Source organism: Nicotiana tomentosiformis, chromosome 4 (genome assembly GCF_000390325.3).
Source record: "Nicotiana tomentosiformis chromosome 4, ASM39032v3, whole genome shotgun sequence".
NCBI lineage: Eukaryota > Viridiplantae > Streptophyta > Magnoliopsida > Solanales > Solanaceae > Nicotiana > Nicotiana tomentosiformis.
Genome location: NC_090815.1, coordinates 1,965,479 through 2,037,000, shown reverse-complemented (window position 1 = coordinate 2,037,000; position 71,522 = coordinate 1,965,479). Strand labels below are relative to the sequence as shown.

General features: G+C 36.6%; 6 protein-coding genes across 8 annotated transcripts; 2 read left to right on the top strand and 4 right to left on the bottom strand.

Moving 5' to 3' along the window:
- Window positions 1-13,014: 13,014 nt before the first annotated feature.
- LOC104093654 (calcium-transporting ATPase 4, plasma membrane-type) lies at window positions 13,015-24,834 on the top strand. Of its 2 annotated transcripts, none has more exons than XM_009599438.4 (7): window positions 13,015-13,368; window positions 20,075-20,129; window positions 20,233-22,208; window positions 22,295-22,453; window positions 23,020-23,191; window positions 23,500-23,798; window positions 24,022-24,834. In XM_009599438.4, exons 1-7 carry the CDS (start codon window positions 13,195-13,197, stop codon window positions 24,322-24,324), a joined length of 3,138 nt encoding a protein of 1,045 aa, XP_009597733.1. In that variant the 5' UTR covers window positions 13,015-13,194; the 3' UTR covers window positions 24,325-24,834. The 2 variants fall into 2 exon arrangements, with proteins under 2 accessions (XP_009597733.1, XP_070055587.1); XM_070199486.1 differs by lacking the exon at window positions 13,015-13,368 and adding an exon at window positions 16,689-16,707.
- A 7,072-nt stretch (window positions 24,835-31,906) lies between these two features.
- LOC104093662 (UDP-URONIC ACID TRANSPORTER 1-like) lies at window positions 31,907-35,426 on the bottom strand. Its single transcript, XM_009599449.4, has 4 exons — window positions 34,741-35,426; window positions 33,908-34,011; window positions 32,830-33,058; window positions 31,907-32,332 (listed from the first exon to the last, which is right to left on the bottom strand). The coding sequence occupies exons 1-4, from the start codon at window positions 35,275-35,277 to the stop codon at window positions 32,186-32,188; spliced, it is 1,017 nt and encodes a 338-aa protein (XP_009597744.1). The 5' UTR covers window positions 35,278-35,426; the 3' UTR covers window positions 31,907-32,185.
- Window positions 35,427-46,539: 11,113 nt separating this feature from the next.
- On the top strand, window positions 46,540-52,115 carry LOC104093672 (uncharacterized). 2 transcript variants are annotated; one of them, XM_009599457.4, is made up of 8 exons: window positions 46,540-46,682; window positions 47,937-47,992; window positions 48,138-48,197; window positions 48,339-48,670; window positions 49,203-49,385; window positions 49,761-49,907; window positions 50,003-50,209; window positions 50,733-52,115. In XM_009599457.4, exons 2-8 carry the CDS (start codon window positions 47,956-47,958, stop codon window positions 51,594-51,596), a joined length of 1,830 nt encoding a protein of 609 aa, XP_009597752.1. In that variant the 5' UTR covers window positions 46,540-46,682; window positions 47,937-47,955; the 3' UTR covers window positions 51,597-52,115. The 2 variants fall into 2 exon arrangements, with proteins under 2 accessions (XP_009597752.1, XP_070055586.1); XM_070199485.1 differs by lacking the exon at window positions 49,203-49,385.
- Window positions 52,116-53,056: 941 nt separating this feature from the next.
- LOC104093678 (uncharacterized) lies at window positions 53,057-56,354 on the bottom strand. The gene is made up of 5 exons (XM_009599465.4): window positions 56,198-56,354; window positions 54,722-54,764; window positions 54,503-54,594; window positions 54,301-54,412; window positions 53,057-53,305 (listed from the first exon to the last, which is right to left on the bottom strand). Exons 1-4 carry the CDS (start codon window positions 56,333-56,335, stop codon window positions 54,302-54,304), a joined length of 384 nt encoding a protein of 127 aa, XP_009597760.2. The 5' UTR covers window positions 56,336-56,354; the 3' UTR covers window positions 53,057-53,305; window position 54,301.
- Window positions 56,355-59,682: 3,328 nt separating this feature from the next.
- On the bottom strand, window positions 59,683-60,755 carry LOC104093799 (early nodulin-like protein 13). Its single transcript, XM_070200356.1, has 2 exons — window positions 60,742-60,755; window positions 59,683-60,148 (listed from the first exon to the last, which is right to left on the bottom strand). The coding sequence occupies exons 1-2, from the start codon at window positions 60,753-60,755 to the stop codon at window positions 59,683-59,685; spliced, it is 480 nt and encodes a 159-aa protein (XP_070056457.1).
- A 3,210-nt stretch (window positions 60,756-63,965) lies between these two features.
- Window positions 63,966-68,122, bottom strand: LOC104093683 (probable glycerol-3-phosphate dehydrogenase [NAD(+)] 1, cytosolic). Its single transcript, XM_009599473.4, has 5 exons — window positions 66,780-68,122; window positions 66,091-66,312; window positions 65,667-65,914; window positions 64,685-64,824; window positions 63,966-64,241 (listed from the first exon to the last, which is right to left on the bottom strand). Exons 1-5 carry the CDS (start codon window positions 67,438-67,440, stop codon window positions 64,118-64,120), a joined length of 1,395 nt encoding a protein of 464 aa, XP_009597768.1. The 5' UTR covers window positions 67,441-68,122; the 3' UTR covers window positions 63,966-64,117.
- Window positions 68,123-71,522: the final 3,400 nt, after the last annotated feature.

Below are 71,522 nucleotides of genomic sequence, written 5' to 3'. Positions count from 1 at the left end.
AATCAAGTGGGACAATATTCATGCATTTTCATGAAAAATATATTATTTTTCTTTAGTTATCATTATATCATCAATATGGTATAGTGGGACTCAAACCCAATGTCTTACCAATATAAAAATATGTTAGGCCATAATGAATTGGGACTCAAACCCAACTCTTATCATCATGGAGCATCAGGACTTGATCCTGATGTCTTACCCTCATGGTGCATTTCCACTTGAACTCATTGAAGTTGATATCATTAATAGCAAAGGACAAAAATAATTTCAAATGCGAAGGAAATACTTACCTCTTGAGTTAAACTCTTCATAATGTCATTTGGATATAATTATCAACAATAGACTATCGTTTACTCAAATAAGCTAAGCAATTAGTGTCAAACATATATATAAAAATATAAAATAATATTAAAAATTCACATGTGGTCTTTGTTGCAGTAAGCTTACTTCAAGATGAAAGTTATATGACTAGAACATTAAAAAAAATGATGTATCAAATAAAATAATATAGTACTACTACTTACCATGTACTTTTGTGGAAACTAAGTATTGTGCTCTCTAGAAAAACAAAGAGATATATCAGAACCTTTAGGTTAATCGGGGAATACAAAAAAATAGGGGACAAATCTCTGTTTACTATCTACTACTATATGCTTTCCATATAGAAATGATTCAACATGTTAATTTGATAAGAACTATCATCAATGAAAAATTTGGTGTAGTACATACTTCTTGTACTAATATTTTATCTTATTAATGTAATGACCCAACCGGTCATTTTAACTTTTATAACCCCATTCCCTAAAATAAAACTTTCTGTAGGTACTTGTAATGATTTATGACTTGCGGGGATGGTTGGTTCGGGATTTGGAAGTGTTTGAGGTGAAACCGGAACACTTGGTTCCTTAAGTTGGCCTTAATGTGCTAAGTTTGACTTCGGTCAATATTTTTAGAAAATGACCCCAGAATAGAATTTTGATGATTCCAACAGCTCCGTACGGTGATTTTGGAATTAGGAGCATGATCGGAATTTTATTTGGAAGTCCGTAGTGAAATTAGGCTTGAAATGACTAAAATAGGAATTTAAAGTTTGAAAGTTTGACCGGGGAGTTGACTTTTTGATACCAGGGTCGAAATCCAGTTCTGAAAATTTTCATAGCTCCGTTATATAATTTATGACTTGTGTGTAAAATTTGAGGTCAATCGGAGTTGATTTGATAAGTTCCGACATTGAATGTAGAAGTTGAAAACTCTTAGTTTCATTAAGCTTGAATTGGGGTATGATTCATGGTTTTAGCGTTGTTTGATGTGATTTAGAGGTTCGACTAAGTTCGTATGATATTTTAGGACTTTTTGGTATATTTGGTTGAGGTCCCGAGGGCCTCGGGTGAGTTTCGGATGGTTAACGAATCAAAAGTTGGACTTAAAAAGCTATTGCAATTTTCTCTTCTGCTGCATATTCTGGGCTGTGATCGAGCCTCAGATCGAGCCCCAAATATCGAGCCTCATATCGAGCCCACGATCGAGGCCTGAGTCGAAGCCAGGGACGAGGCTCAGTATCGAAGCCTCGATCGAAGGTAAGGCTCGAGGGCATGATCGAAGGTAAGGCTCGAGGGCTAGGATCGAGACCCATGCTCGATGCCCTGATCGAAGGCTCAAGCTTGATGCCATGATTGAGGCTATGATCGAAGGCCCAACCTCGATGCCCTGATTGAGGCCATGACCGAGGTCCAGGCTCGAGCCTGTGATCGAAGCCCCGATCGAGGCCCAGTTCAGAAGGCTGCTGGGCAGTTTTATAAAAAGAGGGCATTCGTCCCATTTGCCATTTTTGACGAACTTAAGCTTTAGCAGAGACGACTTTTGGCAGATTTTCAAGGGAAAAATATTGGGGTAAGTGATTCTAACTCAGATTTGGTCTACATATACAAGTATATCATTGTTTTCACGATTTAATTAGTATTTTGAGATTTGAGATTTGGAAAAGTTTAGAAATCTCATAGAAACAAAATTTTGAGATTTCGGTATCGATTCGGAGTCGGAATTGAGTAAAACTGGTATGGTTGGACTCGTAATTGAATGGGTTGTCGAATTTCATAACTTTCGCCGGATTCCGAGATGTGGGCCCCGCGGGCGAATTTTTAATTAATTTCGGGATTTTTATTAAAAATGTAGTATTTCCTTGTAGAATTTATTTCCTATAATTTTTAGTGATTGCATCGAATTATTTTGGCTAGATTCGAGCCAGACAGAGTTGGAGAATCGTGGAAAAGGCCTTATAGTGGATTAAATTAGAGCAAGACGAGGTAAGTCTCTTGTCTAATCTTGTGAGGGGAAAATTACCTCATAGGAGATTAAAAAATTAAATAATTTTTTCTAATTGTGGGGGCTACGTACGCACGAGGTGACGAGAGTCCGTGCGTAGCTACTATTAATGCTAAAGTCCGGGTAGTTTAGGACTCAAAGCATGCCTTACTTGTGTAAATTGTATTCTTTGATTTATTTATATTAATTGATATCTATATGAATATATTGTGAATTGTTAGATAAATATATTAAAGGATGGAAATCATATAGGCTTTATTGTCTATTTAAAATCAATTAATTGTTAAAAAAAATTGTTCTCTTCCCAAATTCATCTCATAATTAATATACTCTCATTCCGGAGGCACATAAGAAAATGTCCTCCCTTCTTGTGGAGCGGGCCGAACGCCTTGGCAGGATAGATGCATCTATGGATCGCGCCGCACGTCCCTCAGCAGTGTACACGACACTCTGGATCGGGTCGTACGTCCTCGGCAGAAATCGTGCTTAATAATAATAATTACACGATACTTTAATAAATTATTTCAGCTCGGATCTGAGACACTTGCTGCACTTTTTGTGCAGGATCTGAGACAGGTACTAGTGGAGGACCTATCATCACATACCCACGTCATCCCGAGGCATAGTGGTGAGCTGCCTTGCTGAGCCGTTCTGCAGCTACCAAAATCTCTTCCGATATTTCTATTCTGTCTATTTTATTTCAGACAGTATTTGGAGTTTTGTATAATCTACTAGATGCTCATGCACTTGTGACACCGGGTCTTGGCACACGCATTAGTAGAAATTGGTATTTTATTATCTTCTTGGAATAAAAGTGTAACAAATGTATGTTTGACTTATTAGTTGGCCTGCCTAGCTGTAGTGTTGGGCGCCATCACGACCTATAGGCGAATTTGGGTCGTGACAACATAGTATCAGAGCACTAGGTTCACGCAGGTCTCACAAGTTATGAGCAGACCTAATAGAGTCTTGCAGATCGGTACGGAGACGTCTGTACTTATCTTCGAGAGGCTATATGGTGTTAGGAAACTACCTTTCTTCATATTCTATCGTGCAATTGATGTAGTACTAAATATCCTTCTCTTATTCTCTCACAGATGGTGAGAACACGCTCTAATGAGATTCCAGACCAGGGAAGAGCTACTCCCCCAGTTGCTAGAGGCCGAGGCACAGGCCGAGGGAGGGCTCCAGCTCGTGGTAGAGGGCGAGGATGTCCCAAGACTATTCCGCTTATGCCGCCAGTGGATCCAACAGAGAATCCCATTATTGAGGAGCATGGTGAGGTGCCTGTGGCAGAGCCAGCTCCGGTGGACTTCACATCTGCACCGGGATTTCAGGATGTCTTGGGTCGTATGCTGCGATTCATGGATAATATGACTCAGGCCGGTTTATTTCCGGCAGACCCAGCCACATCTCAAGCGGGCGGGGGAGCATAGACCCCTACCGCGCAGGCTCATGGAAAAGCAGCTGCTGTATATCAGACCCAGGGTGCACTACCCATAGGTGGAGTCCAGCCAGTGGCAGCAGCTACACCTGAGCCCAGGTCAGCTGTAGCTGCGGATCCTCAGAAACTATTGGACAGATGGACTAGGCTACATCCTCCTGTCTTCGGGGGTGAGCGACATGAGGATCCAAAGGATTTCATTGATCGTTGTAAGGATAGACTGTACAACATGAGGATATTGGAGTACCATGGGGTTGATTTTGCTACTTTTCAGCTAAAGGGTAGAGCCCGTAGATGGTGGCAGTCTTATGCTCTTGGCAGACCAGCAGATTCTCCTCCCATGACTTGGGAACAGGTTCACCCGTATCTTCTTGGACAGGTATATTCCACCCTCCCGGAGGGAAGAGTTACGGTTTCAGTTTGAGCAGCTCCAGCAGGGTCAGATGTCAGTGACCGATTATGAGGTGAGGTTTTCTGAATTATCTCGCCATGCACTAATGATACTCCCTACCGAGGCGGAGAGAGTGCGAAGGTTTGTAGCCGGTTTACATACTGGTATTCAGGCTACTATGGCTCGAGATGTTGAGATGGGTACTTCTTATGAGCGAGTTGTGGAGATAGCCCGGAGGATTTGAGGGTGTACGTCAGCGGAGCCGAGAGCAGATTATGAGAGATAAGCGGTTCAGGTACTCTGGAGAGTTCAGAGGAGCTCCGTCCGGGGGCGGAGGTCAGTTCGTGAGGGGACAGTCCAGCAGACCCCTATATCCAGCACCACCACCTCCTCGAGGTGCTCCAGTGCGACCTTTTCTCAATGCTATCCCAGAGAGTTCTTACCGCCCACTAACTATTCAGGTTCCTCCCAGTGGGTATTCAGGTCCCCAGGGCCAGACACTTAGTCAGCAGCCCATTGCACCGAAGAGTTGTTATGAGTGCGGGGATCCCATTCACATGCGGAGGTTTTGCCCCAGGCTTCAGGGTAGACCAGTACAGCAGAGTCAGCAGCCTATGCTTACCGGACCAGTTGCTCCACCAGTAGTCCGACCACCTAAAGGTGGAGGACAGGTGGGTAGGGGCCGTCCTAGATGTGGAGGTCAGCCAGGCGGAGGCCAGCCAGTTGGCGCTCCAGCTCGATTCTATGCTTTTCCGGCTAGACCAAATGTAGAGGCCTCATATGCCGTGATTACAGGTATTATTTCTGTTTGTAGCTAAGAGGCCTCAATATTATTTGATCCAGGATCTACGTATTCATATGTGTCATCTCTATTTGCTCCATTCCTGGGTGTTTCTCGTGAGTCCTTGAGTACTCCTGTTTATGTGTCCACTCCTGTGGGCGATTCTGTTGTTGCGAACTGGATCTACCGGTCCTGTATTATTACATTCTGTGGTTATGAAACTAGAGCAGATCTCTTATTGCTTGAGATGACCGATTTTGAAATTATTCTAGGTATGGACTGATTATCTCCATATCATGTTATTCTAGATTGTCATGCCAAGACTGTTACCTTGGCTATTCCAGTATTGCTTAAGCTGGAGTGGAAGGGTTCGCCTGTTAGTTCATTTAATCGAGTTATTTCTTTTATAAAGGCTCAACACATGGTTGAGAAGGGTTGTTTGGCTTATCTAGCCTATGTTCGGGATACTACTGCAGAGACTCCAGCTATTGATTCAGTGCCTGTAGTTCGGGAGTTCCCCGATGTGTTTCCGTCAGATCTTCCAGGTATGCCACCTGATCGTGATATTGATTTCTGTATTTACTTGGCTTTAGATACTCAGCCTATATCTATCCCACCGTATCGCATGGCTCCGAAAGAATTGAAAGAATTGAAAGAACAGCTTGAAGAGTTACTAGCCAAAGGGTTTGTCAGACCGAGTGTATCGCCTTGGGGTGCACCAGTATTGTTTGTGAAAGAGAAGGATGGAACAATGCGGATGTGTATTGATTATCGCCAATTGAACAAAGTCACTATTAAGAACAAGTACCCGTTGCCGCGTATTGATGATCTATTTGACCAGTTGCAGGGTGCTAGGGTATTCTCTAAGATCGACTTGAGGTCAGGGTACCATCAGTTGAAGATTCGGGATTCGGATGTTCCGAAGACTGCTTTCTGTACTAGATATGGTCATTATGAGTTTCTAGTAATGTCTTTTGGTTTAACTAATGCCCCGACAACATTTATGGATCTGATGAACAGGGTATTCAGGCCATATATTGACTCATTTATCATTGTCTTCATTGATGACATTTTGATCTACTCACGTAGTAAGGAGGAGTATGAGCATCATATGAGAGTAGTGCTTCAGACATTGCGGGAACAAAAGCTATATGCTAAGTTCTCTAAATGTGAGTTTTGGCTAGAGTCTGTAGCATTTTTGGGACATATCGTATCGGGCGAAGGTATTAAAGTTGATCCCAAAAAGATTGAGTCAGTTCAGAATTGGCATCGTCCTACTTCGGCGACGGAGATCAGGAATTTTCTGGGTTTGGCAGGTTATTATCGTCGGTTCGTGGAAGGTTTTTCATCTATTGCAGCACTTTTGACCAAATTAACCCAGAAGGGTGCTCCATTCCGATGGTCCGATGATTGTGAGGTGAGCTTTCAGAAGCTCAAGACATCATTGACTACAACACCAATGTTAGTGTTGCCTTCTGGTTCGGGGATGTATACATTGTATTACGACGCTTCGCGCGTTGGCTTGGGTTGTGTATTGATGCAGGAAGGGGAAGTTATTACATATGCTTCACGCCAGCTGAAGCCCCACGAAAAAAATTATCCGGTACATGATTTGGAGTTAGCTGCGATTGTTCACGCTCTTAAGATTTGGAGGCATTATCTTTATGGGGTGTCTTGTGAAGTTTACACTGATCATCGCAGTTTGCAGCATTTGTTCAAGTAGAGGGATCTAAATTTGAGGCAGCGCAGATGGCTGGAGTTACTAAAAGATTATGATATTACTATCTTGTATCATCCGGGTAAAGCAAATGTGGTTGCAGATGCCTTGAGCAGAAAGGCGGAGAGTATGGGTAGTTTGGCTTTCATTTCAGTAGAGGAAAGTCCATTAGCCTCAGATATTCAATCCTTGGCTAACAGACTTGTGAGGCTAGATATTTCAGAGCCCAGCCGAGTTCTTGCATGTGTTGTGGCCCAATCTTCACTATTTAAGCAGATCAAGGCTCGCCAGTATGATGACCCACACCTGGTGGTTCTTCGTGAAACGGTACTATGAGGTGATGCCAAGGAAGTTACTATTAGAGCGGATGGTGTTCTGCGACTCCAGGATCGTCTATGTGTTCCTAATGTGGATGGACTGAGGAAAAAGATCCTGGAGGAGGCACATAGTTCTCAATATTCTATTCATCCAGGTGCTACGAAGATGTATCGTGACTTGAGGCAGCATTATTGGTGGCGACGAATGAAAAAGGACATAGTTGAGTATGTAGCTCGGTGTCTAAATTGTCAGCAAGTTAAATATGAGCACCAGAGGCCAGGTGGCCTACTTCAGCAGATGACCATACCAGAGTGGAAATGGGAATGAATTACTATGGATTTTGTAGTTGGGTTGTCGCGGACCTTGAGGAAATTTGATGCAGTTTGGGTGATTATTGACAGGTTGACTAATTCGGCACATTTTATTCCTGTTGTGACTACGTATACTTCAGAGAGGTTAGCCCAGATTTATATTTAGGAGACAGTTCGGTTGCACGGTATGCCAATTTCCATCATATCAGATAGAGATCCTCAGCTTACTTTGCATTTCTGGAGAGCAGTACAGAGTGAGTTGGGGACCCGTGTAGAGCTCAGCACAACCTTTCATCCGCAGACCGATGGACAGTCAGAGAGGACAATTCAGATTTTGGAGGATATGCTCAGGGCATGTGTGATTGACTTTGGAGGTTAGTGGGATCGTTTCCTGCCTTTGGCCGAGTTTGCTTATAATAACAGTTACCAATCCAGCATCGAGATGGCTCCATTTGAGGCTTTATATGGTCGGCGATGTCGTTCACCTATCGTATGGTTTGAGCCAGGTGAGGCTAAGTTATATGGTACTGATTTGGTAAGGGATGCTTTGGAAAAGGTAAAGTTGATTCAGGAGCGACTTCGTACAGCACATCCCAGACAAAAGAGTTACGCGGATCAGAAAGAGCGCGATATATCATTTATGGTAAGTGAAAAAGTTCTCTTGAAGGTTTTGCCGATGAAGGGAATTATGAGAATTCGGGAAGAAGAGAAAATTAAGCCCAAGGTTTATAGGCCCATTCGAGGTGTTGAAACGAGTTGGGGAGGTTGCTTGTGAGCTTGCCTTGCCTCCCAGCCTATCGGGAGTTCATCCGGTGTTTCACGTATCTATGCTCCGGAAGTATCATGCTGACCTATCACATGTGTTAGACTACAGCACGGTTCAGCTAGATAATAGCTTGGGTTATGAAGAGGAACCAATTGCCATTGTTGATAAATAGGTTCGCCAGTTAAGGTCCAAGAGGATTCCTGCAGTAAAAGTCCAGTGGATGGGCCAACCAGTCGAGGAAGCGACTTGGGAGGCCGAGGAAGACATGCGGAGCAGATATCCACAATTATTCAGCACTCCAGGTACTATTCTAAACCCGTTCGAGGACGAACGTTTGTTTAAGAGGTGGAGAATGTAATGATCCAGCCAGTCATTTTAACTTTTATAACCCCGTTCCCTAAAATAAAACTTCCTGTAGGTGCTTGTAATGATTTATGACTTGCGGGGATGGTTGGTTCGGGATTTGGAAGTGTTTGAGGTGAAACCGGAACACTTGGTTCCTTAAGTTGGCCTTAATGTGCTAAATTTGACTTCGGTCAATATTTTTAGAAAACGACCCTGGAATAGAATTTTGATGATTTCAACAGCTCCGTATGGTGATTTTGGACTTAGGAGCATGATCGGAATTTTATTTGGAAGTCCGTAGTGAAATTAGGCTTGAAATGGCTAAAATAGGAATTTAAAGTTTGAAAGTTTGACCGGGGAGTTGACTTTTTGATACCGGAGTCGGAATCCAGTTCTGAAAATTTTCATAGCTCCGTTATATAATTTATGACTTGTGTGTAAAATTTGAGGTCAATCGGAGTTGATTTGATAAGTTCCGACATTGAATGTAGAAGTTGAAAACTCTTAGTTTCATTAAGCTTGAATTGGGGTATAATTCATGGTTTTAGCATTGTTTGATGTGATTTAGAGGTTCGACTAAGTTCGTATGATGTTTTAGGACTTGTTGGTATATTTAGTTGAGGTCCTGAGGGCCTCGGGTGAGTTTCGGATGGTTAACGGATCAAAAGTTGGACTTAAAAAGCTGCTGCAATTTTCTCTTCTACTGCATATTCTGGGCTGTGATCGAGCCTCAGATCGAGCCCCAGATATCGAGCCTCATATCGAGCCCACGATCGAGGCCTGAGTCAAAGCCACGGACGAGGCTCAGTATCGAAGCCTCGATCGAAGGTAAGGCTCGAGGGCATGATCGAAGGTAAGGCTCGAGGGCTAGGATCGAGACCCATGCTCGATGCCCTGATCGAAGGCTCAAGCTTGATGCCATGATTGAGGCTATGATCGAAGGCCCAACCTCGATGCCCTGATTGAGGCCATGACCGAGGTCCAGGCTCGAGCCTGTGATCGAAGCCCCGATCGAGGCCCAGTTCGAGGACCAGTTCCGAAGGCTGCTGGGCAGTTTTATAAAAAGAGGGCATTCGTCCCATTTGCCATTTTTGACGAACTTAAGCTTTAGCAGAGACGACTTTTGGCATATTTTCAAGGGAAAAATATTGGGGTAAGTGATTCTAACTCGGATTTGGTCTACATATACAAGTATATCATTGTTTTCATGATTTAATTAGTGTTTTGAGATTTGAGATTTGGAAAAGTTTAGAAATCTCATAGAAACAAAATTTTGAGATTTCGGTATCGATTCGGAGTCGGAATTGAGTGAAACTGGTATGGTTGGACTCGTAATTGAATGGGTTGTCGGATTTCATAACTTTCGCCGGATTCTGAGATGTGGGCCCCGCAAGCGGATTTTTAATTAATTTCGGGATTTTTATTAAAAATGTAGTATTTCCTTATAGAATTTATTTCCTATAATTTTTAGTGATTGCATCGAATTATTTTGGCTAGATTCGAGCCAGACAGAGTTGGATAATCGTGGAAAAGGTCTTATAGTGGATTAAATTGGAGCAAGACGAGGTAAGTCTCTTGTCTAATCTTGTGAGGGGAAAATTACCTCATAGGAGATTAAAAAATTAAATAGTTGTTGCTAATTATGGGGGCTACGTACGCACGAGGTGACGAGAGTCCGTACGTAGCTACTATTAATGCTAAAGTCCGGGTAGTTTAGGACTCAAAGCATGCCTTACTTGTGTAAATTGTATTCTTTGATTTATTTATATTAATTGATATCTATATGAATATATTGTGAATTGTTAGATAAATATATTAAAGGATGAAAATCATATAGGCTTTATTGTCTATTTAAAATTAATTAATTGTTAAAAGAAATTATTCTCCTCCCAAATTCATCTCATAATTAATATACTCTCCTTCCGGAGGCACATAAAAAAATATCCTCCTTTCTTGTGGAGCGGGCCGAACGCCTTGGCAGGATAGATGCATCTATGGATCGCGCCGCACGTCCCTCAGCAGTGTACACGACACTCTGGATCGGGCCGTACGTCCTCGGCAGAAATCGTGCTTAATAATAATAATTACACGATACTTTAATAAATTATTTCAACTCAGGAAGCTAATTAATAAATTGAATGATCCATGAAATTTAATAAATTATTATTCTTGCTTGTTAAGGAATTAATTATTACTCCTGTAAATGAGATTTAATTGATAAATTAGAAATTATTTGAATTGAAGAAATTTAATTAAAATATTGAGAATTGTTACATTTGAAGGAATTTGATTATTTCCGCTGAGTAAATAAAATTATTTGTAAATTCTGTAAATCATGCTGATTTAAATATCTTAGTTTTATTTCAATTATTATTGACCTATAGTGAGTGTCAAAGTCGGTCATCTCGTCTCTACCACTTTGAGATTAGGCTTGTTACTTACTAGGTACACGTTGTTTACGTACTCATACTACACTTGCTGCACTTTTTGTGCAGGATCTGAGACAAGTACTAGTGGAGGACCTATCATCACATACACACGTCATCCCGAGGCATAGTGGTGAGCTGCCTTTCTGAGCCGTTCTGCAGCTACTAGTGTCTCTTCCGATATTTCTATTCTGTCTATTTTATTTCAGATAATATTTGGAGTTTTGTATAATCTACTAGATGCTCATGCACTTGTGACACCGGGTCTTGGCACACACATTAGTAGAAATTGGTATTTTATTATCTTCTTGGAATAAAAGTTTAACAAATGCATGTTTGACTTATTAGTTGGCTTGCCTAGCTGTAGTGTTGGGCGCCATCACGACCTATAGGCGAATTTGGGTCATGACAATTAAAATAAAATAGTTACGAATAGTATTATTATTATATTATTATATTTGACAGTAAACTAATGTATAATCATTATACTAGGCATACTAAAATAGTATTATAAGGTAAAACCATACGCATACATAATAAAATATAATTTTAATTTTGTAGATTATTTAGTATACCGCATGCCACATATTATTTAGTTCATGAAAATTTAACAAGGTGACATCCTTAGCAGCCACATAAATACTAATTTTCTAATAACGAGACAATTGCCTAGCTATTCCAAATATTGTTATAAACTTATCTGGTTTAAAGTCCAGACTTGTTGTTGTAGCAGAAAGACGTGCATGTAACACATAAGTGGGATTCAACCTTGAGGTTAGAGACTTCGTGTTGATAACGTGTTATAAAATATAGCTCAAAGTAACAATATAGAACAATGAAAAACAAGCTAAGAGATAGAGAGAGAAAGAGAGGAGAAATTCTTATTTCTTCTTCAATTGTGTATATTTTTCTATCTATTACAAGACATTTATATATGCATGAAAAGTGAAGAAAAATATGTTATTAAACATAGAAATATGTCATTGAATATGTCATTAAGCATTTGATAAGATCATGGAGGAAGAGTAGACATCCACCAAAATTTAATTTTTCTTATAAGAAGTTATAGTTTTATTTCCCTTTTAAGTTTTAACCAAACTAAAGTAAAACTGGGATTTACATGAAAAAAGCTTGAGAAATTAAATAAATAAATGATGGTTTATTTCTTTATTTTTAAAGTTAAGAACACTTTAAAGAAATACAATTAACCAATGAGATCTTCTCCATAAAAAGGCAAAAAGTATTATGGGAACTTTCCAAAAAAGTATCACTTGATATTTTTCCCTTTAATATCACACCAAAAGCATCAGATCCTAAAATTTCAATCTTTCTTTACAATTTTTTTTAATTTTAATTAGACATAGTGCTCTTCATGCTCCTCACTCCTACCTTTTCAAAAATAATTTGATTTGAATACACTAATAGCTGATTTTTTTATATATTATCATATCAATCACAAGATATATATCTAATCTTCATAAAAATTATAATTTTTATCATGAAACTAAGTTATATTATGATAAGGTGTAGCTCCTAAACCAATAATAGTTGAGGTAGAGTGGAAAATACTCCTTCATCAACTAGAGATTTCACATTTGAGACATGTGTATAAAGTTGTCTTTGTTAGGGGACGCTTTACCCCAATGTGAGACTTCCCGGCACAAATCCGAATTTAGTCGGGTTTCAATGCGATTACAGGAAAACCAAAAAAAGAAAAGGCGTAGCTCATAAACTTTATCATGTAATTTAGTCCTTTTATTAACTTTTTTGAAGCCAAATAAATCATGTACAATTGAAAAACTTCTCTTAGGTCCCACTCAATTTTCCATTAAATTCCATTAAATACTTATTTTGAACTTAAAATACTTATAAGTAAATATAAATTTCTATATTACACATTATTTAATGATCGAATAAAAAGATAATTATCTACTATCACAAGTTAAACTATACTAATCATAATATATAGTAGTAGCATAAATTTCTATAAAACTAGAATTTTTGTGTATAGTCCTATCTCCTGTTTTGACTTTTAGAGATAAGTCAAAAAAAGGTAGGGTCAAACTAGCAATCTAACCAGACTAAAGGGACTACTTTAACAAATTTGTCCCAAATCAACGCGTCTTCTATTTATTATTTATAGAAAACAAAATAAAGAAAAAGCTCGTAACCAATCCCCGTTAGAATTTTAGTCTCTCTCTAAAATTAATCGTCCAATAAAACCCCAAAATAATAGTTTCCTTTTTTCTGCTCTTTTTATAAAATTTCCGGCTAACATTTTTCTCTTACCGTATATATATAATATATATATATATATATACCTATTTACGTATCCATTTGATCTACGAATCTACGGTTATATAAACATTCGCGATGTCGCTGTTGGAGCCGGAAGCGTTTGATTTGCCGGCGAAATATCCGTCGGAAGCAGCTCAGAGGAGGTGGAGAGATGCTGTTTCTCTCGTTAAGAATCGCCGGCGTCGGTTCCGATATGCTCCGAATCTCGAAAAACGTGAAGAAGCTAAAGAGCTTATGGAGAAAACCAGAGTATGTTTTCACCTCCTTTTTTCGTTTTCATGCTTTCCGTGAAAATATTCTGAAAATAAGTCGCAGGAAAACTTCGAGTACTGTGAAGAAGATTTAGTACGTTTTCGATATACTTTTAAGTTTTTTTTTTCTAAACGAGATTTTTTTTTCTTTTCGATTTTGAAATCTCGTTTGTTGTTTTTTTACTGCTTAATGGATGATTTGAGATTGTTGTTAGAACAGGAAATACATACTTAATATGTTTGGTACTTTAATCAAAGAACATTGAAAATTCTCTGGAAATCCTGTAACTGTGAATCCTTGGAATATGATGCTCCACAAGTGCGGTACAATGTGCTTTGATACTTGTATATTTTATTTTGAAGAGAATATAAATCGGAAAATGAGTTCGAGTTCGAGTTTGGGTATGATAACTGGAGAAACTTTTTATACTTTTTGAAAAACTTAATAGAACTGATTTTGAAATCCGAAATCGAGATAAATTTTTTTGATATTTAATAGCGAAATACCTTTATATTACTGGTAATAACATCGGAAAATTTTATGAATACTTTAGATCCTCTGCTGCTAATGGTGAATTTCTTATAACTTCTCTATCAGTTTGGTACAATATGCCTGAATAGTTGTACATTTCATTGGTACAGATGGAGATAGATCATCTCTTTTTGTTTTTGTTTTCCGAGAAATAAGCCGGAAAACGAGCTCAATTATGATATGTGTAGAAGATTTACCTTTTTTGAAACTTTCTACTAATTGTTTTTTGGATCGGCGAAGATCTTTCGGCTTTGAAATCTCGTTTCCTTTTGAATTTTTCTTTGGTTGTTTACGTCTAAATAGACGATCAGATATTCTAGCTAGAACATTAATACATGAAAATGAGTAATACTCCATAATAACGGTACCTTGTGCTAAAATACATGTACATTGATGGAAAACACCGAAAATTGTTATGGAAATGTTAACATTTCTCCTGCTATGTAAATCTCATCCTTTTCATGTCCAAAATATTTTACAATATTTTCAACCACAGAAAATTTATCACAGATCCGTAATTTTTTTTGGATTTATCGTTATATACAATCTGATTACATTATGAAATTTTTATACCTATTATATTAAGTTACTTAATACAATATTTATTTTAAGTTTTATTAAATAAATTTACTTGTAATTATCTATTAAGTAATGTGATTGTGTAAAAATTTTCTATCCGATCATCACATAAACTTAATTTGTCAAAAAGTTCGTTTTTTCAACAATATATAAAATGAGAGTGTATATATGGTAAAAGACAATATGATATCCGCCATCAGTAGTGCTTCAGCACTTTCCCTTTTGATTCTTATATTATATTTCCTTTTTCTACAATGACATATTCTTGTTTGACTTTTGGGATGCGATAAGTTAGAAAAATTCTTGGTCCTTTTTCTTTTTTTTGATTCTTCGCTGGACTATCTTCCACTTGCAAGTAATTATTACTACTTTTAATATGGAAGACCATGTTGTTCAAATAAATAGAGACAAAAACTTGGATCTTTCACGAAGGAAGACTGAAAGATGTAAACTTTTCCTAATATTATTTATTACTATTTCTTAAAAATTATATCTATTAAAAATCTACAAACAATTTAATGAATGATAAATACAAAAATAAATATGAGAATTTTATAGAAAACATTTGTGTCAGTGAGAAACCAGATCTGGTTAGACAAATGAATTACTTTATGTTTAATTTCTTAATTAATGCAACAACAACACCAACAAATTTTAAATTTTCCATTAATTAATGATTTATTATAAATATATTCTAGCTTTATGATAGAACTATTCGTTGGTCAGTAAGTTAAACACTATTTTTAGTACTTCCTCTTTTCACTTTTACTTGTCAGTAAGTCAAACATCATATTTAGTACTCCTTATGTTTAATTTTCTTAATTAATGCAACAACAACAATAACAAATTTTAAATTTTCCGATTAATTAATGATTTATTATAAATATATTCTAGCTTTATGATAGAACTATTCGTTGGTCAGTAAGTCAAACACCATATTTAGTACTTCCTCTGTTCACTTTTACTTATCAACTTTAGTTTTTTCACCTCCTTTAAAAAATAATAATTGTAGTATGTATTTTACCATATAACCCCTTAAAATTATAGCATATTAAAAGGTCTTAGGAAATAATTTTGAAAATGAGTAATTAATGATAAGGATAAAACAAGATTTAAAAAATTATCTCTCTCTTGATTTGTTAAAATAAATAAGTAAAAGTAAAAATTTATTTTTGATATAGTAGACAAGTAAAAGTGGATGAATGGAGTAATCTTTTATTGACAAACTAGTAAGTAATAAGTGCTTTATTAATGGGGATTAATTTCCTGCTGCAACTACTATATGCAATGACTTTTGGAGGAAAATGAGGAGTGAGGCCTAGTCATTTGTGGTCTAGACTCTACACGTAAAATAACTGACCGTAGCCTTACGTTATTATAATTATCCATATCTACCAGTTTAGGTACTGTTTTGGTGTTGTGGGCTGCCTAACAATTGGATAATGCATTGGTGATTTATGGGGACGGTAGTTCAGTGAAGAGATAGATGAACTTATTTCTTTTTTTATTGGGCCCCCTTTTTGGGTTTGGGTTTAGGTAACTTGCATGCATAATATGTTCTGTTTAGGATAACAAGGGTTCTTCCATATTTGCCTTGTAGCTTAATTTAAGTGACAAAACTTTGAGGAATTTATGCTATCGTTTGGATATAGATTTGATTAACACTTAAAAAAAAAGTTTTTGAACTTGTATTGAGAAATAATTTTTGAAACTTGAAGTTGTGTTTGAACATTCATTTTACTTGAAAAAATATTGAAGTTTTGTGAGTTGAAGAAAAATATTCACCAAAAAACTTTTTTGTAACTTAATTTTTTTTATAAACTGATCAAATTTCATGAACTAATAATGTTTTTAATTTTTTAATGAATAAAAGGTAACCAATGAAGCCGGGTATTTATTGGGTGTGTGTGTGTGGGGAGGTTTTTTTTTTTTTTCATATTTACCTAGATTGTTTTGCCTTTAGGACACATGCTTTCTTTCCCCATTAAAGTGTGTGGTCAAGCATTGCCTAACGTCAATAACGTCATTTTCATTAAATTAGCTTGAATAATTCTTACGTACTTACAAATGGTTGTGTTAATTCTGTGCCTAAAACGTTATAAGAATTTGAGATCTTTTAGCTGCCTTCATAATCAAACTTATGGTCTGCCCCATTTCTAAACATACAAAAAAAACTTATGGTCTGCTCCATTTCTGAAGAAACACAAAGCCACTGTTAATTGTATGGTGAGTACGGTAATTTCAACTTTCAAAATTGGACTTCACAAGACTGCAGTAGTTGCCGCACAAAGTGCTCTTTTCCTCTCTGTAGACTTCAATTTGCATGGAGAAAGCAATCCATATCTCATCTCTGGAAGAGCAGTGGAGCTCATCTGCTGAGTAGATGAGTACAAAGAAGTTTGTTCTTATGTGCACTACCACATGCTTATTACTCCCTTCATCCCATTTTATATGAAATTTAGCTTGGTATGAGTTTAAGAAAGGAAAAAAAGTTTTTTTAAATATGTGATCTAAAACAAGTTATAATAATTTTACGTGGTGATAAGTCATCTCATTAAGGATAAAAAATAATAAGTTTATAGTTAAATTGTTTCTATATAATAAAAGTATTATTCTTTTTGGGACAACATCAAATATGATGTAGTTAAGGTAGTGCCAAAAAAGTCAAAAGTCTAGCTACTAAACATTTGGTCAGCAGCGAAATTTCCTTGAAAATTCCTTCTGATATTGACATTTCTTCTAGCATCATAGGAGTGGCAGTGCAAATTGCTCTTTCCAGGCATCAATTTGCATGGAGATAACAGACCATACCTCATCTCTGATAGAGTTCAAAAGAAGTTTGTTTTTATGTGCACAAGCACATGCTTAAATTGTATTATAAGGAGCTTTCTCTTGGACTTAAAGAACCTTTGAGTGATGTTTTGGGTTCTGAATAATGGGTTTTAGGATTTTAGAAATTAGGAAAACAGTACGGAATATATGGTTGTTAATGTAGTGCCAAAAGGGCCAAAATCTAGCTAATAAACACGTAGTCAGCAGCGAAATTTCCTTGAAACTTCCTTGTGACATTGACATTGGATAGTACATAGAGGTACAGAGGGAGATGGGTGACCCGAAGAAAAATATCTTCTGAGTTTTTGACTTTTTGTCGGCAGTCTGGCCCCATCTGCAGTTTTTTGTTTGTCCCACCAAGAAATGTTTCGTTTGTTTGCCTAACCTTCGGTTGCCACATGGAACATCAATTCCCACTTCTAGTATTTCTCTTAATAAACAATTCCCACTTCTGTTATATTCTTGTTGTCTGTGACTGTAATTGTTTTTTGATTAAAAAAACATAATCAATTGGTATTCTGTGACTGTAAATTGTATTCTTTGACGTATAACATCCCATATTCCTTGTCTGGACTATTTTACTTCTCGACCATCTAATTACATGATAGCTAGAAAAGTTTTTGGGTTTATTTTATTAAATAAACAGAGAAGGTCCAAATATATTCTTGTACTTTCGAAAATTGTCTAAGAATACTCCTCGTTATACTATTGGGCTATATATACCCCTGCAGTCATACTTTGGATTCAAATATAACTCTCATTTAAACGGAGGGACACGTGTCATCGTCTTATTGGCCAATTCTAAATATCTATTAATTAATTAAAAATACCCATTATTCATACCCGAAAAATAATTTGATAAAGCAATTTTTTTTTTTGTAAAAACTGGAAAAAACTGTTTTTTTTTTTTTTTTTTTTTTACTAAAAACTAAAAAAACGAAAATATTTTTTTTCATTTTTTACAAAAAATCTGCTTTAAAAAAAACTGAAAAAAAATTTCTAAAACAATTTTTTTGTAAAAACTGAAATAATTTTCTAAAGCAATTAAAAACGGGAAAAAACTGATTTTTTTTTTTTACTAAAAACTGAAAAAATCGAAAATATTTTTTTTCACTTTTTAGAAAAACATTTAGAAAAAAACAAATTGCTTTATAAAATTATTTTTCGGGTATGGATAATGGGTATTTTTAATTAATTAGGAGATATTTAGAATTGGCCAATAAGACGACGACACGTGTCCCTACGTTTAACTGAGGGGTATATTTGAACCCAAAGTATGATTGTAGGGGTATATATAGCCTAATAGTATAACGATAGGTATTCTTAGATAATTTTCGAAAGTATATGGGTAAATGTCTCAGGAAAAAGGTATCCATTAAGGTGGGAGGAGCTGAGGTTCAAATCTCAACGGAGATAAAAATCACTAGGTGATTGGCTTTCATCTGTCTAAGTTTTGGTGGGTGAAGTTATCCATACTTGTGGAAGGCACCAAGTATCGGTAAGATAGCCGAGTTGTGTGGAAGCTGATCCGAACACCTGCGTCATAAAATATACATAAGAGAAGAGAAACAGGAAACTAATAGTAGGTTAAGACATGGACAGTCACGTACAAAAAAATACACAGTAGCTGACATGTGAATGCTTTATGCTTTGAACAAAATGCTCAACAAACTACATGTTATATCTATTAGTAACATTTGTTCCTTTTTGTGTAAATTATACAAAACTATTGCATTCAAAGCTACTATGCCATCGTGCAAGCTGCAAGAAGACAGAAAACTTGAAAAAAAATAACAGGGTTGAGACATCTCTACAAACAAAGGAAAATCAAATAAGTACCATCATCACTGTAAGGCATAATTATCATAACACTGCAAAAAAGGTCTCTTGACATGCAAAGATTTGAAAGAGAAAAAAAACGAGATTTGCCTGTATTGCTGGTTTATTCCATGTAACTTGCTGCTTCAGTTTTTTGAGATACTCCTATGCTGGCAACTGCCGGATCCTTGAGACAGTGCTCACTGAACGATGTTGTTTTGCTTCCCTCATCCAGGGCGGATGCAGAATAGAAGCTACGGGTTCGGCTGAACTAATAGTTTTGACTCAAACCTTATATATGTGTTAAGAAATCTACTAAACATGTTCAAATATTAAATTTCGAATCAGCAACTCAAAAGGTATATGACCTTGTTATATGCAATTCTTCGACAATCAGCCTGCTATAGTTATTTTGAAGTTTATCCTTTTGATCTGTCACTTCAAAAGGCATTAGTATCTAGTCATAAAGTGTTATATTGTGTTAATGTCTAGTTGTCACTTGATATTGAAAAAATTATACAATGGTCATGTGGAAAACACTACTTTTGTTAAATAGAAGCAGTTGATTCTTGGCATCATCCATATCCTATGACACTAAGAATGATCGTTGTATCATTTTACTGAGAACCCGAATCATTTTGCTGTTCAAATACTATAGTTGAGTTCCCTAATCAGAGCAATCTTGTGACAAAACTCTTGAATCATTTCGCTCAGAACCTGAATCATTTTACTGTTCAAATACTATAGTTGAGTTCCCTAATCAGAGCAATCTTGTGACAAAACTATTTCGTCTCATCATGGAACTAATGATATAACTGGAAAGCGTGGGTTTGGTAATTGATTTTGTTAACCATGCTATGGAGGACTGTGTTGGTGACTGATATAACTTCTCTAATCTTGTATACTGAGCAAGCTACATTTTTTTACCACATGCAATTTCCAGGAAAAGATTCGAGTTGGTTTCATGGCTTATATGGCAGCACTCAAGTTCATTGATGGTACAATTTGCTCAGATCTTGAGTTTATTTTTTAACTCATTAAAACAAGTAGCTCCGCAAGTTTCTTTCTGCTTTTTCTCATTTCATTTCTATTCTTTTACAGCTGGTGATCATGGTAGGCCTTCTGACCAGGTCAGAGAAGATATAGGGGCTGAACTGGCAAAAGACTTGCCAGAAGAAGCTCGAGATGCTGGTTTTGGAATTAACCCTGATAAACTTGCATCTATAGTTGGTTCCTATGATATAAAAACCTTAAAGAAACTTGGAGGTGTTGAAGGGCTTGCAGGTAAATTGAGAGTCACATCAAACGAAGGAGTCAAATCTAGTGATGTACCTGTAAGACAAAATATATATGGATCAAACGAATTCACCGAGAAACCTTTTAGAAGTTTTTGGACATTTGTGTGGGAGGCTCTGCATGATTTAACTCTCGTCATCCTGATAGTTTGTGCTGTTGTTTCCATTGGTGTCGGACTTGCTACTGAAGGGTGGCCAAAAGGAACATATGATGGTTTAGGAATTCTACTCAGCATATTCTTGGTAGTCTTTGTTACTGCAGTTAGTGACTATAGGCAGTCGTTGCAGTTCAGGGATTTGGATAAGGAGAAGAAAAAGATATCCATCCAGGTCACAAGAGATGGATCAAGGCAGAAGGTTTCCATTTATGACTTGGTGGTTGGTGATGTAGTTCACTTATCTATTGGAGATCTTGTTCCGGCTGATGGAATATTCATATCAGGATATAGCTTGCTAATTGATCAATCGAGTTTGTCTGGTGAGAGTGTACCAGTAAGCATATATGAAAAAAGACCCTTTCTTCTATCAGGAACCAAAGTACAAGATGGTTCAGCTAAGATGCTAGTGACCACTGTTGGTATGAGAACTGAATGGGGTAAGCTTATGGAAACTCTTAGCGAGGGAGGAGAAGATGAGACTCCTCTACAAGTTAAGCTGAATGGTGTTGCCACTATTATTGGAAAGATAGGGCTGGGATTTGCTGTGGTGACATTTCTTGTGTTAATAGTCAGATTTATGGTGGATAAAGCTACTCACCATCAATTCACCAAATGGTCTTCCAGTGATGCATTAACTCTTCTAAATTACTTTGCCACCGCTGTAACTATAATCGTTGTTGCAGTTCCTGAAGGACTACCTCTGGCTGTCACATTGAGCCTTGCATTTGCAATGAAAAAGTTAATGGATAATAAAGCATTAGTGAGGCATCTTTCTGCTTGTGAGACAATGGGTTCAGCATCTTGCATCTGCACGGATAAGACAGGAACACTAACAACAAACCATATGGTAGTAAATAAAATATGGATTTGCGGAAAGGCTAAAAAGGTAGAAAATGGTGCAGGTGGAGATGCAATAACGGATATATCAGAAAGTGCACTGGACTTTCTTTTGCAGGCAATATTTCATAATACAGGAGCTGAGGTGGTTAAAGACAAGGATGGAAAGAAATATGTTCTGGGTACACCCACAGAATCTGCAATATTAGAATACGGATTACTTCTTGGTGATATTGATGATAAAAAAAGGGATTGTAATATGCTGAAGGTTGAACCGTTCAATTCAGCAAAGAAAAGAATGTCAGTGCTTGTTGCTCTTCCTGATGGCAATACCCGTGCTTTCTGCAAGGGTGCATCTGAGATAGTTTTGAAAATGTGTGACAGGTTTATTGATTCCAATGGTGAAATTGTTGATATGTCAGAAGAACATGTTACAAACATCATGGGTGTCATTAAGGAATTTGCTGATGGCGCCTTGCGTACTCTTTGCTTGGCTTTCAAGGATATCGAAGATGGTTATCAAGAAAATAATATCCCCGATAATGGCTACACATTGGTTGCAGTAGTTGGAATCAAAGATCCAGTTCGCCCTGGGGTTAAAGAGGCAGTTAAAACTTGTTTAGCTGCTGGAATTACTGTAAGGATGGTCACAGGGGACAATATTAATACGGCCATAGCTATTGCTAAAGAATGTGGTATACTAACTGCTGATGGTTTGGCCATTGAAGGCCCAGAATTTCGCAACAAAAGTCCTGATGAAATGAGGCAAATACTTCCTAGAATTCAGGTGTGCTTTTCATTGCTTTATTTTATCCTTGAACAAAAGTCTTTGAATACAGTTTGCTGAAAATGTTCTTTATATATTGTATGCAGGTTATGGCTCGATCATCCCCTACAGACAAGCATGTGCTGGTAAAGAATTTAAGAGGCATGTTTAGAGAAGTTGTCGCAGTTACTGGTGATGGCACAAATGATGCCCCTGCTCTGCATGAGTCAGATATTGGACTGGCCATGGGTATAGCAGGAACAGAGGTTTGTAAATATGCTCCTGCTCTGGGTTGATACGGTCATATATACCATTTTCCAGTTGCATGCTCCAGTTTGAAGGTTTTTGCCTTCACTTCTCATTTATGGGGCATAAGCATGCCTAAATTCTCTTAGCAATTGCAGTCTTCTTTATATTGTATACTTTAAATATCTATAATTCATTAACTATTTCATCGATGCTTGAAGTTGCCTGCTTGAGTATTCCTTTTCATCTTTCTTTTCAATATCATCTCTGCAACATAGTATGCTTAAGCATTTAATTGATCACCTAGAACTCATTAACTTCCAACATATAAGTAGAACTTGTTTTTTCCTGTATGTGTGATTTTTTCTAGGGAAATTCTACAAACCGCCCGTATGCATTTTTGTTTCTCCTGAAAAAATGTCACATGTCTGTAATATTAATATCCATTCAGCTCCAGCATGAACGATTCAAGTAGTTTATTATGGTTGTTTGTTAGATCTTACCTAGATTAGTATTTAGTACTTGGTAGATATTGAAATTTTAAAGCTGTTTCTGATCTTCACTTTTTTCAAAATGACATTATCAGGTTGCAAAAGAAAGTGCTGATATTATAGTGCTTGATGACAACTTCAGGACAATTGTGAATGTGGCTAAATGGGGCCGTTCTGTATATATAAACATTCAAAAATTCGTGCAATTCCAGTTGACTGTCAATGTTGTGGCTCTGATGATCAATTTTATTTCTGCATGCGCCTCAGGTATTCATTGCTTTGATTGAGTTCATTCAATTTATTTTCTTGCGATCTGTGTATTAAAGAATCAAAACTCACTCTCAGAGAGAGAAAGAGGGAGGGAGGGAGAGAGAGATTGGACACGAAATTTTAGAAATAAAGAAAGATTTTTTAAACTTATGGTCTGAAAAAAGTCATTGTTATTTGTGTGGTTATAAAGTAAAATGGGAAGCTTAAAGTTAAATTGTTTGTAAATATAAAAATGTATCATTCTTTATGGGACAGAATGAAAAAGAAATAGTATCTGAATACTTATCTGCTGCAACAACTTTCAGGATCTGCTCCTCTCACTGCTGTTCAGCTGCTTTGGGTCAACCTTATCATGGATACTTTAGGTGCATTGGCACTGGCCACTGAACCGCCCCATGAAGGACTAATGAGTCGGCCTCCTGTTGGAAGGGATGTGAGTTTCATTACAAAGACAATGTGGAGAAACATAATAGGACACAGTATCTACCAGCTGGCTATACTCTTAACCTTCAACTTCGCCGGAAAGCAGATTTTGAAACTTGAAGGTTCAGATGCTACAAAAATCCAGAATACCTTCATTTTTAACACCTTTGTGTTTTGTCAGGTATGTATTTTATATCCAGTTATTTATCCTATCAAGCCAGCTTTTATCTTGAGCACTGTATCTATATACCAGTAGCAGTCCTTTTCTGTTCATTCTTTAGTGCTTTGTACTAGTATAACGAAAACCCGATATAGAAGATACCAAATTCTGTTGAAAAGTAGATTTGCATTCTCATACTGAAGGACCTTCACTAACCAGCTGACTCTTGATTGGTTCCGTACAGGTGTTCAACGAAATAAACAGTCGTGATATGCAGAAGATAAACATTTTCCGTGGCATTTTTAGCAGCTGGATTTTCTTAGGAGTCATGTTTGCTACAGTTGTTTTCCAAGTTATCATCGTCGAGTTCTTAGGCACTTTTGCCAGCACTACACCACTAAGCTGGCAACTATGGCTGATCAGTGTCTTGATTGGTGCTGCAAGCTTGATCATTGCTGTTATTTTGAAGTTGATCCCTGTCGAAAAGGAGACTTCTAAGCACCATGACGGCTATGATCTAATACCAAGTGGTCCAGAACTTGCCTAGGAGTGTGGTAATCAAATGCATAAGAGATATATGGTTTGCTTGGTCGAACTTCGGATGCTACTAGGCCTGTTTGAGCCTTTGAGGTGAGAACGAAAACAAAACAAATGGAAAGAAATACAAAATAAAGACTTAAAAACAGCTAAATTTACCATCTAACCTCCAAGTTCCACTTGAAAGTTCTTGGTCGATTCTCGTCTTTTTTTGTGCACAGGTGCTTGAGAAGTTGGGAATTCATTTACTTGTTTGATGGAAAAGCTACTTTTTCTTTCTTTTTGGTTTGTGAAGAAAATATTCATGAAAAGATCAGATTTTGAAACTTTGCACTCACGTTGGTTACGTATTGCTATGGAGGTGTTTATAGGTTGAAACTATTGAAATGAGAGGAGTAATTTCGTGCTTGATCCGCTGTTATGTTTTGACAAATTTTCACTCGGATTTAACATTTGTTTGCCTCGTCTATTTGTTCATCCCCAAGCTTTCTCTAATACATTACTTTGTTATTCCTCTTGAGATTCATTTATTTTTTAATGTATTTCATTCGTTTATCTAGTGATGGTTGTTTTTGGTTGAACCATTCGTCACTGGTCCTACTAATATGGATTTGCATCGAGCAGGCCCACTAAGGTCGTAAAATTCTCTTATGCAAAGGTTCTCTATTCAATGGACTTGAAATGATCTTTAACGATGAAGATATTCTACTCATCTAACTTTTTTAAGTGCTTGTAGATTTTGAAGGCAACACATGAAAAGCTAATGTTTTGTTTTGTTTCTCATCTCAGTCTTTCACGACATTCATGTTTACTTCTTTTGCTAGGTCTCGACTTCTTCACTAAGATCTTCCCAATATTATATAAGAGTCTATCATCCAACCAATTTCTTGAAATGTCCAAATTTATTTATATTCACGAATATATTCATGAACCCATATATTTATGAAAAGTCTAGTTACACAAACAGATAAAATTAAAGCATAAGGAGCAAATGTGTTCAATCGTCAATAAAATTATATTCTCTTCGGTCCATAATAAGTGACTTTTTTACTTTATTATTTTGGTCCAAAATAAGTGACCTTTTGCCTAATGAAGAAGGAGTTGACTTTGTTTTTCCAAAATTTGGCATTATTTACATATCTATTGTGTCGATTTAACAATATGCAAATTTTAATTAAGGGTAATGTAGTTAAAATACTTATTTTTTTAGGAGTTAGTATTTTCTTTGTGGGGTAGGAGACCAAACTGGTAACTGCTGCGGTTGTTGTCTGCAGGGTATGTGACACCTCACAAGTTGACTCGTGCTGAGCTCGAAGATTTTCCTTTGGATTGTTACAACGCTCGTCGAACGGTTCAAGTAGAAGTGAATAGGTAAGAAGTAGAAAGACTCATATCAATCCATCTCCATAGGAGACAATATGAGCAAAAGACAGAAATCCCTAAATCCCGCAGAAAAGAACTCACTCCGGAGGGATTGAGGGGGTATTCAAAAAGGGGAGCTTTAAAGGGTGTGCCAAAGGCCAAAATGTCACTTATTATGGACTAGAGGGAGTACTGTACTAGGTTTGGACCACAAAACTGAAAACGCTACTCCCTCCGGTCGATAATAAGTGACTTTTTGGCTTCTTTATTTTGATCCAAAATAAGTGTCCTTTACATGACAAGTGAGGCTTGCTCAGTTGGTAAAAGTACCTCTACCTACGACCGTTAGGTCCTGGGTCCGAGTCACGCTGGAGGGGAAGTGTGGAAACACTATAGATCCTCCTAATTTGGGAGAGGTTTTAAAAAAAAGTGTCCTTTACATAATCAAGAAGGAATAAACTTTATTTTTCCAAAATTTGCCTTTATTTACATATCCCAATGTGTTATGCTAACAATATGTAGATTTTAATTAAGGATAATTTAGTCAAAATATTATTTTCCACTCTAGGAGTTAGTATTTTCTTAAGGGGTGTGTCAAACACAAAAAAATCACTTATTATGAATCGGAAATAGTAACATTTATATAATATTTGGAGAAAGTGAAGTGATATAATTACATTTTACTTTACTATCAAAGCGATGTTACTAAGCGAAAATGTTACTGAAAATGGTGGCATAGTAAATGCTTGTCTATATGTTTTCTACAACATTTTCTCATTTGTCAATTGTCATTATTCAGAATTTTGTGAAGTAAAATCTGAAAATAAGATTCTGCCCTAGAATATTGTTGTGGTTTGTGCTGGGAAAAAGTGGATAGGCATGGATTTAGGTATTGAAGAGAGACTATGGAAGCTATTAACAAGAGTTGAGGCTTTATATATTACCATAAAACTAACAATATATTAATATGAATTTTAGCTATTCCTAACATGATTTCTATATTTGCAGCCTCAATTGCATTAAGAAAGATTAAAACAATATATCATGAGTTGTATAAAAAAGACACTTTTTACTGTGCGAGGGTCTTGTCCCTTGGACGACTTGAGTAATGGGAGAATGGCAACTGGGACCTACAGTTGTAGAACCTCGTAGAGGGACAGGCCAATTATCCACCGGGTTTCAAACAGTGCGCCATTGGCCCTCACGGGTTTCTTGGTTGTCCAAAAAAGAAGAAAGTCTTAATAGGTGCGAGAATTAGTAACTCGAAAAATTATATTATTGATGTATTGACAATGATACAATATATATATATATATATATATATATATATATATATATATATAATACATGTTCTACTCCTACTACATATGGGATTAGGGTTATTTACATATAACTATTTAACTACCAAACTAATACTCCCCCTCAAGGCGGCTAATACGAGGACCAGTGAGGGACTTGATGAAAATATCAGCAAACTGATCATTCGACTTCACAAATTTTGTAGCAATATATCCTGAGAGTATCTTTTCTCTAACGAAGTGACAATCGATCTCAATGTGTTTAGTCCTCTCATAGAACACCAGATTTGATGCAATATGAAGGGCATACTTGATTATCGCACACAAGTTTCATATGATGATTTCACCAAATTTTAACTCCTTGAGCAATTGTTTAATCCAAATTAGTTCACATGTTGCCATAGCCATTGCTCGATATTCTGCTTTTGCACTAGATCGAGCAACTACATTCTGTTTCTTGCTCTTCCAAGACACCAAATTGCCTCCTACTATAACACAATATCCAGACGTAGAACGTCTATTGGAAGGTGATTCTGCCCAATCAGCATCCGAGTATCCAACGATCTGATCATCGCCTCGATCCTCAAACAATAACCCTTTGCCTGGAGCCAATTTTATATACCGAAGAATGCGGACAACTGCATCCCAATGACTATCACGCGAAAAATTCATAAACTGACTTACAACGCTCACAGGAACGAAAATGACAGGTCTAGTCATTGTGAGATAATTTAATTTACCAACCAACCTCCTATATCTCGCAGGATCGATAAGCGGTTCCCCTGTCCTGGCAGAAGTTTAGAATACGGATTTATCGGAGTGCCAATAGGTCTACAAACTGTCATTCCTGTCTTCTCAAGAATGTCTAAGGCATACTTCCGATGTGGGATCACAATACCTAAGATAGACTGAGCGACCTCAATACCCAGAAAAAAAAATGTTTAGTCTGCCCAGATCCTTAGTGTGAAAGTGTTGAAAGAGATGTTGCTTCAATTTAGTAATACCATCCTGATCATTGTCGGTAATAACAATATCGTCAATATAGACCACAAAATAAATACAGAGACTTGAAGGAGAATGCCGATAAAACACAGAGTGAACAGCTTCACTACGAGTCATGCCAAACTCCTGGATAACTGTGCCGAACTTACTAAACCAGGCTCGAGAAGACTGCTTTAGACCATAAAGTGACCGACACAAGCGACATACAAGGCTACGAGACTCCCTTTGAGCAACAAACCCAGGTGGTTGCTCCATATAAACGTCATCATCAAGGTCACCGTGTAGAAAAGCATTCTTAATGTCCAGCTGATAGAGAGGCCAATGGCAAACATCAGCCATGGATAGAAAAAGGTGGATTGATGCCATATTAGCCACGAGAGAGAAGGTATCACTATAATCGAGCCCAAATATCTGAGTATATCCCTTGGCAACAAGACGGTCCTTAAGTCGATCAACCTTACCATCTGGACCAACCTTGACTGCATAAACTAAACGACAACCAACAGTAGATTTATATGAAAGAAGAGGAACAAGCTCCGAAGTACCACTCGTATGTAAAGCAGACATCTCGTCAATCATAGCCTGTCGCCATCCTGGATGAGACAATGCTTCACCTGTAGACTTAGGGATGAAAACAGAGGACAAAGAAGATATAAAAGCATAATGGGATGATGACAGACGATCATAAATTAAACTGACATAGTGGGGATTAGGATTAAGTGTGGTCTGTATCCCTTTCCGAAGTGCAATCGATGTACTAGGAGACAAGTCCGCAGTAGGAGCAGGGTCAGGTGCAGGACTTGAATCGGCTAGGCTTGATGCTGGGCGCAGACGACGATGATAAGTCAAGAGTGGTGTTCCTGTGGATAGGGATCTAGGAAGAGCAACACTAGACTCCTCAACGGTTGGTATAGGTAAGACTTCTATGGTTGAAGGTGGAAGAGGAGCTATAGTAAACTCCTCAAAGGTCGGTATAGGTAAGACCTCAGATATATCAAGGTGGTTAGAAGAGGTAAAGAAAGATTTAGACTCAAAAAATGTGACGTTAGATGATATAAGGTACCTACGAAAATCGGGTGAGTAACAATGATATCCCTTCTGAACACGAGAATAACCAAGGAAGACACACTTGAGAGCACGAGAAGCTAACTTATCTTTCCCAGTGGCTATGTTATGAATAAAATATGTGCTTCCAAAAACACGAGGGGGAAGAGAGTATAAGGGTGACTGAGGAAACAATACTGAATACGAAATCTCATTCTTGATGTGAGATGAATGCATTCGATTAATCAAATAACAAGTTGTGAGAACTGCATCGCCCCAAACACGCAACAGAACGCGAGATTCAATTAGAAGTGTGTGAGCAGTCTCAATAAGGTGCCTATTATTTCTCTCAGCAACCCCATTTTGTTGAAGGGTATAAGGACAAGATGTCTCATGAATAAATTCTTGAGAAGTCATAAACTGCTGAAACTGAGAGGATAAATATTCTAAGGCATTATCACTGCGAAAAGTACGAATAGAAACACCAAATTAATTTTTGATTTCAGCATAAAAATTCTGGAATATAGAAAATAACTTAGAACGATCTTCATTAAGAAAATCCAAGTACATCTTAAATAATCATCAATTAAACTAACAAAATAACGAAATTCCAAGGTTGAACCGACTCTACTAAGACCCCATATATCAGAATGAACTAAAGAGAAAACAAACTCTGCATGACTCTCAACACTACGCGGAAAGGAGGCTCGAATATGTTTCCCAAGCTGACACGACTCACAATCTAATGTAGACAAACTAGGCACCATCCTCTGAAGTTTGGATAAACTCGGATGTCGTAAACGTCTGTGAATTAGGTCTGGAGAACCTGTAACTAGACATGATGTGGAGGGATTGAGTGAGTTAAGGTAGTAAAGGCCTTCTGATTCACGCCCTGTGCCAATCGTCTGTCCCGTATTGCGGTCCTGCATAATAAAAGAATCATTAATAAAATATATACCACAATGAAGGGCGCGAGTCAAACGACTAACAGATGAAAGACTAAAAGGACAACCAAGGACATAACGAACGGAATCTAGAGTTTCTATAAGATAGGGATTAGCTTTTCCAACTCCTTTTGCTTTAGTTTGAAACCCATTGGCTAAAGTAACAGTGGAAAGAGACTATGAATACACACTATTCAACAAAAGTGATTTATTACCCCATATATGATAAGAAGCGCCTGAGTCCATGACTCATGGTCCAAGAGTACTAGACTGGGAAACACAAGCAAATGAATTACCAGCAACAGAAGTATCAGTCTGAGCAGCGGAGGCTACTTGTGGAGATGTTTGCTTACTTGCTTGATACTGAATGAACTCATTATATTGCTTTTTAGATAAAGAAAATCCCCGGTTACCTGTAGTCTCAGTTTGAGCAACGTAAGCATTTTGGGATGGTCGACCATGTAAAGAATAGCATACTTCACGAGTGTGTCCAAGTTTGTGACAATAAGAACACTTGAGTCTAGATCTTCCAAAACGACTTCCTCCTCGGCTATTCTTCATAGTTTGAGATGCCCGATTGTCCACTATCTCGGATGCGAAAACAGAAGAGTCAAGTGTCTGTGATAAGATCAGTGGGTGACTTGGTTCTGCATCAAGGCAAAGTAATCAAGAGAATAATTCATCAACTGTGGGGACAGTCCGACTAGCCACCAACATACTCGGAAGGCTCCGGCGACTTTTTCCAGATCTGATCGTGTCACCTTCTCTTTGGTGTGTGTTGTGCTAAAACCAACCAACATACCCGGAAGGCTCTGGAGACCAAATCCCAAGAAACCAAACCGGCATAGGACGTGTCACACGCTGTCACTCACGGCTAGAACCTCCGACGTCGGCGACGTATTAGTCGCACCCGCCGACGCGTGAACCCTTTTTCGGCCAGTTTTTGGCCAAACTCCTTTTGGACAGTTGGCTCGCGAGGTGATTCCGATCCTATCAGTCCAAGTTACACCAAATTTTGACAAATTTTTGTATTTTCCGGCGACTATTTGCAGATTCCGGCGGATACAGTATCTTTTTTCAGTTGCCTCTTAATTGTTTCTGTCACCTTTTAATTGTTTGGTCCAACAATGTCTTTAGGAGTTGATATATTTTGTTCTAAAAACTCGGGTTCTGGAAATTCAAACTTCATGATTACTACGGAGTCTTTAATAGGAAGTTTAAACTATTTAGCTTGGGCTTCCTCTATTGAATTGTGGTTCAAGGGCCAAGGTGTTCAAGATCACTTAACCAAAAAGGCTAGTGAGGGAGATGAAAAGGCCAAAACACATTGGGAAAAGATCGATGCTCAATTATGTAGTATCTTATGGCGATCTATTGATCCCAAGCCGATGCCCTTGTTTCATCCATTCCAAACGTATCATTTAGTTTGGGAAAAGGCTCACACTTTATACACTAATGACATATCTCGAATCTATGATGTGACATCGCGAATGACAAACTTGAAGAAATAAGAATTAGATATGTCTACTTACTTGGGACAAGTACAGGGAGTCATGGAGGAATTTGAGAAGTTAATGCCAGTTCTGCTAGTATTGAAAAGCAACAAGAGCAACGACAAAAGATGTTTCTGGTTCTTACCCTCGCTGGACTTTCTAATGATCTTGATTCAGTACACGACCAAATTTTGGCTAGTCCGACCTTTCCGGAATTTCTCACCGGTGCTCTGATACCATGTGACAATTAATAACTCGGAAAATTATATTATTGATGTATTGACAATATATATATAATACATGTTCTACTCCTACTATATATGGGATTAGAGTTATTTACATATAACTATTTAACTACCAAACTAACAATAAGTATTTTTCTTTAAGCATAAATGCAGGTCTAACAAACTCATCATCAACAGAAAACTGAGACAAATGGACAAATAACATAGCATAACTGCAAAAAGATATCAAATAAGACATTGAATTACTTCAATGTAATAACATCAAGAGTTTGATACACATCCATACATCCTAACATCTGGATGTAAAGAATGCAGCTGATGAATGAGAACAATCCCCTGACTACCAACCCCTTTTCTATATCCTATCTGTCTATGCGCTACAACATTGCAGTGTAATCTGTTTTAAGTCTACGATGTCTCTAAACTTCAAGAAACAAAAAGTATGGGGCTTCGTTGGAGAAGAAACAAAGGCCGAATGTCAGCTTATTTGTATCTTCTTTTGGCTTCTCCATAAGCAACAACCCCCATCACAGTCATTGTGTAGCCCGCAATTCCAATAAAAGTTACAGGATTTCGGAAAAGAAGTATCGATATAACAACCGCCACAGCGCCTTTTGCATTTCCTAGGACCTACAGAAGTTGACAGAGTATGAAGATGATTAGGACGAGTCAAAAGCAATGGATACCACTATTTACTGTGTATATTGAAGTAAAATTGCATGAATAATTTCGGAGAAACTACTTACTTCTCGTGTTAGAACAACAACAACAAAAAAAATAAAAATCCAGCATAATCCCACGAGTGGGTCTGGGGAGGGTAGCGTGTACGCAGACCTTACCCCTACCTTGAGGGTAGAGAGGATGTTTCCGATAGAGGCCCGACTCAAGAAATCTGGTGTTAGAACTATTTCAGAAAATTAATTGGTTGTGACCCAATATTGAACTCCATTTTATTGCATATTTAACAATATACATAAGGATTTGTTTTAATAAGTAAACTACAGGGGCAATGCTAGGTTCAGGCGAGGGTGTTTAATTTGAATCCGCGAACACTCTGCAAATTAGAGCAAAATCAATTTTGTTTTGGTTATATATGAACTATCAAATGCACTGGTATGCTTAGTCACCTGGAGTGTCAACGCACTGGTATGCTTTGTCACCAAAAAGTTCAGCAAATTGGCTCCATATGCCATCGCCGAATTGACCAAAATAAGTAGGCCAAGGTATCTATGTTCTGTTGCAAGTGTCGTAGTAACATCTATCACATTGGGCTCCATTACGAGTGTCGCAGGCAACAAAACTAGAATGGCAATCGGTGACATGTAAAGCAGCAGATTCATTGAGTTCAACTTTTCCCTGTAAAGAGAAGGCAGGTTAGAATGAGCTGGTAAAAAGTATCAGTAAAACAAATGCATGAGATAATAACTTCATCAACCAAATACACACGTCACAGGCCTAATTCCTAAATATTTTAACGCTTCAGAGATGACTGGTAAAGGTTTGGAGTAAAAGATGAATCTTAATCTATAATCAAATACAACAACAGCATACCCAGTATTATCCCACACCGTGGGGTCTAGGGAGGGTAGTGTGTACGCAGACCTTACCCCTACCTTGTGAGGATAGAGAGGTTGTTTCCAATAGACCCTCGGCTCAGGAAAAATCTGTATAATCAGATATAAATACCAAAATCTGTATTCTCTTCAATACCATCTTTAGCCAACTCACAAATTAAGAATGGAGAAAAAAAATGACCAAACTTGAAAAAGCGAAGTAGCAAAAGACTAGCAACAACAACAACAAAAAACCCAGTGAAATCTCACAAGTGGGGTCTGGGGAGGTGTGTGTACGCAAACCTTGCCCCTACCTTGTGAAGGTAAAGAGGTTGTTTCCGAAAGACCCTCGGCTCAAGAACAGTGAAAATGAAGCAATAGACAAACAATAGCAACGAAGTAGCAAAAGACTAAAGAAGTAGAAAAAGTTGGAAGAAGAAAGATTGTTTAAATGTTGAATTATATTTGCAGTATTATCACCAACACCAACCAAAAACACAAAAGAATGTGCAGTACTGAAACAAAGAAATGACATAAACATACACCAGAAGGAAATCGGCGCACCCTGTCAACATATACTGTCTCTTATCCTGGTAATTCTATTCTAAAAGAGCAACATCGGCGCAGATGTTTAGGAAAGCAAAATACTTACCCTTCAGAGGAAAGAAGGATGCCCTGAAGAACAGACTTAAACGCTCTAGCAGCAGTTGCACCTATACACATGATGAATCCATAAAGGTGGAAGCTAGGCTCGCCCTGTCATCAATCCACATACTTGTCAGTCCATTAGGAAAAGCTGATCATGTACTTAAATTGCTAATAAAGAGGTATATTATGTAGTTACCAATAATTTAAATTATAAAAGCAGTTGAAATTTTTTTGACGTGATGCCACAACTAACTTTCATGATAGCCTATTCATCACACAACTCTGACTATAATATTAACTTTCACATTCCATGAACAAGAACAAAAGTGTCATTACAGCTATGTTGCTCAAATCTCCAGAAAATGCTGCTCTACTGTGTCAGTTCCTCCAAAAATGAATAACGTTTGGAGGATCCGACACACACCCGGCGGCATTTTTGAAGGATCCGAGCAACATAGATTCCAAGTCACCTTCTTTGAATAACATCAATACAGACTTCAACCAAGTAATATTTTGTTCAAAAAGGCATAATCTTTATTATCCCAACCCCGAGGGAGGGGTAGGGTAATCACAAGCATTGTTACTGCTACAAATTCTCAGATCTAACAAATTTACACTAGCAAGAGTTAACCTTCAAAGATTTTTTTTTAAAAATGTTAAACAACCAAAGATTTCTCAAGATCCCAAAAAGCTCATAATTAGATTTCTCTTTCTTCAAAAATTTAAATCAAGAACAGATCAAACCAAACAAAGCACAAAACTAACACAAAGATTAACATTTGATCCAAAATTAAAGATTCAAACTTTAAGTAAAAAATATTTAATTTATAAACATACCCCACTTGCAATAACAACACCAGCAACCACTGGAACAAGACAACCATAAGTAATCCAAGCTTCCCTCTTCAGTGTTATCAAATAAGCAAACAATGCAGTGAAAAATGGTGTGGTAGCACCCACAGCTTGATTAAATGAAACAGGCAAATACCTTAAAGAAATATTACCACCTACTACAGACCCACAAAAGACAATACTAAGTGTAGCAATTCTAAAAAACTGGGATCTTGATTTAATCCTTTGAAAAGGTACAATCTTTAAGAAAACAATTGAGACATAACTAAGAACAGCACAAGCTGACATATGACACATAGTAAGGAAAATTGGGAAAGAGAAACCATGATTGGAAAGTAAGAGTTTGTTTAAAAGGAGGACACCAATATTTGATGAGTACCAGAAAATTATAAGTGAGGTAATGAAAAGAGCTTGTTTTTCTGATTGTGTTGTGGACATTGTTATGGTAATGGTAAAGGGGGGTGGTGGGTTGGTGTTGGATTTTGAGTTATAAGGAAAAGAGAAGGTTGTTGTTTCATTCATGGAATTGGAAGGTTTGATGTGAATGTGTAGTTTGTATTTGTGTTTTCTTGGTTTTTGTTGTGACGTGATTTAATTTTGTGTAAAAGGGGTGGCTTTGGTTTGATTTGTGACTTCTTTTGTGTGTTTGGGAACTGTTGTAGGGATGTGTGAAGCTGAAAGTAATTGAGAATATAATTTGTCATTTTGTGACTTCTGTCCTTCCCTCTCCTCACCCTAGACATTCCTAAAAAATAATTATTTTTTAACGGATAAAATTGTTTTACATGTTATCATGTCACGATTTCGAACAGTGAAAACAGTCTCTTACAGAAATGTATGGTAAGACTGTATACGATAGATACTTGTGGTCCAGACATTGCGCATAGCGAGAGCTTAGTTTACTGAATTACCCTTTTACGTGATATTTGAAATTTTATCATTAATTCAAATTTGAGTCGTGTATAACTCATCAAGGAAGAAGGCTTCTAATCAAGAGTTCTTTTTTTTATTATTGTATACGGTCGAAATAGATTTCGGCCTTCCTACGTTCGATCGAGTTCGAGTGTTAAGAAGTCGGAATGAGATTTTGGGAGTGAGCTCTGAGGTCTGTACTAACGAACCTCGAGCCCGAAGGTCGCTCGAGGATGCGGCTCGATAATCCTATCGAGCCCGTGACTGAATCGATCCGCAAGGCACTGCTTCGAGGTCGGAAATGCGCGACACCCATCTCGAAGGTCGAACTCGATCCAAGACCGAAGGGCCCGACCCAGTAACGAGTTCGAGCTAGTATCGAGCTCACAGACAAGAGCCGTTGCAACCATACCAACAAAGAGAATCTTGGCGGGAATCAAGGAAGAGACAAGTCATCATGGGTCTTCCACTACATGTTTTATTTTATTGTTTTTTGGTAATGACCCTCTTCTATAAAAGGGGGAATCCTTGTAAGCTAGGAAGGTGGAACATAAAAAAAAGATCACTTCCTCTAGATATTGATAGTAATCCCCTTGTGATTGTTTTACTTATTCATTCTTTTTGCTTATTATTTTCGTTCTTATAGTCAACAATACACATATTTTCATTTCTCTACGCGATTTATATCAAATTGTATCGCATATCCTTAGAACCATCCACAAATCTAACGTTATCCGATTTTTTCGGTAAACAGTTTGGCGCCCACCGTGGGGCTAAGGGTAACAGTGATCGTTTGATATAAACCTAAAGTACACGCCAGTTTGCAACTTCAAATCAGCAATGGCTTCACCTATCGACCACGAAGCCGGCCTTCAAGATGAAACCAACAACTTGGCACCCAGGACCGGAAGGCCACTCGATGAAGGCGCAGAGGCTCAAATCGAAGCACCCGAAATTCGAGCCGAAGTATCATCAGATGTCAATTCAAAAATACCTCTAGAGGCGAATAAGCGTTCCGAACTGGAAAAGAGCATTCAGGGTGGTACTCGATCCGTAGCTCGAGACACCCATAACGTGGAAGAGATCGGAGTCAACTTACGGATGATCTTCGAGATGTTACAAGCCCAGCAAATAGCGATAGCTCAGTTGCAGAACCAAACTCAGGTACAAAGCAGGCCGGAGCCCAATCCGCTTCGAGAAGTCACCCACAGAACGGAACCAGCCATAGAGAAGCCAAATGAGCAAGAATCGGGGACTACTCCCGAAATTACTAAATTGCTCGAGGAACTCACAAAACGAGTCGAAGCCAACGATAAAAAAGTAGAAACATATAATTCCAGGGTCGACCAGATCCCGGGGGCTCCACCAATGATAAAAGGGCTAGATTTGAAAATTTTCATTCAAAAGCCTTTTCCCTCGAGTGCAGCCCCAAAACCAATCCCCAAAAAATTCTGTATGCCCGAAATACCCAAATATAACGGAACGACCGACCCCAACGAGCACATCACTTCTTACACGTGTGCCATTAAGGGCAATGATTTGGAAGATGATGAGATCGAATCTGTATTATTAAAAAAATTCGGTGAAACTCTGTCAAAATGGGCAATGATATGGTATCATAATTTACCATCTAACTCCATTGATTCTTTTGCTATGCATGCAGATTGCTTCATAAAAGCACATGCCGGAGCCATAAAGGTCGAAACCAGAAAGTCGGACATGTTCAAGGTAATGCAAAAAGATAACGAGATGCTAAGGGAGTTCGTAGCTCGTTTTCAAATGGAACGAATGGATCTGCCACCAGTCACAGACGAGTGGGTTGTTCAAGCTTTCACTCAAGGTCTAAATGAGCGGAGCTCGAGGGCTTCGCGGCGGCTGAGGCAAAATCTGATCGAGTACCCAGCTATTACTTGGACCGATGTGCACAATCGATATCAATCCAAAATAAGAATCGAAAATGACCAGTTGACTTCTAGGACCATCACGAAAAAGCAAAAGTCGACCAGAGATCGATACCAGCCATATAGCAGAAACGATACTACTACTGAGTATCTGTGGCCTCTTTAAAATCAACCTCGTACACAGGGAGGTTTTATCATTGAACGCATCTGTGATGATTATCAAGTTCGGTGCAAAGGAAATTACTTCGTTATTTCATGACAAACAGTGTCTCAACGGGAAGCGTTGTAAGGGCCAAACGGTCAAAACGAACCATGCTTATATAGTTGGCCCGAGCCCTGACGCAAAACATGAACCCATGTATAATAACCTGCAAAGAAAGCTCTCCTCATTACCGATATTCTATGTTCAAGATTTATTATGCAAACAGGATCGAGTTCGAATCATTTACTCGATTGCCAAGCCTATGGGCTACCTTTATTTCGAGTTCGAGCAATCACTCACTCGACCATTAAGCCTACGGGCTACTTTGACTATTACGCCTACGGGCTACATTGCATCGAGTTCGAATCATTCACTCGATTGCCAAGCCTACAGGCTACCTTTATTTCGAGTTCGAACAATCACTCACTCGAACATTAAGCCTACGGGCTACTTTAACTATTACGCCTACGGGCTACATTGCATCGAGTTCGAATCATTCACTCGATTGCCAAGCCTACGGGCTACCTTTGTTTTGAGTTCGAGCAATCACTCACTCGACCATTAAGCCTGCGGGCTACTTTAACTATTACGCCTACGGGCTATATTGCATCGAGTTCGAATCATTCACTCGATTGCCAAGCCTACGGGCTACCTTTATTTCGAGTTCGAGCAATCACTCACTCGACCATTAAGCCTACGGGCTACTTTAACTATTACGCCTACGGGCTACATTGCATCAAGTTCGAATCATTCACTCGATTGCCAAGCCTATGGGCTACCTTTATTTCGAGTTCGAGCAATCACTCACTCGACCATTAAGCCTACGGGCTACTTTAACTATTATGCCTACGGGCTACATTGCATCGAGTTCGAATCATTCACTCGATTGCCAAGACTACGGGCTACTTTAACTATTACGCCTACGGGCTACATTGCATCGAGTTCGAATCATTCACTCGATTGCCAAGCCTACGGGCTACCTTTATTTCGAGTTTGAGCAATCACTCACTCGACCATTAAGCCTACGGGCTACTTTAACTATTACGCTTACGGGCTACATTGCATCGAGTTCGAATCATTCACTCGATTGCTAAGCCTACGGGCTACCTTTATTTCGAGTTCGAGCAATCACTCACTCGACCATTAAGCCTACGGGCTACTTTAACTATTACGCCTACGGGCTACATTGCATCGAGTTCGAATCATTCACTCGATTGCCAAGCCTACGGGCTACCTTTATTTCTAGTTCGAGCAATCACTCACTCGACTATTAAGCCTACGGGCTACTTTAACTATTACGCATACGGGCTACATTGCATCGAGTTTGAATCATTCGCTCGATTGCCAAGCCTACGAGCCACCTTTATTTTGAGTTCGAGCAATCACTCACTCGACCATTAAGCCTACGAGCTACTTTAACTATTACGCCTGCGGGCTATATTGCATCAAGTTCGAATCATTCACTCGACTGCTAAGCCTACGGGCTACCTTTATTTTGAGTTCGAGCCATCACTCGCTCGACTATTACGCCTACGGGCTACATTATTTCGAGCAAAACTACTCATTTCTTCGAATTAAAACAAACACTTGACTATTTAAGCTGAAGGACGCTCGAGCCCGATAAAGCAAAGGGGACTACCCACAACAGAGATTTAAATTCAAACTGTCTATTTAGTTTGAGAGGCCATTTTTCTTCAAAAAAGAAGAAGAAAGATTTGTATTTACAAAATATTTTGTACAGAAGCGGCGAAAACGCCATCAGAAGTTATCCGATTCAAAGCATGTTGGACCTCGTTGAAAAGATAGGAAGCCCCTCCGCATTCATCACTAATTGATCTTCTCCGATCACCAAAGACCGAAGGTAACTGGCAATTCCCACCGGGGAAGAAAAAATTCGGGTATCCTCGATAAAGTCGGGGATTATAAAGACACATAAGATGATCGAGTATTACATACGTCATGGTCGGGATCGATAAAAATATCAGTGTATAACTGATCGAGCTGCTGGGAAATCATATCGTTTCTCGCCACATCCTTTTCCGAGAAACGAGGGGACTATCTATATACGGTCGAAATAGATTTCGGCCTTCCTACGTTCGATCGAGTTCGAGTGTTAAGAAGTCGGAATGAGATTTTGGGAGTGAGCTCTGAGGTCTGTACTAACGAACCTCGAGCCCGAAGGTCGCTCGAGGATGCGGCTCGATAATCCTATCGAGCCCGTGACTGAATCGATCCGCAAGGCACTGCTTCGAGGTCAGAAATGCGCGACACCCATCTCGAAGGTCGAACTCGATCCAAGACCGAAGGGCCCGACCCAGTAACGAGTTCGAGCTAGTATCGAGCTCACAGACAAGAGCCGTTGCAACCATACCAACAAAGAGAATCTTGACGGGAATCAAGGAAGAGACAAGTCATCATGGGTCTTCCACTACATGTTTTATTTTATTGTTTTTTGGTAATGACCCTCTTCTATAAAAGGGGGAATCCTTGTAAGCTAGGAAGGTGGAACATAAAAAAAAGATCACTTCCTCTTGATATTGATAGTAATCCCCTTGTGATTGTTTTACTTATTCATTCTTTTTGCTTATTATTTTCGTTCTTATAGTCAACAATACACATATTTTCATTTCTCTACGCGATTTATATCAAATTGTATCGCATATCCTTAGAACCATCCACAAATCTAACGTTATCCGATTTTTTCGGTAAACAGTTTGGCGCCCACCGTGGGGCTAAGGGTAACAGTGATCGTTTGATATAAACCTAAAGTACACGCCAGTTTGCAACTTCAAATCAGCAATGGCTTCACCTATCGACCACGAAGCCGGCCTTCAAGATGAAACCAACAACTTGGCACCCAGGACCGGAAGGCCACTCGATGAAGGCGCAGAGGCTCGAATCGAAGCACCCGAAATTCGAGCCGAAGTATAATCAGATGTCAATTCAAAAATACCTCTAGAGGCGAATAAGCGTTCCGAACTGGAAAAGAGCATTCAGGGTGGTACTCGATCCGTAGCTCGAGACACCCATAACGTGGAAGAGATCGGAGTCAGCTTACGGATGATCTTCGAGATGTTACAAGCCCAGCAAATAGCGATAGCTCAGTTGCAGAACCAAACTCAGGTACAAAGCAGGCCGGAGCCCAATCCGCTTCGAGAAGTCACCCACAGAACGGAACCAGCCATAGAGAAGCCAAATGAGCAAGAATCGGGGACTACTCCCGAAATTACTAAATTGCTCGAGGAACTCACAAAACGAGTCGAAGCCAACGATAAAAAAGTAGAAACATATAATTCCAGGGTCGACCAGATCCCGGGGGCTCCACCAATGATAAAAGGGCTAGATTTGAAAATTTTCATTCAAAAGCCTTTTCCCTCGAGTGCAGCCCCAAAACCAATCCCCAAAAAATTCTGTATGCCCGAAATACCCAAATATAACGGAACGACCGACCCCAACGAGCACATCACTTCTTACACGTGTGCCATTAAGGGCAATGATTTGGAAGATGATGAGATCGAATCTGTATTATTAAAAAAATTCGGTGAAACTCTGTCAAAATGGGCAATGATATGGTATCATAATTTACCATCTAACTCCATTGATTCTTTTGCTATGCATGCAGATTGCTTCGTAAAAGCACATGCCGGAGCCATAAAGGTCGAAACCAGAAAGTCGGACATGTTCAAGGTAATGCAAAAAGATAACGAGATGCTAAGGGAGTTCGTAGCTCGTTTTCAAATGGAACGAATGGATCTGCCACCAGTCACAGACGAGTGGGTTGTTCAAGCTTTCACTCAAGGTCTAAATGAGCGGAGCTCGAGGGCTTCGCGGCGGCTGAGGCAAAATCTGATCGAGTACCCAGCTATTACTTGGACCGATGTGCACAATCGATATCAATCCAAAATAAGAATCGAAAATGACCAGTTGACTTCTAGGACCATCACGAAAAAGCAAAAGTCGACCAGAGATCGATACCAGCCATATAGCAGAAACGATACTACTACTGAGTATCTGTGGCCTCTTTAAAATCAACCTCGTACACAGGGAGGTTTTATCATTGAACGCATCTGTGATGATTATCAAGTTCGGTGCAAAGGAAATTACTTCGTTATTTCATGACAAACAGTGTCTCAACGGGAAGCGTTGTAAGGGCCAAACGGTCAAAACGAACCATGCTTATATAGTTGGCCCGAGCCCTGACGCAAAACATGAACCCATGTATAATAACCTGCAAAGAAAGCTCTCCTCATTACCGATATTCTATGTTCAAGATTTATTATGCAAACAGGATCGAGTTCGAATCATTTACTCGATTGCCAAGCCTATGGGCTACCTTTATTTCGAGTTCGAGCAATCACTCACTCGACCATTAAGCCTACGGGCTACTTTGACTATTACGCCTACGGGCTACATTGCATCGAGTTCGAATCATTCACTCGATTGCCAAGCCTACAGGCTACCTTTATTTCGAGTTCGAACAATCACTCACTCGAACATTAAGCCTACGGGCTACTTTAACTATTACGCCTACGGGCTACATTGCATCGAGTTCGAATCATTCACTCGATTGCCAAGCCTACGGGCTACCTTTGTTTTGAGTTCGAGCAATCACTCACTCGACCATTAAGCCTGCGGGCTACTTTAACTATTACGCCTACGGGCTATATTGCATCGAGATCGAATCATTCACTCGATTGCCAAGCCTACGGGCTACCTTTATTTCGAGTTCGAGCAATCACTCACTCGACCATTAAGCCTACGGGCTACTTTAACTATTACGCCTACGGGCTACATTGCATCAAGTTCGAATCATTCACTCGATTGCCAAGCCTATGGGCTACCTTTATTTCGAGTTCGAGCAATCACTCACTCGACCATTAAGCCTACGGGCTACTTTAACTATTATGCCTACGGGCTACATTGCATCGAGTTCGAATCATTCACTCGATTGCCAAGACTACGGGCTACTTTAACTATTACGCCTACGGGCTACATTGCATCGAGTTCGAATCATTCACTCGATTGCCAAGCCTACGGGCTACCTTTATTTTGAGTTTGAGCAATCACTCACTCGACCATTAAGCCTACGGGCTACTTTAACTATTACGCTTACGGGCTACATTGCATCGAGTTCGAATCATTCACTCGATTGCTAAGCCTACGGGCTACCTTTATTTCGAGTTCGAGCAATCACTCACTCGACCATTAAGCCTACGGGCTACTTTAACTATTACGCCTACGGGCTACATTGCATCAAGTTCGAATCATTCACTCGATTGCCAAGCCTATGGGCTACCTTTATTTCTAGTTCGAGCAATCACTCACTCGACTATTAAGCCTACGGGCTACTTTAACTATTACGCATACGGGCTACATTGCATCGAGTTTGAATCATTCGCTCGATTGCCAAGCCTACGAGCCACCTTTATTTTGAGTTCGAGCAATCACTCACTCGACCATTAAGCCTACGAGCTACTTTAACTATTACGCCTGCGGGCTATATTGCATCAAGTTCGAATCATTCACTCGACTGCTAAGCCTACGGGCTACCTTTATTTTGAGTTCGAGCCATCACTCGCTCGACTATTACGCCTACGGGCTACATTATTTCGAGCAAAACTACTCATTTCTTCGAATTAAAACAAACACTTGACTATTTAAGCTGAAGGACGCTCGAGCCCGATAAAGCAAAGGGGACTACCCACAACAGAGATTTAAATTCAAACTGTCTATTTAGTTTGAGAGGCCATTTTTCTTCAAAAAAGAAGAAGAAAGATTTGTATTTACAAAAAATTTTGTACAGAAGCGGCGAAAACGCCATCAGAAGTTATCCGATTCAAAGCATGTTGGACCTCGTTGAAAAGATAGGAAGCCCCTCCGCATTCATCACTAATTGATCTTCTCCGATCACCAAAGACCGAAGGTAACTGGCAATTCCCACCGGGGAAGAAAAAATTCGGGTATCCTCGATAAAGTCGGGGATTATAAAGACACATAAGATGATCGAGTATTACATACGTCATGGTCGGGATCGATAAAAATATCAGTGTATAACTGATCGAGCTGCTGGGAAATCATATCGTTTCTCGCCACATCCTTTTCCGAGAAACGAGGGGACTATCTATATACGGTCGAAATAGATTTCGGCCTTCCTACGTTCGATCGAGTTCGAGTGTTAAGAAGTCGGAATGAGATTTTGGGAGTGAGCTCTGAGGTCTGTACTAACGAACCTCGAGCCCGAAGGTCGCTCGAGGAGGCGACTCGATAATCCTATCGAGCCCGTGACTGAATCGATCCGCAAGGCACTGCTTCGAGGTCGGAAATGCGCGACACCCATCTCGAAGGTCGAACTCGATCCAAGACCGAAGGGCCCGACCCAGTAACGAGTTCGAGCTAGTATCGAGCTCACAGACAAGAGCCGTTGCAACCATACCAACAAAGAGAATCTTGGCGGGAATCAAGGAAGAGACAAGTCATCATGGGTCTTCCACTACATGTTTTATTTTATTGTTTTTTGGTAATGACCCTCTTCTATAAAAGGGGGAATCCTTGTAAGCTAGGAAGGTGGAACATAAAAAAAAGATCACTTCCTCTAGATATTGATAGTAATCCCCTTGTGATTGTTTTACTTATTCATTCTTTTTGCTTATTATTTTCGTTCTTATAGTCAACAATACACATATTTTCATTTCTCTACGCGATTTATATCAAATTATATCGCATATCCTTAGAACCATCCACAAATCTAACGTTATCCGATTTTTCCGGTAAATAATTATCCGAGCTGGAATATAAAACTTATGGAAGGATCATATCTATTTCATCACATTCTTTTGATGATTATGATTATTCCGTACATGTATTAATATCCATAAATATACATCAACAAAGAGGGCGGCATAATAGTTGGAACTTCCCAATCTTAATTAGCCAAACAGTGAACTTTGAGCATCGAATAGTTAAACAAAATAATAAATAAATAATACTCTCTTCGTTTCAATTTATGTGAATCTATTTGATTGAGCACGAAATTTAAGAAAAGAGAGAAGACTTTTGAACTTGTGGTGTAAAATGAGTCACATATATTTTGTGTGGCTATAAATCATTGCATAAAGATAAATTATTTCCAAATAAGGAAAGAGTTGATTCATTTTGACACGGACTAAAAAGAAAATAAGTTCACATAAATTGAAACGGAGGGAGTATAATTTTATTTGTCAAACTTAGACAGATAAGAATAAATCATATCTTTGGCTGCTTATGAGAACATGCTATTTAGGGGTGGTTTGGTCGAGAAACAAGTTATCCCATGATTAATTATTCCGGGGTTACTTATCCTTAGATTAGTTATCTTACCTTCTCATAGGGATTACAATACTGAGATAACTAATCCCGAGATTAATTATACCATGATTTTATCTCAACCAAATGTGAGATAAACTCATCTCAAATTTAATCTCATGATAAATTATCTCTAATCAATCACACCAAACGAGTCGTTATATATTTAAAAGTAGCATGTGCATGTGAAAGCTTGCTAGTGCTAGTCAAGAAGTGCAGAAAAGAATATTGGTTCTTGTCAGGAAGAGATGACTTTTTAAGGAAATTATTATATGCAATCCAATAACTATAAAAATGACATTCAAAGTTAAAGTTAGTACTCCAAAAGTTTTGATTTGTGACTCTTAAAAATAACTTTTTTAAGTTTAGAAGCAGTGAGTAAAGCAAGAATTAGTTTCACAGTAGCTTAATCCACTCAACATTTACACAAATATTTCAGTAGATTTATTGTCCAATGATAATGGTAAGATGACGATAAAAAAAGATGGATAATTAATTTCGTATAATCATTGAAGTTATACTTATTATAACACTATAGATACACCTTTATTTATTTGGTCATAGTAAAGTAAAGTGAGTGAACTTTACCACATGTCATTCACGGGACTGAGTCTTTTTATTCAGACGCTCAGCTTAATGACCTTTCTTCTGGTCATTCCATTAATGAACAACTGAAAGGTCCATCAATACATCCACAACTCAAGACGGTATTGCACGTCAAGAAAAATGTTAGTCTTTTTTATATTCGTATCTTTCTTTTATTGAAAAATATGAAGGTTTTTCTATTGCAATAACAACAATGTATCTAGTGTAGTCCCATAAGTGAAATTTAGGAAGAATATTATGTATGCAGTCTTATTCCTATATTGTAAAGTTAAAGAACTTGTTTCTGATAGACTTTCGGCTCGAGAAAAACATGTAAAGAAAAAAAATCACATAATGGGAAGCATTAACCACAACTAGAAATAAGAAAACCAAAGCAAAAGAAATAACAGATAGTATTATAAATCTCAGGATAGAAAATATAAGAATACACTGTAGGTATAAAAAAATAATACAGGCATGAAAATTGTATTTATCAAAATATTAAAAAGATCAAATCAATGAAAGAGCAAGATTAATAGGTTAGCATAGGTGTTGGAAAAAAAAAGAGGAAATAAATGAAACACTATCTCTCATAAAATAATACGAGGTACTGTTTTTATTTATTTATTATTATTTAAAGGTCAGCATATGTGGGCCCCACGAATCCGTTTTTTTAGGAATCAGATAATGGGCCAAATAATTCCCCTAAATCTTCCACGTCACAAATATTCACCAATTCTCATTAAATTAACCCTTTAATTTTCATTTATTTACATTCATACCCTGCCTGCTCTCTCTATAATCTTTACTAAGCATTATTTAGCTCTGTAAAAATCACCATCCTTAGCATTTTCCATTTCTTCTACCTCACTACCCATCCACCCCACCCCCAACCCCAACCCCCTCTTCTTCTAAAATTTTTTGGGGTTTTAAAACCCTTTACCCCATTTCATTATTGGGTTTACAAATGCTTATAGAATTTTCAGGTATTTCGTTTTTACTACATTACACATTTCGTATTATTAGCTACATTTTCAAGTTGTATTATTTCCTTTTTATTTTCCATTACTACGGTTTTGTGCATGCTTTACTGAAAGTATTAGTCGTCGTGTTTCATTAGGTTTTTATTAACAGTTTTCTGCAAAACGAGAATTTCTTTTGTTTTGTTTATGCATGTTTAAGGGTTCAAAATTTTGTATGTAGACAAATCTGTATTTCAGTATGTTGCTTGTCTTGAGATGGTTTTTTCATGAACATATTTTAGTTTTTGTTTTTGAGGTGGGTGTCTGAGTTTTTTTTTGGGGGGGGGGGTGGGTTGAGGATACTGTAGAGGACGAGGACAGGGGGTGAACATCACCATATTTTTTGGTGTATCCGGAATTCCGGATTCAAGCCCTAGAAAACCCACTCTGGGAAAGGGGGGGGGGGCTTTAGTCCTCCCTCCTCGAGCTCGAACCCGAACCCGACACCTCTAGTTAACTCTTTGGCAGGCAGAGTTACCCGATACCTTTGGTGTGGAAGGTAGCAGGTACTCGGTAGGATAGTTAAGAGTGTGTACAAGTTGACCTGGACACCATTGTCATTAAAAAAAAGGATAGATGAATTAGAATTTCGAATTAGTATTTAAATTCTACTGTATTCACCAAGTTGATGATCTCACAACATTTCAGAATGTTCAGATAATTTCTATCTGTACTTATAGAAAGAAAAAAAGAAGAAGATAATTTCTCTGTGATATTTTGTGGTTGACTAAGCTTTAACATTATTATAGTAAAATGCTACATTAATTTTCCTTTTCTTTTTCTTTTTAGACAGAACTAGAGTATCGTCTGTGTACAATATATGCGATACTTCTAACAAATTTCAGTTCATGTCTTCAATAATTTGAAGCTTTCACCCATGCTCTGCTGCCTTTAATTTTAAATGAAGCAGCATTCATTAGCAACCAAGGCATTACTAGTAGTTGATATGTGTGTGTGTGTGTGTGTATATAGGCTCTCATACTATGTATATTTCAAGTGGTCGTTAACATAGCTTACACATATCCTGATTAACAAGGAGATACTTTGGAGTTGCTTTTGATATAGAAACAAATCTTCTTTTCCGGGGGATTTGGTCGTAGTGTAATAGGATTTGTCTTAGTCAAGTGGTAATATAACATAGCTTATACTTGGTGGAAGATGTATTCTTTTAAATTAGGAAATGTAATTGTGATCCTTTGTTTTTGATCTCTGATACAGGGTAAATTTTCTTAAAGAGATGGATTTGTTAATCTGGAGTCCACCTTACCTTCAAGGTTTGTCTAATTATTATATTTTGATAAGTGGACTGCCTACTTATTTTAACCTTACTAGTTTTCAGGTTTGTTTGGTAGAAGCAGCATTGAAGTGGACAGACTGTTCCTTTTGGTTTAAGCACTAACTTATTTTTTTTTTCTTCAGATGAAAACAGTTATCCAACAAACAGCTTGGCCTTCAACTTCTATTTCAATCAAAAGCTCGGTAAGTTCATATTAATTAACTCTCGTATTTGTATATCTTCTTAACAAGTCTATTAGATCTTTTATTTTAATAAACCTGGTTTCCTTTCGATCAATGTGCATCTAACTGACTTCATTTTTTTCTATCGATTTGCGTCGACAGACATTATAGAGGAAAATGCCTTAAACGAGAAATGTTGTCTGCAAGTGCTGGAGATGCTCATTGCAAAAGCTGATGCAGAAATTGCTGAACTTAAAGATGATATAGTGATGCTACAGAGCCAACTAGCCTGCACTGATGAAAAATGGTCGGACATGTGCTTTGCTGCTTTAAATAAAAAGATTGATCACCTCGATAGTTTGATAACGACCTTGAAAAATAAAAATGTCCAAGCTTCTGGTGTTCACTTACTAACAAATAGAAAACCCCCAGAGAGAATTCATGAGATATTAGAGACACTGCTGAGAAATTTCTTTTCTCCACGAGACAAGCAGGTTTGGTCTCAGAACATTTACTTGTTCTTATCTAGTATTGACTTCGATGACTGTCTTTGTTGTTTTCCATGCAAGATTGCTTAATTGTTGTTGTTCTTAAGATAGATATACTTATTGGATGTACATGTGCATTGCTGTTTCGCCCGAAACTTTTGGAATTTAATGTGATTCTTAAAATTGAAAAACTAAAGAAGGAAAATAATGGCTCTTAAATGAAGACAATTGTGAATTTATATCTACAGTTATATAGCTAATAATCATTGAACTTACAGTTAAGGGATCGATTGGTTCAGTGATGGGATATCCCGTGGGATTATCTATCCCACCTCCTATATGGGATAGCTAATACCATCATTTTGGTATACAGATTTATATTGGTATTAGCTAATACCAAAATCAAACATGGGATAACTATAATCCCAGATGTTATACCGGGATTAATATCCTTATCCCGGTAACCAGACGACCCCTAAGTAGTTGGTCGAGACTATACTCTTGAATTTCCACATGACTTTTATTTTGAAATCAACAGCCTGCAAACTCTAGTCTTGGAAGTTCAAAGCTAGCTGCATCAGGTCTTATAAAAGTTGAAGCAACGGACAACCATGATTTAAAGGATAATGAAACTGTAGAAATAAACGTGGGTGTCGCTGTCCAGGCCAATGTTACACTCCAGACGCCATCTGTGGTTCAAGAAAGAAATCATCAAGAAACAGTAAGTGCTTATAATCTCCCTTTGTTCCACTAAAAGATTGCAAAATGCAAGAAAATTTGAACCAAGGAAATAGTGTAACTTTGCGGGTTCTCCCAGTATGGAATTGAGGGTGCCATAAGTGTGCAGGATTTCAGCCATTAAGGATATACTACATAAGTTTATCAGATAAATATCTCTATGGTTACTTCTCATATTTTTGTGAGTCTATAACTAATATTTGAAGATCTTTCACTAGTACCTCTAAGGGCTTTTATTCTCATGGAAGTAGTATTTGTAATGAATGCGTTTCAGCTCCCCCGTTGCATCAAATTATCAATTTCCCATCTTAACTCGTCCAGTTCACTGCATTTTTATCTTTTCTCAAACTATGAACAGGATGTGCATACAATCTCCAAAGCTTCCAGTACTAAGGCTTTTGGCCATGCTAGTGACAATTCCACTATGAAGGATTTGAACAAGTTTGATATTCCTAGAAAGCTGATCAATGCAAGCAAAAGAGAATATCCTTCACATCTCAACAATGTACTTATAAATCTTCTGAGCATATTTGTTCATATAAGGTTACATACCGATCTAGATCATTCAACTAACCGGTTATGTTATCTACTCTCTTACAGAAGCAGTTTGCATCTGCTGTTTTAAAGAGTGTAAGCACGAAGTCTCTAAAAGACCAAGCTCAGTCTTGCGGAACAACAAAGAGGGAGATCAACATATCAGAAGATATAGTTGAGGAAGAATTGATGCCACAAAGTTCTAATGATGAAAGGGTAATCATAAATTCATCTCTAGAAGTCGAGGAAACAAGCAGTGGAAAAGGACCGAAGGTTGGGACATATCTTCCATTTGCTTTTGTGTGCTGTAACAGTATTCAAACAGACTAGGAGTCTTATTTTTCAAAGATGTACTGCCTGAATGTAGACTCTTATCTCAGCATTTAGCTTATATTAAAAAGAGGCCCTTCCCGGACCCGGCGTGAATGCGGGTTGCCCTGTGCACCGGGCTGCCCTTTTAAAAAGAGGAAAAGCCAGGGGCAATGTATATCTTAGAGAGGGAGCTACGGGCACAGTCTGTGGCTTCGGTACTTGTAGAGTCATTCGAGTCTGTGTATCTATTCATTCAACCATGAGACTCTTCATGTGTCAACCTAACGTGTTCTAAATCACAATACAACAACTAAAGATCTTCAAAGCAAGTTTTACAATTTAGGGGTTTCAAATCTCAGTTTAAGTGTGTCATTCTTGGCCTTCTCATTGTAGTTATAGGAAAGAAATTATGACCTCTCGAAATTTTTATCGAGTGCTTATTTAAGACTTTTCCATCTAAAAGGAGGACAATGTTGTTTGACAGCCTGCTGGATCAATTCTGAAGACCAGTCTAATTGCTGTAAAACAAGAACCCAAAGAATACAGAGATGAACAGACACAGAATGGAGGGAAGGCTGGTCAGACAAGAGAAAAACACACCTCAAGTCAATTGGTAATGGAAAAAAAGATGGGTGCAAAATCTTTTCTTGGATTAAAGGGAGAAGAAAGAAGCCAGTCACTGGAAAAAGTCAAAGGTAAAGTGCAAGAGAAGCGACCCCCGAAAAGTCAAGTACTCACCATACATAAATCTGACTCAAAGTTGTTCCTGAAACTAGAAGGTCAGAGGCTGAACTTCAAATGGAACTTACCTCCAGAAAAGACTAAAGAGCCATGTCTTGCCGAGGAACTAGGATTCAAGACACCTTCAGGTGTAAAACTCAAGAGGCAGTGGAAAATAGGAAGTACTCAGAAGAACAGAGGTGATGAGTCTGGAGACGAAACAATCAAGGAAAATATGTTACTACTCGGTGGAGCCAAAGGAACTGGTGATCTTCCAGAGATCAGTTCAACTTCTTTGACTCAATTGAAGAAGAGAAGGATAACGAGTTCTAGAGGACCAGTCCTCCAAGAGAATGAGAATTTGAGAGATTTTCAGAATAGGTTGGTAAAATCACACGATAGATCAAATCAAAGTCTTCAAGTCATTAAAGTTGAGAATGCCGAACCTCTTGCTTCCACAGCATTCATTGTTCCAACACCACACACAGCAGATCTAAAATATATGACACTCAATCAACTCAAGGCCGTGGCGAGGCAACTGAATCTGCGCGGCGTATATACTCTTTGCAAAGCTGAGCTGCAAGAAGTCCTTCACTTTAAGCTGCTAGCTAAAGGTCGGTCAACATAGAAGCGATCTCTAAATCCTCTTTTTGTTTGCATATTCTAAAATGAAACATAACAGAACTGTTTACAAGTTTTTTTGAGAAGAAAAGGAGCTCTCTATGGGAAAAAGGCGATACTAGCAAATGATGTTCATATAACCAACTGTACAGAAATGAAGTTTTGCTTATATAAAGAACAGATACATGAGAAAGAATATAGAAAAAGTTGATTCTAGGAATCATTATAGCCAAGTTCTTCCAGGAAGGCTTTACTATTTTTGTTGATAATTACCCTTCTTTTGGCACTGAAATGATCATTACCCTGGTAATCAAGAACCTTCCTTTGTAGAGCTAAGTTTCATTTGTTGCTTAGTTTGCTAATTGAGCCTGGCATTTTGCTGCTACTTTTCTCTGTAAATATATGCTCGGGCTGGTGCTGCTTCTTACTTTATAGAACTTGGCAACTATATGTAGTTCTGCAGAAACAGTATTGTAGTAATCAAACATTGATTTATAGTTAGGCGCAGATTTGTGACATCAGATAACTGTTATAGTTTCTTGAGCCGAGGGTCTTCCGGAAACAGCCTCTCTACCCTCTTAAGTTAGGGTAAGGTCTGTCCACTCTACCCTCCTCATATCCCACTAATGAGATTACACTGAGTTTGTTTTTATTGTTGTAGATAACTGTAATTGTTCTCCTTTATGAAAATGTTCAAAAATTAATGAGAAGAATTCAACCTTTTATACAAAATTTCCTGTGTTATTTTAATTAGAAGATGGCACAAGTATGGATGAGTGGAAAACAAAATAAAGTTTTTTGATCATTTTATTGACGAGATTTTCTATGAAAGTTGAGATGGAGTAAGTATATAGTTTTCTTAAAAGAGTGGTCCTTATATAATCCCCAAAAGAAAAGATTCTCACTCTTCCCATTCAAAAGAAACTCTCGTGTTTGGAACATATAACTTCAATATAGACAACGAGAAAAATGCACCTTTAAAAATAACCTGTCAGTGTGGAATTACTTCTATTAGATTTCTTGTTTAACTATAGTTCACGGATTAGGTTCACCTAACATAGTATAATTTTGATAAGCCATTTGAATTTACTAAATATTAGTAATAGAAATGAGCATAATTAAGTTAAGACTTGAGTCTTAATATCCACGGATGGTAAGAGATAGACAACTTAAAAGCTTCTCTTTTTTGGTTTTTAATTGAATATTGTTAATGGTGCAAACTAAGTCAATAATAAGTCTGCTTTCGCTTAAATACTAGGCTTTTGTCGCAACAGAGTTTGAATTCATGACGTGTGTCTAACCCACAACATGCATTGCATTCTTATCACTAGTCCAAAGCCCTGAGAGCTATTGGTTGGACGTTTTTGCAAAATTTGAAAAGATTTGCTAAAGTCTTCAAGTTTTTGAACATAAACGAAATCTAAACAGTTTGATATGGCACTGGAAAAAAAATTGATATAACATGAATTAAAAAAAAGCAATTAAAATAGAAGTTCAGACGTCCTCAAATGTTCGTATATGCATAAAAACATATTCCACAATTTTCACACTTAATTCTACCTTTTTTCCTTCAAGCTCATGTACTAAAGAATCAACAGTTTAAAATAAATCCTTTGCTAGTATGCAAGACATGCAACTAAATTATGGAAGTAAAATAGCTAACATCCTGGAACATGTTTGGGACCAAGATCAAACTGTAGCTTTAGGAAGAACAACCTGCGATAAGGGAAAAAATCACGACACATTAGCACGATGACGAGTATAAGCTAGTTCAGCTTAAGATAATTTTCAAGCAAACGAGAACCTATTGATAGTATCATTGAACGTGGGATGCCTTGTGCACCGGGCTGCCCTTTATACGTGTGCAACTGTCTTGACAGTAGAAAAGACGGCAACTTGCACAAAGTCTATTTTCCAACTCTTCTTGGCTTTTTATGAATGTAGTGTCCGAGCTAACTTGCGCACATTTCGACTATTTCACCTGGTACCGATACAAACGTGGGTAATTCTGCCACCTAACATTCTTTTGTCTATTGGAATTGGAAACCTAGTCTCCCATAGTTTTCATCTCACTTTATCGACCGCTAGCCCACACCCCTTGGAACTTGAGTGCTCTAGTTTCCAACTTACTATCCAAATAATTGCTTGTTTTACAAGTTGTTTTGTGATTAACAAAAATGAAATCTAGCCCTTGTCCTGAGTCACATTAATAATAATTACAAATGTGCCTTTTTTCATTACAGAGGGAGCATATACATGCAGTTACTCACTTTTTGACTTGCTGCTAGCAGCAAGGCAAAAGAATGTTGGAATATGCGACAGTCTCATCTAAAAACTTAAATTCTTAAAGAGAGTACATTTTAATTTACTTAATTAAGTTTTCAACACACCTCCGCACATGCGAGCCTAATTCTTTTTCATAGGTCAAGCACGTGGATATTCTTTTTTTTATAATGGATTGCGGTGAGACTTGAACTCCGGACCTACGTCTGTTCTAATACCATGTCGGAGTTGTGTGATCATCTCATCTAAAAGCTTAAGCTCTTAAAGAGAGTTCATTTTTATTTACTTAAATTACGTTTCAACAAAGATTATGTAATAACTTGTGGATATCACGTGGATATAACCTCCGGAAGCAACAACAACAACAACAATACCCAGTGATTTCCCTGGGGTCTGGGTAAGCACTATAGCAGTAAAAAGTTTTATACCTCACTTCGACGCCAACTTGCTAAGAGCCTCCTCTAGGTTTCGAACTAGATGTTTGATTTGATATTTGAGCTTTGCATTCTCTGAAGTTCGTTCTTCCTCCTGTTTATGTGCCTGATATAAATTTAAGAAAAAAAATCAATCTTTAATTTGCGCTAACGCCATTTTCCGAAAAGGATGAAGAAGTGAAATCCAAATCTCCACCTTTTCTTTTTCTGCTTTGAGCTCAGCTGTAACATCTTTCAGTTTTGACTGGAGTTCAGCAACTGTTCTCTCTAATTCCTCAATTCTAGAATCTGAAGAACCACCAAAATGCACATAAGCATGAAAAAGCACCAGAGTGCTCCTCAGGTTTACACAGATGGGAAAACTTATGAATTAGAATCATTAACAATAGGAGATAGGATTGAAGGCTTCACCAACCTGTCTTACTAGCAACTGAAATGTCAAGTCTTGCCAATCGTTCCTTCATTCAAAGAAAGTGTCTTTAGTATCATCTGATGGTTATAAAACGAGAAAAAGTTGCACACACACACATGTATATATAGTCAACCTCTCTCTAACAGTCTCGTTTGTTCCGATATTTTTTGGCTGATATAATGAAGTGTTGTTATAAAAAATATATATTATAACTGTGAATGACTGTTATAGTGAATGACTTGGCTTTTATAGTGAATGACTGTTATATAGGGATGTTGTTATAGAGAGATCTGACTGTATACTTAATCAATTAGGCGTTTTCTGTTAGTAGCATCCGTTAAGAATGTAAAAACCTAATTTAGGATAGAATCTCAATGGTTACCTATAGACTTGAGCCGTATAAGATGTGCAAATGATAGAGTTGGACTCTAAGAAAGGAAAGCAGGTCAAGAGGCCGTAAAATTTTAGATGATTGCAACGTGCGGGTGTATATTGCACAACATATGTCCATATGTTCGTAAACTGTTGATGGAGCATAATTAGAATGTGTCCTAAATTCTTCGGGAAAAATCACCGGGATAACAGTGTTAGCTATTAGTTTAGGCAGTCCCTAGTGCATACCATGGAACAGTCAGTATAAGCCTTCAGGCAGTAACTTCAAATCCACTCTTCATTGGAAGAAGAACATAATGCATGAAATTGACTTTAAGATGCACAAAGGCCAAACGAATCAGAGGCGGATCTAGGATTTTAATTCTACGGGTTCAATATCTAAAAGTTTTAGCATTGAACCCATTATACTTTTAAAGTTAGGGGTTCATATGTACTATTTATTATAATTTTAGTAATTTTTACACATAAATTTATGCTCCGATTTATTCTTTTGGATTTGCTGTCGACCTGCCCTTAACACTTGTTTAGATAAGGGCAAGTTTACATCGTCTGATTTTTCATTGCTTCTGTGGTTTCCCTCCTGTCTCCCCTTCCAGTTTTGTTCATTTTCTTCTTTTTGTGCAGCCGATTCGCTGTCTTTAAGCAGTCCTAAAGATATTTGTATTATAAGGATTCATCATGAATTGACAAATTTTACGGTGACTGCCAACCTACTACAACCTTTGTCCTTTATCCGAGCTCGGGACCGGCAGTACGAGCAAGCTCACACAGCCAAAGGGGGGGGGGGGGGGGGGGAAGCGCATTAAAACTAAAGTATAACAGCATAAGTTAAACTTCAGATAACAATGAATACAACTAAAGCAAAGACTTAAATAAGCTCAGAATGTAACAAAATTGAAAGAAAATTCAAAACCCAGAAATCATTGAATCCTATCAAAAGGAAAGCATAGAACTTTCACATTAATATCCATTAAAACATTAGATCCTACAGAAGGGAAAAAGCACAAAACTTGAACAAAAACAATACTGAACAAGAAATATAAATTATATTACGAAATTGATAAAAGAATGAGTTGAGATTAAAACCTCAGCCTCTGAAGCTCTCTGGTAAAAGGGTTTTAAGGTTTCTTCTAGATTGTTTGAATCCGCCATTCTCTGGTAAAAAATTAAGTGCCGTAGTAGAGGAAAACTTTGCAAATCAGCTTTCTCAGAAAACTTAAGCATTAGCCAATAGAATGTTGCCTTTAGTAAGAGGAATATTGTTTTACTTTTTCCTTTATTTTTTCTTTGCCTTTTTCTTTTGGCTTTACGGGTCGTTTGGTTACCTCATGGGATAGAGTTTGAGATTGTTTTTACGGAAAAGATCCAAATATGCCCTTGTACTATACGAAATTGAGTATATTTACCTTTTGTTAATACTTTAGCTCAAATATGTCATTACCGTCACATATTAGTTGGTCCATATATTCCCTTAGAGTTACATTATGGGTCAACTGTGTAACTCTAAGGGCATATATGGACCAACTATGTGACAGTAAGGACATATTTGAGCTAAAGTATTAACGAATGGCAAATGTGCTCAATTTCATATAGTACAAGGGCATATTTGGACCTTTGACTTTGTTTTTATCTCATGTTTGATCATAGGCGGACCTATGTACAGATAAGAAGTGTCATCGGGCCTGTTAACTCGGCAAAAATTCCAAATATATATGTGCATATATGTTGAAAACGGTTATATATTTTGCATGAAACCCTTAAGATCAAGAGTCTGATGTGCATTGGTTGAACAGTCCACTCATGTGCCCCGCCACCTTCAAATCTTGGGTCCGTCTCTTTATTTGATTATAGTTATTAGTTAATCTATATAATTTTTTTACCAAAATCTTGATATTACGATCCCACTTTACTAGTACCATTACTTTTTTTTTGTTGGTTCGAGATACTAGTACAATTACTTACCATACTGTTTTTTAACATTTTCTTATTTTTACCATTTCAAAAAACGAGTTTAACTTATTTAAACAACGGTTTAAAAGGAAAATTAAGTTACACCTACTATCAAATTTTGAGACAGATGGAAAAAAGAAGTTTCACAAAACAAATGTATGAAAGAAGTATAAAAGTGTGTAAAAAATTCTTTATAATGATGAGGTACATAACTTAAATTCAAAAAAGAAAGGAGAAACAAGATTCTCTTGGAGAGTTATATTTTTGCCTTCATTACAGTTTTAAGTGTACTAGTTTTAGTGTACGTGCGTTGCACGTGTGAATCGTGTTAATTAATATAAAATATATACAAATTGTTGAAAAACATCAATGGAGGTTAGTTCATATGTCAAAATATAGTTGAATATTTTCTGAATAAATTTTAAATAATTAGTTCTATAGTATTTATAGTTATAAATATTATATTACATAAGACACAAATATGCAATGTTATTTTATCTCACCTAGCATTTTTTTTACAAACTCTACGTTCATATGTCATTTTATAAGAAAACTATTGTTCATTCAAAGTTATTTAAAAATTATAGATAAGCTAATTAATCTCTTTTTATGTGAAACATTGCCTAGATTCTTATTGATCTAAGAGCATGTTTGGCCAAGCTTTTAGTAGGCTAAAAGTAGTTTTTTTTTTTTTTGTAAATTAAAGGTGTTTGGCTAAAACTGAGAAGTGTTTTTGAGCACCAGTAGAAGTATTTTTCTGCTTTTGGGAATAAGCTGCAAAATTTAGCTTCTTCCAAAAACAGAAGTAGAAGAAAAAAAAATTCAAGATAAAAACATCATTATCAAAAAATTATATTTCTCAAATTATCCCTCATTAATTTGAATTTTTTCCTTTTCTTCTTTTGTTTCTACCATCCATGTCTTTATTTTTCTTATTTTCATTATTGTTCATTCTTCTTTGAAATAATATCTCAAATATTAATGGATCTCTTCTTTTATATAGGATTTATGGAGTGAATTTATAATACGCGTGTATCCTATCTAGGTAGATTATTTTTTTTAAAAATAACTAATCATATTAAAATTATATTTAAAATTACTGATTTAAGTTAATAAAAATTAAAGTGTGAGTTCTTAAAATTGAGAAATATTAATCCTACAAATACCTAACTTATAAGGAAAAACTTTGTCACAAAGAAGTGAAAAATACCAGGCAATATACAAATAATGAATAGGTTTAAAGAAATAAAAATATCATTTATCAAAAAGAGAGATATTTATCGAAATAATTTTATATTAGGTGTGTTGAGGGGGGAAGGGATGATAATTCCTATATATTTTTGATTTTTTAAATCTTAAAAAAAAATTATGAAAATTTTCATCTCTAAATTCCCGATCAATAGTTTTCAATTTCTGTGAATATACTCATTTATATTTGCGACCTATTCAATTGATTTTGGTTTCTAAAAACAATTCTTTCATTTTGTTTTTAAAGAAATATCACCTTAAAATTATAATAGATAATCATTGAGTAGTTACTTAATTATATATGTTGTAATTGCTTTTATTGGAGAATAAAATGCTATTTGATTAGTAATTCTTACCAACTTAAGGTTCCCATACGATACAAACTTCTTGGAAAGTTGTTAATTTACCAATATTCAAGGAATTCCAACATTTTGCTAATATACCAAAACTTAGAGTAGCAATTTTAGCTAACTTTAAAATCTTAGATATTAGCTAGAATTAAAATGTCTTTTCAAGAATAAATTAAAATATTTATATTAATTATAATTACAATTTTGTCTGGCATGGACTATATGGTCAAATGTAAAAAGTTGATCAATTTTTTTGTGTAGGAATTTTGTGCGTTTAAAATAGTATAGTTATAGATAGATATGAAAAATAGATAAATATGGAAAGTTATTTGTTGATTAATTTATTTTTAAAAATATCTAACTGAATTACTAAAGAATTAATTTGTTGTACATCTATAAATTTATAACTCCATTCAATGTTTATTTATTTATCCTCCTTTCTATATCTATATTTTTGAAAAATGGGGTCAAAATTATCACTCATGGATGTGCTTTCTCGATCTAATGGATTCCAGTTGACCTAAAACCTAAAATTTATTAATTCTTTTAGGGAAATAAAGGACTCCAAACCTAAAAGAAATTGAACGTGATGGATTTTATTTATTTTTAACAATAAAATAAAGCTTGAATTAACTTAATGAAAAGTAAAGAACAAATTGAATCAAAGAATATTGACCAAAGAAAAAGACTAAGAATCCCATCATCCTCCTTTTCCCTCTCACCATTTGAGTATTTGACTATCTATCTATCAAATTACCATGAAAATCACTTCAAAACTCTCTCTCACATCAAATAAAAAACCCCATTAAAACCCCAAAAGCTATAACCAAGCTAGCCTTCAAGCTAATAGCATTGCTAGTAGGAGGCGGACCCAAGATTCGGCAGTCAAGGGGGCAGCGTTACAATCAATATATATTTATCTGCTCATAAAGATTCGGCAGTCAAGGGGGCGCCTTTTTCTTGAAGAAATTAGAAAATATATATGGAGTTTTTTGCCGAAGTTTCTGGGTGCCGGTGACCCCTCTATCGACCATGTAGGTCCGCCTCTGGAGCCATAGCTGGAGAAGGTGCAGTTGCACCCATGAATCTCCTCATGTTTTTCTCAGATAAGGTCACTACTATCAGTTTCTGGCCTTGCTCACAATGCCATTTTGCTCCACTAATAAAATAGTAATCTCCTGAATGTGTTTGCTCTATCTTTGTATTCCCATCATTGTGCACTGCTATTGGACTTGAACTATTGCATGTCACATAATCCCTCTTGCTCACTTTCAAAACTGAATCTGCTTTTACATTATACTTCCACACAAGAGAATATTCTCCAATGAGGAAGCGAGATTTTTCAGCCCATCGATTGAGGGAATCTGATTCTGAAGATGGGATTTTCCAAGAATCAGTTTTTCCCCCTACCAAATGGTCTCTGGCTTCTGAGAAACTCAAGAGGAGGAAGAAGAAGAGAACAGCTACTAGTGAAGAAGAAAGCACATTTCTTGAAAAACAGCCATTTTGATGTGAATAAGCTCAAAAAAGTTTTCTTTGATTTTAAACAGATTCTTTGCTTGTATTTTGAAGAGAAGTGGAAGGAAGGAATGAGGTTAGAATTATATATATGTGAGGGAAATTTTTAATGTGATTTTCAGGTGCTATTTTTTTTATTACAAAAATATTTATATTATATAGTTCACATAAGAAGCAATTTAATACACAAAGTTTAGTTGATTTTAAAGTCTAAAATATTAAAATATACCTAAATGTCTATTCTTAAATATTAGAAAAATAATTAAAAAACTATTTTGTCTAGTGTGAAATCGATATTACGGAAGACAATCTAATTTATAATTTGTTTAAAACATGCAATTGGGCTGGTATTTATCAATTATACAATATAAGAAAAAATAATAATTAATTAATAAGACTTAGATCAGATGTCTAGCTAATTCCCTGTTATGAACCGTAATTGTCCAACCAACCTGTATAAAATTTATAAATTAAGTCAAATATGAAATCAGTTAATCCAAAATATGAAACAAAAATTATATGAAAATTAATAGAAGTTTGCAAGAAGTCAAATATAAAATCAACCCAGCCAAATCCATATTATGAAACAAAGAATTATATAAAAATTAACAGAGGTTTATAAGAAAAAGAGCACATAAATTCAATTACCTTATATTTTAAAGCAAAACCATTATCGAAAAGAAATGCCTACAAATACCACGTACAAATTAAAGATGGTGTATAATATAAATTGCTTTGGTATTATATTCAAAGTTCTAATAAAGTACGTGAATACAAAATTCAACTACTAATATAAATGTTACAAATATGTGAATGCAAAATTCAACTACTAATCCCTATTTTCAGGTATATATGCGGCCACACACCCCAAAATAAAATATTGTGTGGGGGGAGTGGGGTTGATAATCCCTATATGTTTTTATTTTTTAAATATTAAATTTTTTATTATGAAATATTTCTTTCTAGATTTCCCATCTATAGTTTTCAATTTCTATGAATATACTCATTATATATGCGGCATATTCAATTGATTTTGGTTTCTAAAATCAATTCTTCATTTTATTTTTAAAGAAATACCACCTTAATAAAATTTTAATAAGCAATCACTGAGTAGAAACTTAATTATATATGCAATAATTGATTTTATTGGAGAATAAATGATAATTGATAAGTAATTCTCACCAACTTAAGGTTCTCATACGATACAAACTTCCAGGAAAGTTGTTAATTTACCAAAATTCAAGGAATGCCAAGATTTTGCTAATATCAAAACTTAGAATAGCAATTTGTACCTGACTTAAAAGTCTTAGATATTAGCTAGCATTAAAATTCCTTTTCAAGAAAAAATTAAAATATTTAAATTAATTATAATTACAATTTTATCTGAAATGGGGTATATTGCCAAAGCGTAAAAAGTTGATCAATATTTTTTATAGGGATTTATACTTTAGTTTAGATAGGTATAAGAAATTGATAAATTTAGAAAGTTGTTTGTTGACTAATTTATTTATAAAAATATATAATTGAATTGCTAAAGAATTAATTTGTTGTACACCTATAAATTTATAAAGTCCATTCAATGTTTACTTATTTATCCTCCTTTCTATATCTATATTTTTGAAAAAATGGGGTCAAAATTATCACTCATGGACGTGCTCTCTCGATCTACGCAAGATAACGTACTATTTTTCATGGATTCCAGTTGATCCAACACCTAATATTTATTAATTTTTTAGGAAAATAAAAGACTCCTAAACCTAAAAGAAACTGACAGTGAGAGAAAATTTTAATGTGATTTTCATGTGTTATTTTTTTATTACAAATATGTTTATATTACATAGTTCAAATAAGAAAGAATTTAATAAACAAAGTTTAGTTGGTTTTAAAGTCCAAAATATTAAAATATAATTAGATGTCTATTCCTAATATTAGAGAAATAATTAAAGACTATTTTATCTGGTGTGAAATCAATATTACAGGAGACAATCTAATTTATAATTTGTTTAAAACAAGCTATTTGGCTGGCATTTATCAATTATACAACATAGGAAAAAATAATATTTAATTAATAAAACTTAGATCGGATGTCTAACTAATTTTCTGTTACGAACCATATTTGTCCAAACAACATGTATAAAATTTATAAATAAGTCAGCTATGAAATTAGTTAAATCCAAAATATGAAACAAAAATTATATGAAAATTAACAGAAGCTTGTGAGATGTCAAATATAAAATAAGCCAAGCCAAATCCAAAATATGAAACAAAGAATTTTATAAAAATTAACAGAAGTTTGTAAGATAAAGAGCACATAAATTCAATTACCTTATATTCTAGACCAAAACCATTATCCAAAAGAAAGCTTCCAGGTGATGGCTTACAACACACTAATCTTGTAATAGAAACACCACATACAAATTAAAGACAAGTGTATAATACAAATTACTTTGGTATTATATTCAAAGTTCTAATAAAATACGTGAATACGAAATTCAACTACTAATATAAGGTTTACAAATACATAAATACAAAATTTAACCACTAATACAAATAAGTACATGCAAAATTCAATTTTTAATACAATTTAAAGAAAGAGAACCTGAAACCCTTCATGTGCAAAATTCAAGTACCAATACAAAGTTTATAAAATTGAACATCAAATTTAACTATTAATATAAATGCGTGTATGCGCAATTCAACTAATACAAAGCTTTTTTGCTCAAAGTAAGAGAAACTGCTCCAACAAGAATTTTTTTAAGGATGAAAATTACTAAAAGAAGACTAAATATACTTGAAGTTGAACGAAAACCTTTCCTTGTGTGTAATGGATTTGAACGAAAAGTTATCCTAGTATGTAGTGTACAATTTTTTTTCTAGATTGTTAATATTAGGGAAATAATTAATTAGGGAAATAATTTATGGAAATAATTAGATGACTATTCCTTAATGGTAGAGAATTAATTAAATAATTATTTTTAAATATTAGAAAAATAATTAAATGACTATTTTATTTTATGTAAATTTTATTTTTGAAGATTAAAAAAGACGAACGACATTTCGCTAAGGACTCTCGTGCTTTTAATATAATATAGATTTTGTAACATAAGAAAAATTTGGCAACCATTATTTCATTTTGCTTCTTGAATGCTAGGTAAAATGAGTTTTCGGTCCATTCAAAATGTGAAGAAATTATTACTCATTTTTTATACCGAAAAGAAGCACTTTCATCTACAAAGACAACCCAATGTATTGAGACTGTTATGCACAGGACTAGGGAACCAATACCATATAAGGTCAATTGTGTGAAACATTATTTCGCATGTTAGCAAGATACTATTTCCACGGTTTGGCACGATAACCCGTATTTACCGTTGCACCAAGGATTCTCCAATTTCACCTATCAATCTAACATAAGATATAAAAAGAGTAGAATCAAAGAACACTATACATTAGGCAATGTCACAAGCCTTTTCATTCATGTTTTATTGTAGCAGTCAGCTGGTTTTTGTTTCCCATTATTATAGTGTAGAGGAGTCTTAGTGTTCATATGACCAGGAGGTCACGGGTTTGAGCCGTGAAAATAGACTCTTGCAGAAATATAGGGTAAGGCTGCATACAAAAGACCCTTGTGGTCCGGCCCTTCCCCGGACCCGCACATAGCGAGAGTTTAGTTTTAGTGCACCGAGCTGCCCTTTATAGTATAGTTTGGTTAGCATACTTGCAACAGCTACAAATCAAAACATGTTATACACCTAAAGAACATATAGGCTTTAAATTCAAAATGAATCTCAAGAAAATAGGACCATGTATTGGTAAATTCATCAGTACAAATTGAGTATCAAATATATTTGTTTTCTTCACCACATATAACAATCCAATTTGAACCAGTCTATATACTTATTCATTGCTTAATTTCTAAGTTTTTTGTATGAACTATTGATCAAGGTTGTCCAAGAAGTGAAGGCCTGTAGAAAGCATGGCTTTGCGCAATCTCAATCCGATCACGTGGATCGTTCAAGTTTTCATCCCTCAGTGCCTGAAGAATAGCCATTGGCCCTTGTTCCCTGGAAGTACAAAAACCACATAGAGATGTTATCGGTGAAGAAGGGACGGTTGCTCATCGTTCTCGTATTCAAGTTTTACTAGCATGGTAGCAGTCCAATGTTTATCCACTTAATTATAAAAGTTTTAACTTATATACATTGCATGCGTAAAAGAATTTCTAAACTATCAGGTCATGTAAACGATAACTATAGGTAATTGCCCGTAACAAGTGGAATCAGGTTGGAGAACAAGGCAAACAACCTGATAAAACATGTTAAGTTACACAGTGTAAAAGCTCTTTATATTGGTAGTGTATATAAGTTTAACTATAATAATAATTCCTGCGCAGTTTTTTTTTTTTTTGGGGGGGGGGGGTGGGGGGAGGGAGGGGGGGGGTTTCATATCATGGCACTAGCAACAAATTACAAGCAACATCTATATGTTCTGTTGTGCAAAGTCTTACCTTTTTATGAGTATCTTGTACAAAGTCTTCAAGATGGGGCACAGCTCAACTGGGGCAACCGGCTTATTCTCTCCAGGATGTAACACATTCAAGCTTGACTGACTTAGAAGTTCATAGAATGCTCCGACAGCAGAAACTCCCTATACAAGAGGTAAAAGAACGCGACTGGTTGGAACCTTAGAAGTTCTTACAGCTAGAGACAGAGCTGAATATATTGATGCATTGGTATAAATGAAAAGGAGCAGTTGCGTAGGAAACTTCAGGATCAAAACTCAGTGCCTAATCCAAACATCAAGTATCCATTTCCACTCTACAACTAGAATTAGAATGATGGAACTCATACATATTATTGTTTTCTTTCTTCCCATTTGTAAAAGAAAGAGAGACAATTGACTATAATCCATGCTTATCAAGTCTTATGCATGCCATATATTGTAGATAGTACGTTTCTAGAAACATACATAGGTTTTGTTAAGATTTTATTACCCATACACTTTTGATGTTGCGCGGACTCTCTAAAATGTTATCGCACCCGTGTCGGATATTCCAAAAATACATTACTTTTGAAGGATCCGACATACACACGGAAACATCTTTGGAGAGTGCGAGCGACATAGTTGATAGCATATATGGTAATTTCTCAAAGAAGAAAGTCATTGCCAAAATCAAAGGCAAGTGTAAAGTTTCAGTCTCGTTGGCAATACTAATCTAGATCTCCTGAATTGATTGTCTGAAATAATCGTGGAATCTAGTTATATATCAATAAGAAGAAAGATCCTAAGCTAAAATCTCAAAGCCACAGTGTCTATTGGTAAGTGCTCAACACCATACATACGCAGATTGAGTCCGTTGTAAAAAAAAAAAAAAAATCTATTTTGTTAATAATGAGCACTCTATAAGAAGGTAGTATGTCTTCCACACTGAGCTAAGGTCCACACTTTAAATTTGACATTAAAGATGAGAGGCAGTAAAAAATGCAAACCTGGATTGTTCCTTTGCCACTAATGCTATCACCCATATCGAGACTCAGGTCTCCCTTAGCTATCATTTGACCATACCAAGCATTACGACCTTTCAACAATGTAACATATGTATCAGCTAGCAAAGGCCCTGCAAGCCTTTCTGGTTCTTCGGTCAACAAATACGTGATGAATATCATCTCCGATGTACAATGTGCAAAATATACTGATTTGCTCGTAGCACTCTCATTTGTTAGTGCAGCTACCATCCCTGGAATCGAAAACAAGGCAGAATATAGTCATAGAATTCGCTTTAGATTCCTAATTTTAGCTGGTTTCTTAATAATAAAGCTTGCTAGAAAACAGATGAACAATCAAATAGGAATGGATTTAACCTGAAGAATAAAACCCTCAGACAAATGAACATTGAGATCGGCCAAGACTTACCAGCTCCAATGGCATAGACATTCTTCAAGCCTCCCATGACTTCGTGTGTTACAAGGTCGCTGTTGTCCCAAACAATAAAATGGGGTTGCCTTAAGAACTTTGCTAGTGGTTTTCTCCATTTTTCTGATCCACAAATCCTAGCATTGGCATACTCTTTGTTGTAAATCTCCGAGGCGATATTTGGTCCACCAAGATAAAGGATGTTCTCCAATGGCACTCCAGCTGCAACGAGTAGATGATATTGTTAAGAAACTAAAAGGCTAAGCTTTTTCCTGTTCTTTTACAACTACTAACATATCGATGAATGACTTCCATTTGTCTTTTCCATTATATCATGTTTCTGAGATATGTGAGGTGATGCATTAGAAGATATAAAAGGGATGTCTACAATCCCGTGTTAAGAAATGTCTAAAGCTACTCTCAACTTGAGAAACAAAAATCCACCTTTTAGACCAGCATCAGAAAATTTTGAAATTTCTAGAATTGTTCCCTAGCGACAAGTTTTAGTTTGTTTAACAAACATGGGATTCAAACAGCAGTGAAGCATACCATATTGCACTGCATATTTTCTAAACAATCACATTTCATACTTAAGCAAATTCTATTTCATTTCTATTTAGGAATTTCTATTGGTTAAGTAAAGATTAGCTGGAAACAAGATTTAAAGCAAGGCAAAGATAAGAACTTACTTGCCCGATTAATCATCTGTGTAGGAGTAATAATATGAGGAACTGGATCTAGTTCAGCCTCAATACCCTTAGCCAAAGAAATGATAATTGGTACAGTTAGTCTTTCCTTCCAATACTTGCTGATCTCCATAAACACTTCACGCGTTTCAGTCGAAGGCAATCCGTTAATCACAACATCAGCATCCCAAACAGCTTCTTGCAAGTTAGTCACAACCTTCAATGGACAAAGTGGTGTATCAATCATGTTTAAGCAGAAACCATCTTTCAAGATTTCATCCGCATATAATGTCCGATCGCCTAATCTTGCCTCGACATACTTGAGATATGCACATCTCCTGATCAACCTCCTTAACACATCCTCCCTTGAATTGATAACCTCAAATAAATGTTCTGCTGTGGCTCTATCCACAGCTCTACCTGCCCTTCTCCATATCCTAAGTTGAACCTTATCGCGAAATTGGCCATAACTATCTTGGAGCAAAGCTGCAAATACACTGCCCCAAGCACCAGCACCAACACAAACAATTCTCAACAAATCACCATTAGCCTTACCAAGAATTTGTCTAAGTTCATCAAGTTTCTCCTCTGGGCCATTGTGATTGTGTACACTCCCATTTGAGTACACATTATTTCCACTTTTCACCTCGATACTACCAACCATTTTCTTTCAAATAAACACCAATAACTAGAACCCCACAAATCTTTACACAAAAAACAATCTAAACACCTCAAAAAAGTATATAAAAGAAGAATCTTTAAACCTTCAATATCACTCCCTTTTCAAGATTTATATCAACCAATGAATTAGATAGTATTGTCAACAATACTATTTCAAGAATTTGGAGAGAAATTAAACAACCCCTTCTTATTAAAAAAAGCAAAACCCCTTCTTAGAAAATATATTGGCAAATCACTATTTATACATTATACTATAAAGTTTTCTTGCCTAGCTCATTCCCCACATTAACTAAATTCTTGAAAACTTCTTCAATTTTCCACTTCCTTCCAAGTTATGATAACCACAAAAAGAGGAGAATCTTTTTACAAGTAGAATTTTTACCTAAATCAGAACTAACTTTCCTCTCTCCTTATCTTTTTCAAACCAACTAATTCTTTAAAATTTTCTTCATTTCTCCACTCCCCAAAGCAATAAAGAAGCTGATGACAAAGCACTATTATGGATAATATAGGCTAATAATAATTCCTTAGCAACACAAAACAAAGAAGAAAATACTATATTTGTGAACTTGGATTTTGCAGACAGCTTTGTATTGTCCGCCTGAGTTTGGTTATCTACCCAACGGATAATTTTCCAAAAAAAAAAAAAAAAAAAAAAAAAAAAACTAGCAAACAAAACTTTACGTGTTGGATACTACAAAGATTAAGTCAAAAACCCAAGAAAATACTCAAACAGATATATTAAAGCATGAGAAGCTAGCTAGCAGCAACTGTTGCTTTAACAAACATTTAAATCAAGAAAACAAGAATTGCATGCAAAATGTACAATTTTGCAGTAAAATAATGGTGACCCTATTCATAAAAATAGTTCCATATTTGATGCATATCACTTTTTTACAAGATATAATACTTAATACACATGCATGTGTATATATAGGTATAATTAAGGGGTAGGGGGTGGGGGTTTTAAGGTGTTTATATTGATAGATATAGTTGTTGAATGTATAGGGGAGGGTGCCATTGCATTAAAGTGTTTAGACACTCTTGCCAACCTCCTAGACGGTCATTAATAATAAAGATGGAGTTAGGTGAACTGTGTTTTTTTTTCTCCTTCTTTCTTCTACTATGGACTATATATATATATATATATATATTACTAGAATGGCAATTGAATTTATTAAATAGAAAGGGCAGTCTGGTGCATTAAGCTTCCGCTATGTGCAGGATCGGAGAAGGGCCGAAGCATAAGGGTCTATTGTATGTAGTCTTATTCTATTAAATAGAATTTTTTGTTATTACACTTTAAGTGATCTAATTGTGTATAATTTGTTTATTCAAGGAAGTAAATTTTTACAAGATTGATAAATAGTTAACAATAAAGTCGATAAGTTCATAATTACTAATTATCTTCTTAGATAACGTGTGAATAATTAGATTGTAAATTACATATTACCAAAGAATGTGAAGAAATGATAAAATTATTTTTATCTTTAATTAGATGTTTCGTGTTGGATCATGAAAAATAAACTCCTCTTCCTTAGTAAATAGTAAATAATGCTAAATTTCAACATAATGGGTTTTATACAATGTAAATTCAAATTAGTCGAGTTAGTAGTCATGACACTGAATACTTGAAGAAAAGAAAAGAAAAATCTTATATGAGTTTGCAACAATATTAGACTTGATTGAGTTTACAAAATAATAATAATAACTTGCAAAAGAAAAGAGATAATTCAAAAAATAAAACACTGATATTTGGCGCAACTCTGATATTGGGACACACACCATTGACAGAATCATATTGACTAAGAAAATGATTGGGCGATTGAGGCTTCAGGGATAAGACTAGTGAATACAAATTTCGAAAATGCTACCTGATATCGTCAACAGATGATACCTGTATATGGGTTTCTTAAGATATTATGAAATATTTATTGGGATTGAAATAACAAGACGTTATGTGAAATCTAATAACGCAAATCTTGGTGAAGATAAATTAGACGACAAAAGAATTAGCATACGAAAAATCGTAATTCATTCTGAATTCCTGTTTCATACTCTTAAAACGATAAAAACGAGTAACAGTCATAGAAAAGCAATGACAATTGTTCATTAGTCGTTTCTGATTGGCGCACAAACTTTTAGGCGATTCTGATTGGCCCATAAACTTTTCCGAATCGCCAAAAATTTTGTGCGCCCGTCAGCAATGGCATAATGACCATAGTCATTGCCTCGCCACGGCCGTTCATCGTTTTTTGGCGTTTTAGGGTCATAAAACATGAATTCAATACGATTTATGATTTTTCATGTGTTAATGTCCACGACATCTTCATCAATTCGGGCCATCAGTCTCGAACCGCCTAAAATTTTATGAGCCCATCAGAAACGATCTAATGAACCATAGTCATTGCCTCGTCATGGTCGTTCCTCATTTTTTTGGCGTTTTAGGGTCATAAAATAGGAATTCAGCACGATTTTCCGATTTTTTGTATGCTAATGTCCACGCCATCTTCATGGATTCGGGCAGGCGACCCCGAATCGCCTAAAATATTGTGGGGCCATCAGAAACGACATAATGAACCGTAGTCATTACTTCACCATGATTGTTCCTTATTTTTTGGGCGTTTTATGGCCATACAACAGGAATTGAGCACGATTTTTGATTTTTCGTGTGCTAATGTCCACGCCATCTTTATGAATTCGGGCAACCGGCCCCGAATCGCCTAAAATTTTATGGGCCCATCAGAAATGACCTAATGAGCCATAATCATTGTTTCGCCATGACGGTTCCTCGTTTTTGATATTTTAGGGCCTTAAAATGAGAATTCAACATGATTTTTGATTTTTCGTGTGCTAATGTCCACGCCATCTTCATGAATTCGAGTGGTCGGCCTCGAATCGCCTAAAACTTTGTGGGCCCATAAGAAACGACATAATGAACCATAGGCATTACTTCGCCATAACTGTTGATGTTTTGTACTTCAATACCACACAAGAGAGGGTAATTTGTGCGGTGTCCAATTTTTCGTGTGTACAAAATATAAAAGGATCTGGTTCTTCTTTATTGTTCCTTACACTACAGTTGCAGAATAATAAATGCAGCAAGTATAAGAACACAAGTATTTTTTGGAAAACACCCGGCTCAAAAGGTGAAAAATAACGACCTACTTCCCAGTATGATTTTTTCCAACACTCCACTAAATCACTGAACCAAAAATAACGTTTACAAAACTCTTTTAAACCTAAGGATTACCTTTAACCCTTTGTGGCAACCAACTTCAGGTTGTTCCGACAACTTGAAGTTAACTTCAGAGTACCTAGTACAAATGCTTATAGAGAAAGCTGAAAGGTACAACTCAAAAGCCCTACTACAATGAAACTAGAATAAAAGACACACATTTGGAACCGGTTCTTCTATCTGGTTCATGTAGCTTCAGGTTCACACACTTGAAACACACAGAAATTGATCACAAAATGCATTGTTATTTTGCTCTCAATTCTTGCTTAACTTCAGCGTTTGTGCGTCCCCTGCAAAAGAGAACAAATTAATATTTATAGAGTTGGTAAATAAAGAGTAACTAGAAGTCTAATGTTTTATTCTTCCTTAGTGGAAGAGTCTTAGTTAATTTCAACCTCTAACTCTTTCCTTATCTTGGATATAATTCTCTTCAAGCAAGAGTCCCACTCCTTATTAAATATGCAACATTTTCATTTAGGGATTATTAGAAATAACCACTTTTACTTATCCCTTGCACGTGCATGCATTTTGCTTAAATCTGATTGTGACCTGTGTACACTCTTCATGGACCTAGTTCATGCATGTGTTCCTTTGTCAATCATAAAAACCAAAACCGCTTATATCCTTGTTCCTCATTTTTTGACGTTTTAGGGCCATAAATTAGGAATTCTGCATAGTTGTCGATTTTTCGTGTGCTAGTGTTCACGCCAACTTCATAAATTTGGGCGACCGGCCCCGAATCGCCTAAAATTTTATGGGCCCATTAGAAATGACCTAATAAACCATAATCATTGCCTCGCCATGACCTTTCCTTGCTTTTGTATTTT

Bases quoted from the DNA above. Each gene is read 5' to 3' on its own strand.
- LOC104093662 (XM_009599449.4), bottom strand. From the start codon at position 35,277: ATGAATGAAACAACAACCTTCTCTTTTCCTTATAACTCAAAATCCAAC. The intron at 34,012-34,740 runs GTATGTTTATAA...GATTGATGACAG, and splicing joins GTGTTGTTATTGCAAGTGGG to GGCGAGCCTAGCTTCCACCT. The intron at 33,059-33,907 runs GTAAGTATTTTG...TTCTCTTTACAG, and splicing joins ATCCTTCTTTCCTCTGAAGG to GGAAAAGTTGAACTCAATGA.
- LOC104093678 (XM_009599465.4), bottom strand. From the start codon at position 56,335: ATGCTTAAGTTTTCTGAGAAAGCTGATTTGCAAAGTTTTCCTCTACTA. The intron at 54,765-56,197 runs GTTTTAATCTCA...CTTTGAATGAAG, and splicing joins AGAGAGCTTCAGAGGCTGAG to GAACGATTGGCAAGACTTGA. The intron at 54,595-54,721 runs GTTGGTGAAGCC...GTGGTTCTTCAG, and splicing joins TTCAGTTGCTAGTAAGACAG to ATTCTAGAATTGAGGAATTA.
- LOC104093654 (XM_009599438.4), top strand. From the start codon at position 13,195: ATGTCGCTGTTGGAGCCGGAAGCGTTTGATTTGCCGGCGAAATATCCG. The intron at 13,369-20,074 runs GTATGTTTTCAC...TGCAATTTCCAG, and splicing joins AGCTTATGGAGAAAACCAGA to GAAAAGATTCGAGTTGGTTT. The intron at 22,209-22,294 runs GTGTGCTTTTCA...TATTGTATGCAG, and splicing joins AAATACTTCCTAGAATTCAG to GTTATGGCTCGATCATCCCC.
- LOC104093672 (XM_009599457.4), top strand. From the start codon at position 47,956: ATGGATTTGTTAATCTGGAGTCCACCTTACCTTCAAG. The intron at 48,198-48,338 runs GTAAGTTCATAT...TTGCGTCGACAG, and splicing joins CTATTTCAATCAAAAGCTCG to ACATTATAGAGGAAAATGCC. The intron at 49,386-49,760 runs GTAAGTGCTTAT...AACTATGAACAG, and splicing joins AAAGAAATCATCAAGAAACA to GATGTGCATACAATCTCCAA.
- LOC104093683 (XM_009599473.4), bottom strand. From the start codon at position 67,440: ATGGTTGGTAGTATCGAGGTGAAAAGTGGAAATAATGTGTACTCAAAT. The intron at 65,915-66,090 runs GTAAGTCTTGGC...TTTCGATTCCAG, and splicing joins TGTCTATGCCATTGGAGCTG to GGATGGTAGCTGCACTAACA. The intron at 64,825-65,666 runs GTTTGCATTTTT...CCTCTTGTATAG, and splicing joins GTGGCAAAGGAACAATCCAG to GGAGTTTCTGCTGTCGGAGC.